Source organism: Sesamum indicum, linkage group LG3, assembly GCF_026168435.1.
Source record: "Sesamum indicum cultivar Baizhima isolate 11 linkage group LG3, ASM2616843v1, whole genome shotgun sequence".
Lineage (NCBI taxonomy): Eukaryota > Viridiplantae > Streptophyta > Magnoliopsida > Lamiales > Pedaliaceae > Sesamum > Sesamum indicum.
Window position 1 is genome coordinate 3,381,036 of NC_142659.1, and position 71,618 is coordinate 3,452,653.

At 37.2% G+C, this 71,618-nt stretch overlaps 4 protein-coding genes across 5 annotated transcripts; 3 read left to right on the forward strand and 1 right to left on the reverse strand.

Annotated features, from left to right (window-relative positions):
* Positions 1-17,720: 17,720 nt before the first annotated feature.
* LOC105157137 (transcription factor bHLH79) lies at positions 17,721-21,075 on the forward strand. 2 transcript variants are annotated; one of them, XM_011073446.3, is made up of 6 exons: positions 17,721-18,200; positions 18,707-18,904; positions 18,989-19,102; positions 19,247-19,315; positions 19,405-19,476; positions 20,785-21,075. In XM_011073446.3, exons 1-6 carry the CDS (start codon positions 17,922-17,924, stop codon positions 20,911-20,913), a joined length of 861 nt encoding a protein of 286 aa, XP_011071748.1. In that variant the 5' UTR covers positions 17,721-17,921; the 3' UTR covers positions 20,914-21,075. The 2 variants fall into 2 exon arrangements, with proteins under 2 accessions (XP_011071748.1, XP_011071749.1); XM_011073447.3 differs by having other exon boundaries at positions 17,723-18,200; positions 18,989-19,054.
* A 6,012-nt stretch (positions 21,076-27,087) lies between these two features.
* Positions 27,088-30,781, forward strand: LOC105157138 (protein RGF1 INDUCIBLE TRANSCRIPTION FACTOR 1-like). Its single transcript, XM_011073448.2, has 4 exons — positions 27,088-27,226; positions 28,847-29,116; positions 29,714-29,869; positions 30,414-30,781. The coding sequence occupies exons 1-4, from the start codon at positions 27,203-27,205 to the stop codon at positions 30,561-30,563; spliced, it is 600 nt and encodes a 199-aa protein (XP_011071750.1). The 5' UTR covers positions 27,088-27,202; the 3' UTR covers positions 30,564-30,781.
* A 1,210-nt stretch (positions 30,782-31,991) lies between these two features.
* Positions 31,992-36,261, reverse strand: LOC105157139 (serine/arginine-rich splicing factor). Its single transcript, XM_011073449.3, has 6 exons — positions 35,544-36,261; positions 34,569-34,620; positions 33,136-33,228; positions 32,511-32,575; positions 32,274-32,432; positions 31,992-32,177 (listed from the first exon to the last, which is right to left on the reverse strand). The coding sequence occupies exons 1-6, from the start codon at positions 36,174-36,176 to the stop codon at positions 32,127-32,129; spliced, it is 1,053 nt and encodes a 350-aa protein (XP_011071751.3). The 5' UTR covers positions 36,177-36,261; the 3' UTR covers positions 31,992-32,126.
* Positions 36,262-48,395: 12,134 nt separating this feature from the next.
* Positions 48,396-50,471, forward strand: RR5 (response regulator 5). The gene is made up of 5 exons (XM_011073450.3): positions 48,396-48,753; positions 48,925-49,001; positions 49,196-49,273; positions 49,385-49,455; positions 49,695-50,471. Exons 1-5 carry the CDS (start codon positions 48,630-48,632, stop codon positions 49,963-49,965), a joined length of 621 nt encoding a protein of 206 aa, XP_011071752.1. The 5' UTR covers positions 48,396-48,629; the 3' UTR covers positions 49,966-50,471.
* Positions 50,472-71,618: the final 21,147 nt, after the last annotated feature.

Below are 71,618 nucleotides of genomic sequence, written 5' to 3' on the forward strand. Positions count from 1 at the left end.
GTTTACCCAAACACCCATTTAAATGCTCTTTTTCTTCATCAACCTCATATTTATCTTTGTTAATTAGCAAAAAATTCATAAGTACTGTATATATTTTAATAATTTGGAGGAAAATTATTGAATTCTTGATCCTTATTTAAGTATGTAATTATGTAAATGAAGAGCAGGTCCAGTGCTTTATTTTACACTTATTATATGATTGGTGTAAAATTTTAATAGCAATTTACCCTCTTGTGTTTTTTTAAAATGCAATAACTTACCCCTTTATATTTTTAAAATGAAGCAATTTACCTCCCTAAATAGGGGGTGAATTGCTTCATTTAACTAATATATAGGGGTAAATTACTATTTTTTTTTTCGAAGGGGGGTAATCAGCTCATTTGCAATATCATAGGAGGGTAAATTGCATTAAACCCAATAAAAATATACTAGTACAATCTGCTCAAAAGAATTTGTATTTTAAAAACATGGGTCACGTGGTGAGTTTGGTATTTTACCGGTTGAAAAGGTAACCGATTACCCTTATGTCGGTAGTGTTTGTACTATTATTCTTTTTTTTTTCGTTTAATTATCTTGCAGTGGAACCACGTTGTGAGGGGTTGTCTTGATGTGTTGCATAGTTATTTTGTAGGTCAATTTGTAGGACGACGTAGTAGTTTTTCCGGCAATTAGGTAACTTTTGCTAAAAAAATTATGTATCGACATTATCAAAGGGAAGGAAAAAAGAATTGAACAGAAATTATGTATATGGGTAATAAAATAAATAAAAATAATGTACGTGTGTAAACGTATTTTAATAAGCTACCCTTTAATTTAATAATAATAACTAAGAAAGAATAAATATAACAAAATTAACTCATTTTAATGTTCACCTTGTGGATAACTTTTCCTACAATAGTTAGAGTAGATTAGATTAATAAATGAACCAAAACTACCACCCAACATACAACTGTCTTAGCTACTTATATTCTAACTGTAATGTCTAAATGTGACAGCTGCTACCCTACAATGTCATTTTTCTTTTTCCATTTACTGTGTGATTTAATTGCAATAAGTTGAAACAAAAATATTCCACGAGGGCCAGGGGTCATCAATAGCCTTACAAGATGGTTAGAAATTTATAAACATCTATCCAATGAGATGTTTGGACGAGTTAATGCTTTTTAAAGTGTTAAATGTTGGGTTATTTTGGATGAAATGTTATAAATAGTAGGACGAGTGGAAAGAGTATTAAATGCTATACTATTAATAATCATCTCATTTTAATTCTTTTGTGAAGAAAAACAAATTATATGAACATCGTTTCGGAAGAGCCTTGGCATTTCGGGCCCGCTCGAAGTTCTTAGCCTTACTCAAGACCTTAGAGAAAGGCAAACTCTTTTTCACGGATTTGGAAATACATTGACTGAGAGCCTATATTTTTCCAGCATGCGTTGTACCTCATTGATGTTAGAGGGAGCCTTCATACTCAATATTGTCTTAATTTTGAAGGGGTGTGTTTCAATACCCTTTTCCATCATAATGAATCTTAAGAATCTAACGCCTTTTACTCAAGAAGCACATTTGGCCAGATTATGTTTTTATTCTATACTTTCTTAGGACTCCGAATGTTTCTTCATGATCTGTTACATGATCACCTACATTTTTACTTTTTTTTTCAGCATATCATCCGTATATATTTCCATGTTCCTTCCTAGTTCGGGTCGTAAGATTTTATCTGCAAGTACTCGTCAATAGCCAGGCATTCTTGAGTCCAAAAGGCATAACAATGTAATAAAGAACCCCTGAGGAGGTAATGAAACTGGCTTGCTTAAGGTCTTTAAGGGCCAACATTATCTGATGACACCAGCGAGGCATCCATCATGTTGAGGAGCTCACGCCCCGAGGTAAAGTCAACTAACTGATCAATTCGTGGGAGGGGATAGAAGTCCTCGGGATAGGCCTTGTTAAGGTGTTCAAAGTCCAAACAAGGCCATTTGCTCTTTGGCTTGGACTAGTACTATGCTTGATAGCCATTCGTGGAACTAATTTCTTTAATGTGGTTGGTTGCCAATAATTTATCCACCTCTTATTGTACAATATTATCTTTCTCTAGGCCAAAGTGTCTTTTTCTTTGTTGATGGGTCTCATCAAAGAGTCTACATTGAGGTGATGCATAATCACCCCTGGGCCAATGCCTCCAAATCTTGGGGCATCCATGCAAATATAACAATGTTGAATTGGAGGTAGAGAACCAATTCCTCTTTGGTTTTAACTCTAATCGGGAATCAATACATGGTGGTTTTGGCAGGTGCCCGGGGACTAATTTGATGTTTAGCAGTCCTCCATCGGATGGAATTTGGTGGGGGTTCTTCCTTGGAGCGAATCCTTCCTCAAGTATAGGATCCTTCCCTTTACATTCCCAGGACTCCTCTTGATGAAGATACGGGAAACCTCACTTTTATTCTTTGCAAAAGGCTCCAACATAATATTCAGGACTATAGTTGATCACTTATTACTTTCCCTATTCCTCCATGGATAAGGAATTTGATATTCATATAGAACGTAGATACCACCTCTTTGAAGGTATTAAGTGTGGTCTTCCTTGTAACGCATTTTAGACGAAGGGGACGTCCATGCACTAATAGAAACTTCATCATATACGTCCTTCTTCAAGGCTCTTCCCTTAGCTAGAGGGGTTAAGCTACCATCTCGCTAGGGCAGACCTTTTTCTCTGAGAATCCGTACAAGGAGGTGCCAACAGCTTCCAAGGGAGTATCTCCCAGTTGCATTTGATCATATGCTCTCGCAAAGAGGATGTCAACCGAATTTCCCAAATAGATGAATGTCTGACTAACTTCATAGTTTGCTAGCATGGCTGTGATAATTGAAGCATCATTGTGAAGAGAAGTCAACCCATGTTTTTTAGTAGATCCGAACTAAATGATGGGGGGTCAATAGTTGTTTCTATGTCCAACATTTTCATATATAATTCTCCTTCCAATTCTCTTATTTGGGTTTTTCGAGCCATGTGGGAGTCTCCTCCCACCGATCCTTTACTATCATACCATGACCCCTTACGTGGGGCGTTGGATTCCTCAGGGCACCTCTCCATTGAGGGCTTGTGACCTTCCCCTCTTAGGGGTTTAGGCTGGATTTCTCATGCACCTTTCCTTTAAGGGCATTACTCTTTTGATAAGGACCAGTACCCTGTGTCCTTTTCCCTACAAACAAACTCCTTTAGGTCACCATTTTGGATAAGTATTTCTATTTCATTTTTCAGGTGTCGGAATTCCTCTTTTTATGTCCGTACTAGTTATAGAGATGTCAGAACTTGTCTGACCTAGGCAAGAAAGAATATACTTAGTAGTTTGCAGCCAGGCTATAATCCTTTACCTTCTACCTCCTTCGGTGCTTGTGTGATGGGGTGCGTTCAAGGGAGTGTATGAGGGGTATTCCCTCTAGAAAGGGGACTTGTCTAAAAAACTCCATTTTTTGTTTCATAGAAGAACCTTTTTCCTTGCTGTCTTTTCTCTTTTTTCTTGGCCTTCCTTCTTAGAGGCTCGAGCTTCCCACGTGTTGATATATTTTTCTACCCGCCATAGGAGGCTGCCAATGTTTAATGCCGATTTTTTATCCATAGATTTAAAAAGCCTTTGTCTATCAATCCCGATGAGAAGGCACTAGCCCACACCTCTGGAATAGCTTAAAGAACTCCAACTCTTTCTACTAGACGGAGAAGAGGCTCATGCTCATCTTTCGGTGTCACTTACTACTAGAAAACTAATGAAGGAAAATAGAGTGGTACTCCTGAAAAGTTTGGTTTGAACCAAACAATAATTGGTTAAACCATTGCTGACCCGCTCGAGCAAACATAGTGATGAATACTTGACACCATCAGTATAGCGGTGAAGAAGGGTTGCATTCTCGAATCGTGACAAATGCCTCTAAGGGTCCACGGAGCCGTCGTACTCCACATAATTGGGATTCAACAATTAGAAAGGATTTCGTCAGTCGTGGACTCCAAGGACGTGGTGCTGCAGAGCTCGAAGTCCTCATTGGAGATGCTCCGAGCTATCCATTAATCAAAGACATGCTTCCATGGGTGGGGATTGGCCTCTCTTCGCTGAGCAAGGGGTCCTGAGACAAGTTTGCCAGGTTTTTCTCCTATAGCGAGTTAGGGTTCTCGATGGTTGGGGGAGTTGCTAGGGGCACTTGGGAAGTAGCTGTGTGCATGTATTGTCACCGCAATCATTTGCTGCATCGTTTCCAGTGGGATGAGTAATAGACTCCCAGAGGAAGCGCCTGATGAAATGTTGTTGGGGGTCAGATCCACAGGCTCTTCCGCTAGGCGACCAGTAGGGGCCAAGGATGCCCTCAGTACCATATGTAATTCTTCAACCTGAGAGTTAACAGACTTCTGATTCTTCATCCCGATGTTAAGTACTTTCATGAATCTCAAGTCTTAATTCTGTGATTCCCACGGACGATACTATTTGATACGAGCAAAAAGTTGCTTGTTTAGGTACATCCACCTTGAGATATTTGAGTCTAATTTTTCACAAGTCTTGAAAAAGGGATTTACAAAAATGCGTTAATACTCCGACGCTCAACTCAGTAAGTGACGATAGAAATAAGAATTGAGTTGAAAAGAAAGCGTAAAGTAGGATAATTATTTAGTGCCACAGTATTTGTGCAATAACATTTCTATGTGTGTAGAAAATGCTACCCTTTACTGAGGGGAGAGGACATTTTTGTAACCCTTACCCCTTGTCTGAGAGAGTTCGTTCCCTTTGGGCTAAGAGATAAATTCCAACTATCAGCAGGAAACCTCCATTTTGGATCCTTAACTGTTGAAGACTTATCCACCGATCCAAAAAGGCTCTTTCTTGATATAAAGCTTCCTACATTCCTAGGGAACGATTTACATGGTTCAACGTTGTTCCTAGATTCTTGGGTGTCCTCCATGGCAGGGAGATTGCCATTCCTCCGAGTTGTCCGCCTAAAGCTAGGCCATGTGTGGGGGGGGGGGGGGGGAATTTTCAAGTACTGATGTGGCTACCAGACCAACAACCTTCCTGGGCCTTCCGTGAGTTTTTTGGGCCTCCTCGATCCTTTTCACTCAATGGCCCCTACTACGGATTAGGGGGTTGAGGTCTTTTCCTTTGGTCGCATATGACCTTGAATCCTTCTTGGGCCTTTTTTCATGTCGGGTTCCTTCATAGATTTTGCATATTTTAGGACATCATTCAATATATATAGGTGAAATTGTATTTTTGGTTCCACTAGATAAAAGGTATCAATTTTTTATACAAGTTAAAAATATATAATCTCAAAACTCTAAAAAAGTGACACTGTTAGACCTTTGCCATTAAGTATTAACAGGACCTGCACAAGCCAACTATGTGTTGTTCGTTAATGACTCAACGAGTGTAGGAGGGGGCAAATAGTCTATAGACCTTGGAGTTTGTTTATGGAGGGAAAAATTTGGCGCTAAAATATAATTTTTTTTTCCTCACTCTAGACTATATATTTATGTATATTATAAAAGTGTGAGTTATTTTCCTTGTTTTACGTTTCTTCCGTTTTTGTTATTTCAATTGTATAATTTTCATATAATAATAGATTTGCGTAAATAAGTTATAATAAAGAGATTTATTCGTAACTAATAAGTAATTAAATAAAATTAATTAACATCTTAATATTTATTAAAAAAATATAAACTATATAATTAGGAGAATATGCGATTTAAAAACTTGAAAAAACGCCTCTTTGAAGAAAGGAAGGCAATGTGTGGAATAATTTTTCATTAATTTGATATAATTTAAATTTTATAATAAGATATTATAAAAGTACGAGTACTTATAAATAAAAATAAAAAAAATTAATATTTATCTTGAAGTTATTTTTTTTTATTTTTGTTAAATAAAGTTATTTTTTAGGGTTTCTGGGACTACATATGTCAAATCGGTAAACCATGGACTAAAGGTGGAGACCCGTATTTAGTGGGGCGAAAAGTGTAATTTCGCAATATATATGTGTGTATATTTGTGCATTGCTTCGAACTTTAAATTAATTGATTGCGCAATTTTCTAACCTATGCATAGATGAATTAAATAAATATATGAGCTTAATTTTTTAATTAATTCAAAGCACATTAGGTTTCTAATCAATTCACTATTTTTATAATAATTACAAAATAAAATATATTCTTATTTAAGAAATATAAATTAAATTAGTATCTTAATTTTGAGGATAAGATTTTGGATATGTGAATTTATTTATATAAAAACAAAGTAAAGTTATAAAGTGGATGTGGTTTCTCACCAATTATTTTTTTTAATAATTAAAAGTTAAAACACAATCCTAGAATATAATTCTATTTAAGATAAACTACAAATTGCGTTATATCCTAAATTCGGAGATAAGATTTCACTACAAAAAATGTAACATTTAATCATGGTTAAAAATAAGTAGTCGTAACAAATAGTTATAGACCACGCCATGCAATGGCTATTGGCCGTGATATCTGCGATGGTAGCTAAAATATTTGCCATGATTTTATTTTACCATGGCTATTAGCCACGGCAAATAACGTTTTCTTGATGAAAAATCTATATTTTTGCATCGATTTTATTTCCCATGGTTAGTAAAAATTATTTACTACGATTTTTTAGTCCATAGCTATTAAAATTGTAATCAATAGTCACTTTTTTTTCTATGTCATGTACTCAATACATGGTTAGAATTTGGAAGATTAATTTCAACAATAACTTTTCAATACTTAAGTCGGTAAAATTATTGTGTGCGAAAAGCCACTTTGAGAACCAATTTCTAATTATTTGAGGATTCAAATACTGACATCTGAAATAAATTAAAACCCTCATATATTTATCTTTTTAGGCATATTAGTGATATACAATTGTTGGACCCCTTATCAAGTTAGGAAAATTATTTATAAAATGCAAAAAAATAAAAAAAAATTCAAAAAGGTGAAATCCCAGAAATAATATATGTCTGAAGGAAAAAAATTTCACACTTGCAGCAACTATGAAATTTTTCTAAGAAAGCAAACCGTCAAGTTTTCGGAGGAAGAATGAAATTTTGTGTGATGAAGGAGAAGAACTTTTCGTATTTACATACGTAAAATCGAGTTCTGTAATACCAAATTTGCTCGCCTTTTTACATGTATGTGTCCTATCAATATTTATATATTGCACCAATGAAAAATTTTAATATATCTGGGATTTCAAAATTTTTTAGGAGTGATAAAAAAAATTAAACCGACCCAAAACCACCTGAACCAAATCGAATCAAACTGTTTTTAATGATTTGTTTTTCAAACTGTAATTCTAAATTTAGAGTAAAATCGAACCCTACTATCGACAGTGGTTTGGGTTGCTTGTGTCACGGACACAAGTACATAACTTCTTGTCACTATTTCTAAGTATTGTAACTACACTCCACGACATGAAGGGGACCAAGAAATGTTTCTTATTGCCCATAGTTGACCCCAAATATATATATATATATAGAAACAATCAAGCCCACTTCCACATGTTGATTATCAGGAAATCTTGAGAAAAATGTCTTAAATGATCTCAGTTTGAAGAGGACAATTTCACCCAAGGTCTTAAAATATAGGTAAATAATGATGGGTTATATATATATATATATATATATATATATATTTGGCCTAATTTGAAATGCTTTTTCATTGTTTGAAATATTATCAGTGCCTTTAATTTTAGCAATTGTCTAGTTTTTAGCCCAATTTATTAGTTTGTGTTAGGTTTTCATCCACTTTTTATATTGAACGACCAAAATGCATGTATGGTTTATGAATTATAGTTTTACTTATTTTTTAAAAGTTTTTGTTTTTTGTTATAGAGTAAGTGGACAATTATTTTTTTTATAATATTTCAATTTCTTTCCATCCACCTTGTTTGTATTTTTTCTATAATTTTTAAAAAAAATACAGTAAGGGCAAAGTTAATATTCTCAAACAATGCTTTGAATTCACTGGGTCACTGCTTCGATCGGTCAGACCAAATTAAAAAAATTGATTGACCAGGAATATATTATATACATGTATATATATGTAGCATATTAATACATGATTTATGAATTAATTACATAAATACCATTTACAACACCAATTTATAAAAAATAGTACAATTTATTAATAAATATAATCTATAAAATATTAACAATAAAAAATCAACAAACCTTTTAGAGGAAGCAAATTAAAACAAAATTAAACTAACAAAAAGTTAAAATCTAAAACCCCACAAAACTCTTGAAACTTGAATGCTTGGTTGCTTCCCTTTTAGGCTATTAGTACGAAAAAGCTTAAACTAAGCTAATTGTCCCACATCGAAAAAATATAACCCACGTTTTAAGTATTTTAGGATATAAATATGGAAAGCTTAACTCAATCTTAATGTCGTAGATTAAAAGAGTATAATCCAAATTTAAGCATTTTATGCTATAACTATGAAAAAGCTTGAGCTGTACAAAATTTATATTTCACTGAAAAAAATATGGCCAAATCGATTTTTGACCAGTTCTTGGGTTACTGGTTTTCACCGGTCGGCACTGATCTTGGCCTTACCATTTTTGGCCCTGGTAACCTGCCTAGACATATGGTCGATTGTCAGTTGAATCGACCGAGTCGGATTGGTTCTAAAAATATTGATTTTAAATTTTCATCAAAGGATTTTATATAATTTTATCAAGTATTGTGTGAGGTATTGATAATTATTCAAATAGTAATAGCATACAATGTAGTTATGTAGAATCCTGAAAAGCTCGTTTTAATTTACTCTAAAATATATGTGACCTAGCTTCAACTTATGATTTTAAATGGAATGGACTATTATTTAATCACAAGCTTTAAGGCCCAAATATTACTAATCACTTAATTGAATTAGAATCCTTAGCCCAAGCCCACTTGCTCAAGTCTGAAGTGGGACAACAAAATTGGGCTGTAAGAAAACTGCGATATCAGAATTTTCAGCTGCATTAGGTTTATTTTTAAGATATACTAGCAGTAGTGTCACGGTGTTTTTGCATGTATGTAATAAATAATTTTTTATATTTTAAAATATATTATAAATAAAAATAAACTATATAAACCAACAAATCATGTCTTAAAAAAGAAAAAAAAAGAATATTAACTTAAGATATTATCAACACAACAAAAGAATTAGTGTGGTGGTGTTAAAATGACGTGGAGTGATTTTTATAAAAAAAATTACAAATTCACCCTCAAGGGTATTCTGGTCAGTATAATTTATAAAAATCCTAACCAAGGGTAAAATAGGAAGGTTACATAAATATTTGGGCTGACACCAGCATCCATAGTTGATTTGACTGATGGAGGGGCCAATTTGTAATGGTAATAAACCAAGAAGGTAAGTTTGTGTAATTTTCATAGTATGAGGGGGAATCTGTATAATCCCATAATAATAGGGGAGGTTAGTGTAATTATCCCTTTTAATTATTCTCTTTTCCATAGTCAAAAATTAAAAACAAACACAGTGAAAGGGCATTTTGTTTATTATCATTATTGTGCAAATGATTTGTAGGGATATGTGATTTCGATTACAATGTATTAAAATAAATACTTGTATATGGTTATATATTTATTGTGGAAGAATATAAATAAATATAAAAAAAATTATCAATTTTTTTATTAATAAGATTGTGAAAATAGTCCTTATTTTGAATTAAAAATATACAAAAAAACTTATACAAAATAGAAAATATTGCGCTTATATTATATTATATATATATATATATCTAGTTCAAAGAATTTCTTTGTTTTAGTAATTTTGTATTTTAACTTTAATTAAATTTTTTTAATTGAAAAAAAATCTTTTATTTATAATAAAATAAAATATAATTAGTGAGTTAAATAGTTTGAATTTTATTATTTTTACAGACTCAAAGTTAACTAATAACACAAAAAAACTTCATAAAAAGATTTTATTAATTTGGTGATAAATTAAGTTATTAATTATTTATTCTGTTAGATAAAAATGAATAATTACCTATCAGTTTCTTTTAACTTATTTTTTAAAAAAATATGTTAAAATATATTTATTTATTTATTTCTGAAAATATTTAACTTTTGGTTAAGCATATTTATATTTGTCATTTTCTTTTAAGAAGCATATATGAGTTATTGGTTGTATTATATTTTATTGTGTATCTACTATATATATTTGAATTATACTCCATTTTTTATGTAAATTCTTTACTTATTAAAAAAATAATTAAATAATAATTTGATGATGATTTAATGTGCAAAATACTAATATATATTGAAAATAATATAATTGTTCAAGGCATGAAGGGAATTTTTTGTCCTGCCAAGGGGTAGTGTTACATTTGTTCGTTTAAAGAGATAAACGTTACATGATAAATAATACAGGGGGCGAAGTGTATTTTACCCTAAAAAATACCGTAATTGTTATTATTGTTCGATATCAATTTATATTGCGGGGTGCGATTTGGGTTAGGCCGCTCAGTTGGGCGGCCCGACGATTTTGTTGAACACCCTACTTGTGACTGTGTAATAAACTAATAAAGATTTTGAGTTTTGGCCTTGAATTGATAGACCAATTGGTTGTACCTTCGGACGACTACTTAATTGAAAGATTATAGCTGTTAGCTTAAAATACATAGAAAATAATAAATTTTAATATTAAAAAAGGAGTATTGATTGTAAAATTTATAATAGTTGCTTTATTTTTTAATTAATAAATTTTTAAATTTATGATTATAATTCATAAAATATTTAAATTTATTAATAATAATAATAATAAATATTTTTTTTTAAAAAAAAGCTTGGAGTCATGGATCACATCAACAACTCCGCTTTGAAATTACTAAAAAAATTACAAGTCTTGTACTTAATTAATTATAAAAAAAAATTCAATTCTGTCAAAAAATTTGGAGTATGAATTAATAAAGTAAATAAGCCCACCGTACCCCCACTTAAAAATTAAAAAAAAATGAATAAATTACAGCATATTTTTCTAAGATTTGTTATAGTTATAAATACTTTTTTATTTGTTGAAATATTATAAATATCCATCTAGACCAACGATCGTCTAATAAATACTCTCTCGTAATATCCCATTGTCATAATTAAATGATCGATAATTTCAAGAGGGATATTTATAACTTTTTAAATAATAATGGAATATTTATAATTATAATAAATTTAAAAAATATCTGTTCTAATTTATTAAAACAGAAAAGTACCGTAATAACACTATGTGAATATGTAATGGTCTTTAAACTCGAGTTTCTAAGTAGTGTAGTTCATGGCCCTCGAATTCTAATATATATATATCCAATTTCTAGGTCAAACTCTGAACTTGCCCACTCTATACTTTATTCCCCTATATTAATAGGGAAAAGTAATATTATTTTAGTCCGCTAAGTATGCTTAATTTTAATTTTAGTCCGATAATTATGTTCATTTTTGTTTAGATCCAGTAAGTTATGAAATTGCTTACTTTGAGTCCTCTGCTAGATTTTCGGACAATTTTACCCCTATGAGTGCATATGGACTAAAACTGTCTTTCAAAAATTGCATAGGGCAATAAAAAACTTGCCCACTCTATACTTTATTCATCATTTCCCCTAATTATAACGTCTTATCCTCAAATTCATTATAACATTATAAATATTTTTTATTATTTTAAAATTTATAAATATTCTCTGAAATTGACGAGAATCGCCTAATATATACTCCTTATAATGGGCTGTCATGAAGGGATATTTGTTAGATTGTCATTAATTTTAAGACAGCATTTCTAACTTTTTAAACAATAATGAAGTATTTATAATTATGATAAATTTCTAAAAGGCCCTATTATAATCTATCCTTTATACTTTTATAATCCACTTATCTTGGGAAAATGTTGACATTTCCTGTCAAAAAAGCAATAAACTTTGTCAAAAAGTTGTACATTTGGACTCAAGGAACTAAGATGAGTTTTTGCTTTACCTTTTCACTCCCCAATTTATATACAGGAATAATTATATTTACACCCCTGATATATGATTTATTTATACAAATCATCCTATCTTTTGCATAATCACAGAAACTATCCCTAACAACCAAAAAATAGGGATAGTTTATGAATTGATGCTAATACTTTTAAAGGATGTGTGTAATTTTTTGAAAAAATAAGGGGTGATTTGTGTAAGTGATAATAATATTTTGATGGGTGTATGTGTAATTATCTAAAAAATACAAGTAATTTATATAAATAAGTCATAAATCAAGAGCGGTAAATATAATTATCCCTTGTATATATAACAAGGGTAAGTTCTAGAAAATCTTTCCTCATACCAAGTGTATGAAGAAGTTACACTAAGATTCATACGGTGAGTTATTACAAAAAAAAAATATAACATAGTTGTCTAAACTGTGATTCAGTATTTACACGTTAGCAATTAAGTGCATAATTAGAATGGAAAGGGTGATGCAGGGGTTCTACATAAAAGCCCAGTAATTTTTTCGAAACATTACACAATTTGATTCGAAGGGCATTTTTATCCGTCAAAATGACCTAATAATACATCCAGACTAGGGATCGAGGACCCATGGGTAAAATTGTAATTTATATTACTTTCTAAATGTCCTAATTTAAATAGTTTATGAGTGATCTTTCATCGTAACTCACTCGAAACAATAGAAATCGATCTTGAGCAACCATAAACGTAAGAGAACTCTCCGAGCCACATAAGCCTTGTGTCTTGGAGCAGTCTTTCTTTTCATCTTTTCTGCACATATTCACAATTTGACTGATAAATTCATAACACAAATTACAGTTGAAATTTTATAAGGAATAATTTTGGAAGACGGGCAAACTTCAAGTTGAGTATTCACTATTTCGATCTGATATATATGAATGTTTTAACAATTAAATCAATCGTACAGAATATAGATATAATTTATCCTTAAAAACTTACCCAACCAATCAAAAGTTGACATTGTTGAAGATGAAAAAGCTTGAAAAAAAAGCCCCACTCACCATCAACCTTTGTTTTAAGTGTTGTCTACCACATCTCATATATATATTCTCACTTGCCATTTTGATGCAACAATGAAATACTTTTGTGGGCACATCATATTTCATGTGTCCTAAATTGGATGTAATGGACCAAATGAAATGGGGGGCCAATGAGAATAGAATAGTCACAAACCCCTATACCAAACCCATAGCTTTAGGACATGTGTCAACTACCCAATAAAGCATAAAACCTAAAAGTGAGGTTTTAGTCACTCTCATAGTAGCCATCACCCCTTATGTGCCCATTTCCCAGTGGACCAAGAAAATTCTAAATGAAAAATTCTTAAATGAATTGGCTACAAAAATACTAAAAATACATTTATTATCTCATCAATATCATATAGACGGATAATTATATTTACACTTCCTAATTTACGGTCTGCTATTATAGAATTATATTTTTTTTTACATAATCATATAATTCATCATTAACAGCCAAAAAGTATGAGTAGTTATGTATAACTTTCTCAAAAGCAAGGATGGTTTGTGTAAATGATGCTGACGTTTCACGGGTAGTTTGTGTAAACAGACCATAAGTTAGGGGACGTAAATGTAAAATGTAATCCTTGTAGAACAGTCTGTGATGTTAGAACTCAAACTTTCCTGCTAGATGTTCTGAGTTCGAAAGATTGTACCTGTGTAGAAAACAAAGATTATACTCATAAAAAGCTTTCCGTCTACACTACACTGATCTAAATTTAACTCTACATCTGAGACGCTTTAAAGCCGTAAAACTTTATTTATTTTTTTATTTTAATTTCTCTAGTGTGAAAGATATGTGAATATGATCTTGATTCTTCAACTACTGCAGCTGAGAACAATAGTGAGAGGGTCACAATAGAACTTCTATGTTGGGAATGATTGAAGATGGACTTTCTCTAATTGCTAGAATTGTTTGCTTAGAACTATGTTGTGTGAGGCAAAGTTAGGCAGAGTGGGAAAGAGGTGTTGTGGGAAGAGAATAATAAAGAGGATTAGGTTTCTGTGAAACTGAAAACCTTCTCTCATTAACTATGTAGTCCCTTCACAAAGATGCCAATTTATTAATGTCTCACTTATTTATATACACATATATATATATATATGTATGTATATTTTAATAAATTACAATAATTTTTTTCTAAAATTTTGTATTTATAAAGGTTAATTATACTTAAACCCTCTATGAAGATGCAATATTAGACTTTCCCCTGCCCAAAAAAAAAAATTAAAATTACACTTGCACTCCCTCATAAAATTCTCTGTTTACACCTGACCCCTTTTCGTTTAAGGTTTGGACGAAAAATGTTAATATTAGCAAAAAAAATTACATAAATTTTCAATTTTGCCTCTCATTTAACAGTCTCAAGTATATTTTCGTATTTATAAAGGAATAAATGTAATATATATATATATATATATATATGAATGAGCGATGTCAACATCATTACCTTTTTTTCCTTTTTAAATATAAAATTATTACATGAGAATGTTAAATGAGGAGTAAAATTAAAAATTTATATAGTTACTTTGCTAGTATCAGCATTTTTCATCCAAATTTTAACGAAATGGGATGAGGTGTAAACAACGAATTTTTAAAGAAGGCGTGAGTGTAATTTTAAAACTTTTTTAAAAAAAGTATAGTCGACATTTTCAGATGGGGTCTAAGTGTAGTTAAGCCTCATTGTAAATGTCTTCAGTACCCTTCAACGTTAACTTAAATCCAACAACAAATCTAAATAATAAGTAAGCATTTATGATTACGATAAATTTTAAGAAACTTGTCATAATTTATCTTTTTTTTTAAATAAAATTATTATTATTTTGTTTTAATCAATGGGATTAAATTATTTGATATTATGTCTGTAGATATATTTGGCTTATAATTGAAAGGAGCAAATATAGCTAAACATATATGCTTACGCCACCTTTATTTTGAGTTATTAATTGGGATATCTACTTTAATCACCTTTAATTTTTTATTTACTTTATTTTGAATCGGTCCTGTATTAGTGGTTAGGGGTAGTTTGTGCAAATGACGTTGACCTTTTCTAGTAGGTATATGTGTAATTTTTCAAAAGACAGAGTGGTTTCTGTAAACAAATCACAGATCAGAAATGCAGATATAATTATTCCTTACTATTATTAGATTAAATTACAACCATCTCCTTTGAAATTTGACATATTTACAAATGCATCCTTGTTGTTTGAAAAATTACAAATACCTATATGATATTAACGTCCGTCTAACAACGAGTCCAATATTCCATTAGATTTTCATTCAATTCTTACAGTGAACTACCCAAAATGTCCTTTTAAATTATGCATTATAATTTTATATATTTTTTAGAATTTTATAAAATACTTTTATGAACTAATATTCTGAATGAATTAATATTTACTTTACCCACCCATAATTTTTTATATATTTTCAAATCTTTTACTTTTTTTTTTAAAAAAAAAGGGTAAAGTAGTAATTTTTACCTCACCATCTAAGAACCACATAATTATTTTTTTTATTTTAATTTACAGGTACTTATAATTTTTCAAACAAACAAGAGTATTAAACTAAACAAAGTGCCCTTCTCGACTTTCATGTGAAAAATTATCCATTTAGCATTATTCCATCAATTCATTTTTTCAAACAAGGGTAAATTGAACTGACACCCATTAAATTAAATTAAAATACACAAATATTTTATATATATATATTTTTTTAAGTTATAGATAAATCTTTCGAGGAGTGTCAGTGTAATGATTTTCGAAAGGTGTTTGCGTAGGTTTTTTACTCTGAATAGAGGTGTAGTTATAATTACAACTACAACCTCAATGGATGTATTTATTATTCTACAAAGGACAGTAGGTGTTTGTATATTTAAATCTAACTTCATGGGTATCAATGTAATTTACCCTGTATTTAATTTTATAACATTTTGATTTCTCTTAAGATTTAATCAAGAAAAATTTATGGAAAAATATTAAAAAATTTATAGATTTAAATTTTTATAAATTAAAATTAAATATGTAAATATTATTGTGTTTTTAACGATTTATGCACACTAATACTAATAATGGGGGAAATAATTTAACAAAGTCCTAAGCAAAAGCGATTTATTACTTATTAAAGTCGCGTGAGACCCAAATCTGAGATCCAAACAATACCCGAATAAGGAAGTTGTTCCACTACGAACGCGACCACGGAGAACGTAACTACACTCGCTGAGGAAGACATACGTGGCTTTCAGCGCAAGCGAGTATCGGAAATTGTGTAACGCACTCTCTATCTAGCCGCTTCATCTAATCCACTCTCGCCAACCCGAGGAAATACCCGTTGCTAAAATGCGCCGGCCTAAGTTCATATGTAATTTTTAAAGATATTTGGCACATTCAATGCACAAAAAATTTACAATACTTAAATATCATTTAATTAGAAATTTTGTTGTAGAAAAAATTATAATAAGAAAATAATTACAATACAAATAAATAAGATTTAAAGTAAGAGAAAATAAATAAAATATTATGTAAGAAAATAACTATTTAAAAAAAATAGTTTTTAATAGTTAGTGGGGGGATTCGGAAAAAAAAATAAAAAATAAAAAAGACACCAAAGAAGTATTCCCCTTAATATATAGTACAGATATAGATATTAAAAAAAAAAAAAAAAGAGCAGACGGAAAAGGGAGATGTGCTCTCCCTTAATGATAAGGTATATATTAGCTGTAATTTTATGTAGAAAACACTTCGAAAAATTATATCTAGTTACCTTATATTTGATTCTTCTAATAAATAAATCACTTCGTTAGTTGAAATTCACAAAATTTACTGGTACTAGCAAAAAAATTGAAAAAATATTCATATTTAGCTCGATTGACTTAATGAAAATCAAATATTTTTTTCCTGACAAAACTACCCTTATAAAGGTAAAAATATACTTATCACATACATTATTGTGCGAATATGAATAAGGGTAGTTTGGTAAGAAAATATTTATTATAGATTTTGATTCAGCTTTTTTTTTATTAATTTTAACAAATTCGATGAATTTTGACTATTGAAGGTACCTATTATTTAGATGAAAGCAAATTTTAAAATTATTAAATATTATTTTCTAAAAAAATAAGATATTTATATATAATTACACCAAACCTCAAAAAATTAGAGCGTAATTATCTCTTTTTTCTAATATAGAGGCATTTTTCGACTTCCCAAATACACGCTATAGTTATATACAATTTATCCCGATTGGATTTTTTCGTTATTTCATTTAATATATACTGATTACGTGTGCCAAAATTTATTAAAATAAAATAAATAACGTAATTTTTATATATTTTATGTGTATATATCACATAGAGCAAAATAGGCAACATGATTTGGCAAACTTTTTATTTGGATCAAATTTTGTCGAATCAAACCAATCACATAATAAGTATATCACATTTGTTATGTAATTGATCACTTTCACTTAATTATATATCAATCAATAATAAGTATATTACACTTTTACTATATAATTGATTCAGATTTAATCGAATCCAACTTGGGTAGAATTTTAGAGCAGAAAATTCAAAATGGCAAAAATGTTGCACCGGCGTTGCTAACGTACGCGCCAGGCGCACTATGGAGTCCTCCTCTGTGCGCTCTCTCTCTCTCTCTTAATTGCAGCAAGCAAGCAGCACTACACTTTCACTCTGAGTAGCCATTACTCTCTTCTTTATATTAACCCCATAACTCCACCCCTTCTGTACACACACTACACACACTGTCTACATTCTCTTCACTCTCCAATACACACATCACATATATATATATATAGTTTTACATATAACAGTCGACAAGTTTGGGTGTGAAGAAAAAAATCAAGAAATGGATCCGCCGTTGGTGAACGAGGCATCATTTATTGCGGCAGCAAACCCGTCTTCGTATAGCTTAGCTGGGCTTCTTTCTTTTCCGACGGGCGGCGGAGGAGGCGGACTCAGAATGGGGAGCTTGGGCCTTGTCGGAGGAGATGGGTCGCTGGAGGAATCCACGGGGACAGAGCAGAGCGGCAGCCGCGGCGGTGCCAAGAGGAGAAGGGATGCTGCCAATTCCTTTGATGATAGCTCTTCTAAGCTTGTTTCCACTAGTAGTGCTAATCAAGATTTGGTAAACTCTCTCTCTCTCTCTCTCATTCTCTCCCTATGAAGTAGTAGCATTTCATTTCTTTCTTGTACTTTTTACTATTACTTTCAGCTGAACTGTTAAATTCTGGTCTGTGAATTTAGTTCGATTTTAGTAATTTCATTGTTAATCCATGATTCTTTTTGAAAATCCATTTCCCACACTTTTTTTCTTATCAAGGTTGGTAGAATTTTTTGTTTTCCAGAGGAGGGGCGCATGCTTATTCTCGTCATCTTTCTGCAAAATCTTGTGTTGTTTCTTTAATTTTCTATTCTGTATTCTGCTTCTGGTAATTAAAGAATTCATTATTACTTCATTTCCAGATATTTTAGCTGCAGCTAAGATTGTCACATGATTATATCCGGTCATTATTGAGTTTCAAATTGAGCCTCAAGCTCAATTTTACCGATTTCCTTTTCACTGACAATTACATTGAGAATGATTTTGTCTCATATTATTTTGATGGTATTAACTTTATTTCCTACTCCAAGAATGAATCGGATCCCAAGCATATGAAATCGTCTGGATCCAGAGATGAAAATGGTGGCTCTAAAACAGAAACAGAAGAAATTTCGGGAACCAGTGTCAAGCCCGTCGAGGAGAAGAGTACAGCTGAACCACCTAAGGATTATATTCATGTTAGAGCGAGAAGGGGTCAAGCCACTGATAGCCACAGTCTAGCTGAGAGAGTAATTCTTGATTGCCCGCGTTTGAGATTTTAAAGTATGCATTCGTCAGTAATACATAGTTCTGATTGGTGTTCTTTGTTTCAGGCTCGGAGAGAAAAGATCAGTGAGAGGATGAAAATCCTCCAAGATTTGGTTCCGGGATGTAACAAGGTCTTCAGCTTTCTGCCCTCCTTTTTGGATTCGTGCGCTAAGTTTTTGGTACAATTTGATGTTGTTGAGGTCCTTCTTGATGGTCTATTGAATTTGATAGTCTGCTGTAGGAGTATGGAATATGGTGCCCTGATTAAAAGGATTTAAATTGTTGGAAAAACAAGTAGTATATGATATGTTTTGTTTCTTCAGGTTATTGGAAAAGCTCTTGTTCTTGATGAAATAATTAATTACATCCAGTCACTACAGCGGCAAGTTGAGGTAGCTCTTGTCATATTACCATTTGTTTATCTCTTTCTGTCTGGTATCATGCATATGTTTAACGCTGTTCTTTGTAATGGTTGCTACAGTTTTTATCAATGAAGCTTGAAGCAGTTAATTCAAGGCTAAGTCCCACGATAGAAGGATTTCCTTCCAAAGATGTAAGTAAGATAGTTATGTCTTTTTGTTCTTTTCACCATCTCAGTTGATCATAAAATTTCCTCATGGAACATTTTCTGCTAAGATAAGAAATGAGTTGCATCTGATAAAAGGGATAAGAAGCTGTACTCGTTACTGTTATACCTGTTTAGTTAAATAAATGTTATGCTCGAATAGAACATAATCAATTACACTGTTTAACCATAAGTTTTGTTCTACAGTTGCATAAATAGAACATATAAAGATAAAGGTGCTCTTGGATGTTAATTATTACACTCATACTCAACAAAAGCAGTTAGATTCGGATTTAGCTTCTTTAGTTTGAATCTCATGACCGCTCGTCTCGAAACGTTATGACTTATGACCAGGCATATATCTCATCATATTCCCTTTCTTACAAAACAAAAGCTATTAGCAGAATTGTATGCTGTAGCTTTCTGCAAGTATTAGAAATCAATATTATATTAAAGATAATAGGAAACTCTTTTTAAATATATGCCTGATAAATAATGATCACGTCCCGAGTATTTTCCCTCAGGTTCCATAAGCTATATGGAATAGGTAAAGCAGTGAATTCTTTTACTAGCTATCAGCGAAAAAGTTCAGAAAGCCAAACAGAAAATGATGTAGCATTGATGGTTGTACCAGAATAAAGTTCGACTCGCTGTCAGTTGTGGAAACTGAAAACACTGATTGAGTGGGGTTTGGAGTGTGTTCTATTATTGGTGCTATGTATCTTTAAATGGCTGAACAGGTTGCTCACTTTTCGTTATCATGAATGTTGACATATGTTAGTACCGTAAATGTCTTGAAGAACACTTATCCGAACTTAATCTTGTATTAGGATTATAGTCACTTAAAAGTCATTTTTGATAATTCAACAAGACGGAGTAGACAAGACAGAAGAGAAACTATCTGAGAACACTTTTTTTGTTCCACCTGCCAACTTTATACTGGTGTCTGTCGAACAAAACATAATATTTGGTACTAATCCTAGTGTCCTGACATGGTAGCTTGATGCTCTACTCTCAATCAAGTTGCTACTAACTGTAAACATAAGAAGCCTTATTAGGCACGAACGACATTTTATTCACCAGTATACCAACTCATCTCCCACTTTCTGGCAACTGTCATCGTCACATCGGACTTCCACATTTTTGTCTTGCATTAGTAGTAGTATCTTTAGTAATTTGTTCTATCAACAAGTTCTTGATCACTTCTATCTAAGTTGATATTATTCTTTAGTATATTCGAGCTCCCTCTTTGAGCATTTATGTTATTTATTCCAACTTGGAAATATGGCCTTGCAGTTAGCAGCACCAACATTCGACCCCAACGGAATGTTGTACGGGTCGCAACCACCAAGAGAATACGCCCGTGGATCACAAGCGGAGTGGCTTCACATGCAGATTGGAAGTGGCTTTGAAAGAGCAACATGACAGGGAAAGTAGCAGTCACCATTTTAGACCGTCAGTATTCTTAATCAGAGTTACTTCTTCTGTATTCTCAGAGCAGTCTTTCCCATGTACAAGAGTAGTTACCAGATTGTAATAATTTCTGTATTACCTATTTATAAGAATAGTCTTAAATCTGCCTTCTGATATTGAATCTAACACAACTTACTTTCCTAACTTGTATCTCTACACAAATTAAATTAAAGTGACTTAGACATTGTAATCAAATTTTGAAGCCAAGTAGGAAAGATTACACACAGCAACAAAGAACAGAACCAGAAAACAGGTCAATAAATCAGATCAGGATTTTTTTTTTGCGACAGCTCAAGTGTTTATTGATTTTTTTGCTCAAAATAAGTTCAAAAGTATTTTTTATTTATAGTTTATTACTATTAGATTGTTTAAGTTAAAAGTTATAAATTTCTTTTTATCAACTCTTGCGGTTTGTCAGTAAAGCAACATATAGAGTAAATTATAACGATTTCCCATGAGGTTTGGCATGATTACGAATGCTCATTTGTTGTTAAAATTATCAATACCCCCTGATTTTAACAGTCGTCTAACGATTAGTTCAATCTTTTAGGTTTTCATCTATTTTTTGTGGTAAATTAACCAAAATGCCCTTATGGATTAAAAATTATAAATTTTTTTTAACTAAATGTATAATTTTTTTTTACAATTTTTGAAAAATTTTCATCCACCCTGTTCGATATTTTTTATAAGTTTTTAAGTTTCATGAAAAAAAATATAAAAAAAATACAGTAAGGGCAAAATTGACAATTTCGTACCTCCGTCCAAGGATTACATAATTTCATCAAATGTTAGGGGGTATTTATAATTTTTTAAACAACGATGGGTATTCGTAATTATGACAAACCTCAAGGAAGGTCATTGTAATTTACCCATAATATATGCTTTTTTTTTTTTTGATAAGGTAAATTTTATTAATGTAAAAGAATGATTAAATGCATTTTTGGTCCTATAACTTAGGCTATTTGGCGTTTCGTCGTTTAACTTAGTACAGTAGCATTTTGGTCCAGTATTTTTTAAATTTTTGCTATTTCAGTCCCTTTTCTTGTTGGAATTGACCTCCACAAGTGAAAAAGATGAACTCCTACGAAGAAAAGGACTAAAGTTGCAAAAATTTGAAAAGATGTAAAACCAAAATACTATCTTAAAAGGTTAAAAGATAAAAATGCTAAAAAAAAAAATGAGTCAATAAGAACAGCAATCCCAATTTCAAAAGGTCATGTGAGATATACATGCATTGTTTCGGTGAGAAGGGAGAACTTCTACGAAAAAAGGGACTGAAATTGCAAAAATTAAATATACTTTTAGTATATCAAAAATTTAAGAATCTTATTAATAAAAATATTTATCAAATAAGAGTAAGAATATTTCTATTAATAAAAATATTCATAAAAATGAGTATTTTTATTTATTCTAAACTATTTAATTTAAATAAATAAAAATTACTAACAAGATTGTTTACCTGATTGTTGACTTCGATGCAGTAGCTTTCGGCGATTTTGTTATTTTTTCTGTGACAACTATGTACGGTATTATCAGCAAGAAGGAGAAAAGAATTGGAGAGAAATTATTTATACATATATGTATATGGGTAATAGAGTAAATAAAAGTAAAAATTATACGTTATTATCTTTTTGACCTTATACTTTCACTTTTCCACCCAATTTTGGATGAAAATAAAATTTGACACCGAAGGAGTTTCATATACATCGAGTTTTACTTCATCCAATTTTGGATGAAAATGAAATTGAATGAAAATTCATATTTTTTATCAATTGATTTATTATTAATTTATTACAGATCAAACAAATATTTTCTTACAAACTACTCTTGTACAAGTGAGGATGCATATCTTCACATCCTTATAAGGGTAGTTTGATTAGAAAAGATTTGTTTGACCTGCAATAAGTCAGTAGTAAGTCAATCAGGGATAAATATGAATTTTCTTTCATTTTTTTCACTAATATTAACAAATTCCATGAAATTTGACTATTTGGAACGAAAATAGCATCAGAAAAATCTTATATAAATTTTCAAACTACAAGAAATCTACGTATAATTACACAAACCCTCATAGGAGGGCGATGTAATTATATCTTACTTTAATCGAAATGATAATTTTTAAGAGTATTTTATTTAAAAATAAAATTAGAATTTCATTTCCAGATCTGTCGTACGTCCTAAAAAAAAATGAGTACAATAAATTTGTGAGATAGAGAATAATCTGACATAAATGAGTACAATAACTTTTTTTGGATAGGGAACAATTTGACATAAGGTTCTAATGATGAAAATTATAATTATTTGCCATCTTTCCCTGTCATATCTCTGCTGTTTTCCACACTTGTTCATATGGAAATTGTACGAAGAGCAGCGTTATAGGTGATGGAGAAAGAAAAATTATCAAAGTATCGAAAATTTTAATTCAGATCGAGGATGATTAAATTTGAACAAATTGCATATTAAACGTAATATATTTGTTGTGTAATTAGTGTACATTTTAAGAAAAGTGACCAATCACATGACAAATGTATCACATTTACTATATGTTGAGTTGGTTTGAGCAGATCTTATTTGGATAAGAATTTTTCTTCAAAGAGGAATGCTGCCAACAAAGATCAGAAGAGAACCACACAATTCTCAAAGTCCTGTTAAATTATGGAATTGTTCATGGTTAGGAAACAACAACCAAATGAAATAATTAGTGTAAATTACATCAACACCCTTTAAGTTAGGTTTAATTACATTAATTCTCCCTGACATTTGTAATACTAAAAGGACAATCTTGAGGGTGTAGTTGTAATTTATATTAACACACGAAAAACTGAAAATATTTATATAATTAGACTTAATTTAAGAAAATACCAACATAATTTACCCAAAATAATTAATTAGAGGACAAAAATGTGTTCTTGTATTAGCCATCATAAATGCATTATTTTTCGTTTTGGCTATTAACTATTATGGTTTAAAGAAAAAATACTTACAAATATTAATTAATCGCAGTTGTGCATCTATTATTAGCCGTTGTTTCTACAAGCGAACCTACAAATAGCAATAGCTACAAATAAAAGCATGACAAGCTAGATAAAATTACGGAAAATATTGATTATCAGTGGTCAAAATTTAAGTTCTCGCATCAATTATATATGACTGTGGTAAATAATATTAATCTGTTATTATTTTCATGCTGTAGTGATTTTGTGATTTAGTGTATATTTCATATTTTTTGTAATGACAAAACACATGTAAGAGTTGTGTAGACCATAAAATGGATAAAAGAAAGGTTAAGGGAGTGTTTGCAAAAAATTTTCATTATGTTTCAATTAATGTTTTGGATGTTTTTGTTTTGGTGTTTTGGAGAGAGAGAGAAAAATCGAAGATAAGTATGTGTTTTGAGATAAATGGTATGTTTGGATAATATAAAATAGTGTAAAATAAGTGGTGTAGGTTTGATGTTGGGATTTGGGAGACTTGAGTTACTGTTCATTGTCAAATCATGTCTTTGGATATATATGTGTATGTATATAGTATTTTGTTTGTTAGTGAAATATTTTATATATATTTATGTTAAGTAATTTTTTTTTATTGAGGAATTTCTTTTTATATTTTAAATAACAATTATAATTTTAATGCATAATTAAATACATTTTAGTATTGTCTCCAAAATGATTTTGTTAGAGTTTATCTTTGAAATGAAAAAACATAATATATAAAATTTAAATAAAAAAGTTAGAATTAAGTATGTATTATTGGTATATTGTCCTCAAATTTCAAATTTAGCAAATATTTCAGTGAAATAAAAAAAATTATAAGTCCAAAAGATCTAAATGGTCTAAGTTGAAAAAATTTGTAATCAAGAGTTAAATGTACTATATAACATGTTGAAAATACATTCATTAGAATTTTATATGTGAACTGATAAATTTTAATAGATAATTGAAGTAATAAAAATACGAATTAGGTATGTAGTACTGATATATTATCAGTAGTGTACGCATCTGCTACAGTATTTCCGTTAGGTAGAAAAGCTTTACATATTTTAACTAAGTAACATTGATATTAAATATCTTTAATATCAATGATTTCATAAATTAATAATTATTTTTTAGTATTAATTATTAATTACATTTCACAAATATTATATATTAAATAATATATAATACATATAATAAGAAAGAAGAAAAGAAAGAAAGAGAAGAAGGCCGACAAGATGTAAGAAAGAGAGAGAAAATAATAAAAAAAAATATTTAAAATTAAAATTGCACACCTAGTGTAGGTGTGCAAATTACAAAAAAAAAAATAAGGTTTTGTGTTTTGGCCCGTTTTAGTGTTTATTTTTGGAGAAGTGATTTTTGTAGAAAAAGTTGAAAGTTGTAGCAGAATTAAAAAATAAGTAATGTTTGTAAAAAAAAAAAAAAATGAAAAGTAGATCTAATTAAGTACAATTGTGTAGTGCTTGGGAAAAAACCCATTTTCATCCTCATCATGTTAAATATGTATTATATTTGCTTCATATTTGTACTTATCATTTGTTAATAATAATTATTTTTTCTCAAAAAATAATAAATATTACTTCAATTAGTATATCTCATACTTAATTTTTTATGAATATTTGGCATTTATATTGTTAAAATATTGAGTATTGTTAGAAAATTAAATATTTAATTCAATAATACTCCCACTAAATAATACGATTATCCATTCATACACAAAAATAATCTTTAATGAATGCCAAAAAAAGAATATATTTTTTGTTAAAATAATCATAGCAATTTAATTTATATTTTTCTATGATATTAGAATAATATAAGATAATATAAAAAGCAAAGTATGAAATATGTAAAATTATAAATTTTATTGGTGTTCAATTATTCATATTATTTTAAAAACTCTAACATCAACTTTAGATGAAGAAATTTTAAAAATAAATTAAAAAGGGTAAACTTGAATTAAAATTATTAAAATCAAGGTAAACTTTAATCGAAATTATTAGAATAATGGTACAGTAGTCCAAAACAAGTTGGATTTATTTATCAAAATACCAAAGCAGCTAGAAACATCCCTTAAAAGTGTTTTTTCTGACAGATTTAGAAGCAGAAGTTGGCATCCGAAACCCTTCAGAAGTGTTCTTTTTTAGCCAAATACCAAAAAGCATTTTTTTAGAACTTCCGCAAACATTCTCTAATTACATATTTTATAGAAATTGTTAAAAAATAAATAATTAATTTCTATACAATAATAAGTCACGTATAAAATAGATCCTCATATGCAATGCAGTTCTAAAAATTAGAAAGAAAAAGAAATAACATAAATATATAGTACAATTTTCATGCATTTCAACTAAATAAATTATATTAATATAGTGTTTAACCCGATAATTTTATGATATTAACTCCAGCCTATAAATATATACATCACGTATTCTTCGTTTTTAATTTGTCTCAACTATTAGTTATTTATGTACAAAATGTACATAAATAAAAGTTTTATTCTCGCTCAATAAAATGTTCATAAGAGTATTACATTTTTTCAAGAAATAGAATCAATAATAATTACATATAACATGATAATAAATTGCATTATCAGCATTCATTATATTTCAACAAATTGTATGGTAATAATCCAATAGATACCCAAAACTAATAAAGTTTTACTAAGTGTAAAATTAAATTTTTAAACAAAGTTTGCTTACATATATATATATATGGTAGGTATAAATGGTTTGATATTAATTATAATAACTGCATGGTGCAAAATATATTTATCAACTTTAATATGTTTTAATATTTATTCGTTGTAGCTCTCTTAAAGTTTCTATTTTACACAAAATATCACATAACAAATGTTTAAAACATAATGATTATTAAAAATTAAATTTATAAATGAAAAGGTATCGTCAAAATGAGAAGAAAAAGTCGAAAATTAGACAGAACTTTTGCGTCCCCTCAGTTTACAATTACATCATTCCGTGTAAGTGATAAAAAAGATTCTTGTAATAGTATTACTAATATCTTTGACTTTGTGAGGTTGAAGCGAATTGAACATTAAAGTGGAGCGTTACGCCTTGCTTTCCTTTCAAATAAGACAAATTTGTCCAACCACAGTGTATTAAAACTGTCATTAAATAATCACTTCTGTCTGAAAAAGCAGAATGATAAGACAGTGATGGTGATGTTCTTATTTCAAATCATTTCACTTTCACAAGAACTTCTCCGAGAGTTGGCTTAGAAATTTCTAAGAAATGAGTTCTCCAGCCATACAACAAGTGAGTCGAGAATTTAGAATTAATGCATATTTCTATTTTCTTACATATTTGAAGTGGTATATGTAGAATTTATCATTTATTCCATGATATTCAAAGTAATAATTAGGTCATTTATCTTAGTATACACTGTAGTATCTTGTACTAAAATCCTCATTTTTGCCTTGTCAATTGGATGCATTTTTAGGTGTGATAAAATGAGTCAAAAATTGATTAATTGTATTGTGATCTGCATTTGTTGTTGTTTTCTCCTATGGTTGATACTTTATCTAAAGAATTGCGGCGCAGTAAGATTTTTTTTCAATTAAATATAAGTACGACAAAATTAGCAAAAATTAAGTCTTCTTGTCGTACTCGTGCTTGTTGATATGGAAAATCAAAATTAGCAAAAATTAAGTTTTCTTGTCGTACTCGTGCTTGTTGATATGGAAAATGTACGGAGATTCCCGGTGTCTTGATGCGTCTGACCAATAAATTAAAGGTATACTCATAATTGATAACTGGACGGAATTGAATTGAAATTAAAATTGTAGTATGTATAAATATTGAATTAAAAAAATCTGTTTTAATATTATTTTTTTTCACATTTTGAAAATTTATGTACTCAAATTGGTTTTTAGTTTGTAATTGGTTAATCGAGTTGTATTTTTACATCAAAATAGTTATATTAGTTTTTCTAACGTAATACTTTAATATACTTTTTTATTTTGAATTTAATATTTATCACTTGCTTTTATGTGTTAGATATATAGGTGAAAAATGATTAAATTGATTGTATTTGAAGAAACTAAATATATATACATATATATATATAATTTCTTGTAAAATATATTTTGTGCAGCGTATGAAGTACCTTCTGATCACATGCAATTGTGCTTTGTGCATAGTGTAGGATTCCCAATTTGAGAAAACATCATCAACATCAATGTTTCTTCATTTCCTCGTCATTAAATATCTGACATGTATGCAAAAGTTTAGTATTATTAAATAATTAGGTGGCGTCGAAAAGTGTTTGACACAAGCAGGGAAGTTGATCCTGAAATCCAATACTAGGATTAACACTCACAAACAGTGGATTTTTGTGTTTATGTTGTTTGTCCATTACTTGAAGGTTTCAATATCCTATGTAGTTATTAGTTAACCACCCTAGTAGTTCATATATTTTTCAATGCATGCAACTATACGAATTTGTAATAAGCATGTGTGCGCGCGTGCATGTGCTTCTAACTAATGTGTTAAAGCTTGCATAAGTAGCATAAAAAGATAAGTGTTCCTTATTTTGTCATATTGTGTCGAAAGCTAAAACAATTCGTATATTTGAAACTTCATTATGTTTCACATATCGTGGATATTACGCCACTGATATCATCAAATGTGTTTAAATTTTCGTGATGTCAACCTGCATGAGATACTTAATACAAAAGGTATGTAGTTTAAGCAAAATCCTTTGACATGTATGTACGAGCATGAAAAATATGTAGTCTTGTCCTAGATTCCGCTCGAACTTCTCTTACATGGGACATAAAGTTAAAATTAGGACTTGAATACACTTATGTTTTGTATAACGTGTTTGTTGAGTTGTTATGTGTGATCATATATTGTTGATATAATCATTTTTCAAAGGATGAGAACGCGATCCAAGGTGCCAACGACATGCCGAAATGGCTTGATCAATTCCTTGAAAAGACATTTTTCCGAAAATGTTCAACCCATCATCTCCGGAAGAACGACTTAAACCGCTACTGCATAACTTGCAACGCATCAGCTTGTAAGCATTGTGTTGCAACCAGTGTTCACATTGAACACGAGGTGCTGACGATCTACAGGCATGTCTATCAAGACGTTGTTCCCCTCGACCAGATGGAGCAGCACATTGATTGCTCCAAAATCCAGGTATAGCTAGTTGATATTGATATAACGCGATAGCTCATATTAGTATAATGTAGGACATTTCATATGTTCTAAAACTTCGCATTTTTATGCTTTCTTCATATCTCTTGCACGATGAATCGCATATTCTGAATTCGGATTGCGTTTATTACGATTATGTTGACATACTAATACTAGCGAATATATAAAAGTATAAATAAATATTGATGAAGTGATTATATAGATATATATTGTCTTTGAAATAAATAATTGTATGAACTGCTTAATGACATATGCTGAACTGAACATAAAGAGGATGCATGCATTTGAAGAAAGTGTATGAAAATGTTCATTTCTTGAAAATATTTCATGTTTAGTTCTGCCATTAATTTATTTATGGGTATATTACATTGACACCCCTAAGGTTAGATCGGAATACACAAACACCTCTGTCTTTTACAAAATTACAGGCACATCTCCTAAAAGGTATTTGTGCAAGTTTGGGTTTGAATATTTGAACGGGGGTGTTTGTATATTTGAACATAACTTCTGGGTGGCAAAGTGATTGATCCTTCATTTATTATTCATTCTCGAACCTCATCTGATTTGTATCGTACATAGACTTATAAATGCAACAAAAAGTGGGTTATATCGTTGACTCCCCTTCCTCACACTGGATCGGGTTCGCTCATAGAGGGTGATGGAGCTTGCAAAGTTTGTAAGAGAAAACTGACCCATCGTAGTGATCGTTTTTGCTTCTGCAGCATTGCTTGCAAGGTAATATTTTCTTTCTTGTTCATGTTAGAACTTTTAACTTATATAACAATAGTATTTTTGTAAAGTTTTATGTTATCATGTAAGACCTTTTCGTTATCTGATTGGACCACAAATAAATGTCCTAAATAAATATTTTTTAATGTTTTATGTTTTCATGTAAGACCTTTTCTTTATTTGATTGGAAAATAGAAGACCACAATAAACAAATGTCCTAAATAGATATTAAATTTTAGGAAATCGTACATGCATGTAAGTGGATTTACTCTAATTGGATATTCTATTCTAAATTATGTTGCAGTTTTAATTTCATTTTGACATGTATACATGTCACTGTATAATATTTTTTTTTTTTAATAAACTGAATGATGTAATCTTTGTACACATGATGTGTATATATTATATCGAATAGAAGATGTGATAGAATGTGAAATTTACTGACTTGATTTCTTACTAAAATCAATGAATAATAACCAACCAAAAAAAAAAAAAATTCCGCTCTATTTGATAAATACTTATGTTATATTTACTTGTCTGAAATTTTCAGTTCCAAGCAATTTCTAGGAGGAACAGAATCCAGTTCCGTTTACGTGCAAAGAAGACTTCTCAGACAAAGGCTGCAGTTTATCAGCAGGCATCAACATCTGAGAGCAAACGTAAGCGCAGCAGAAAAGGGGTGCCTCGTAGGGCCATTTGAACTGGTTCTGCGGGTCTAAGAATTTGTTTAAACCAATGGAGTTTTATCGTAGATTTACTTTAAGGCTTGTTTGGTGTGTTTTGCATTATGTGATGTTGTAGCATTTTGTGGATTGGCATTGTTGGCTCTGTTTGCTTATTACATCCTTGGATGAACAGCATGAACATGAAGGACATGAGTTTTATGAATAGTAGTTTGGACATGATTGTGGAATCAAAGTAGTTGATTGATGCTGGTACTAATTACTTTTTGTTGATTGTTGAAAATTCTATTTTGAATTAAATTCTGCCACAGGTGAAAATTTAAGTATATTATATTTAGAAATTCTATTTATAATCACTTTACACAAATCACCCATCTTTTATATAAATACAGAAATCTCATCCGATAGCCAAAAAACAAATGTAGTTTGTATAATGATGTTGATATTTTTTAGGGATATATGTCTGAATTTTCAAAAAGTATGGACATTTTGTCTAAATGACTTCAACGTTTTTCGTGGGTAAACGTCTAATTATTCAAAAGGTAGGGGTGGTATCATAAATATACCATAGATCAAGAAGTGCAAATTTAATTCTCCATTATACTTATCATATAATTGGTATATAAACTAAGATGAGTGACCAATCACATAACAAGTGATATGAAAATTGACATTGGCTTATGAAATGCTCATGTATTTAATCTTTTTATGTTCTTGGAGTGAGGATAGAGGTTGGTAAGTATAATATGTGCCATACTAGAATATGTCTTCAATATTTTCACTTTAAACCATGCAGTTGTCTGTGAGAACAAAAGTGTTCAAGGTTTATTACTACTGTGATTTCGGGACCATTGCGAGTAAGAAAGCTTTATGGTGCCAACTAGAACAGTACTGATTGCAACTAAAAACCAACAAATTCCCTGTTGTCATAAATGTAGACAAAATGAAAGACAACAGCTGACAACGTACGGATTACATTTTTTTTTTTTATGGTAAACAAATAGAAAGTAAAGGTGACACCCAGAGAAATTGAGCTTGCTTTGTATATGCTTGTCGAATTCCTACATATTGTCGCCAAAAGCCAAGATTTAACTATATGAGAATAACACATGAGTCAGCTTAGTGTCACCAAAAACCTTGGCAAAAATTAATACCCATTTCGTGAGTACCTTAACTACTAAACCACAACATAGGTGTTGCAAATTACACACACCACCGAAGTAATTGACAGCAGAAACAGACTTTTATCTCACTGAAAAATGCAAGTGAATCTTGCAGTCTCTGAATCATCATTCTGAAATATCTGCCGAATTTGCATCACATAAGCAGTTTTTTAAATCACTGGATCAGAAAAATTTGGATAAATAGATCAAATCATACAACATTTTCTGCCACTTCTCTCAGTTGCCAAATTACACCAGTACCAAGATACACCAAATATTGCTAAAGGAGTTATAATCCTAGTTCTTTTAAGCATTTCCAGTTTTAGAAGCCAAGAAGATCATTACAAATCGGCCTGAACTGTTAGGAGAGAGTGGGGTTGGGATAATAAACATGTCCATCAAAATTGTTTTAGAACTTCATGGTTTACGGGCTCGATCACGCCAAGAGCCTTGCTGCATAGTGAGAACCTGCAGAGACGAACATTTTAGGAACATGGGTAGATTACTAAGTTGCATTTTCTGGGCAGCAGATGGAAAATCTGTATAATGCGCATATTCTATCACCTGGGTACTGAGAAGACTTGTGACAGGAGCACTTTCTATTTTTTGTTTCGTTTGGCTTTCCTTTTCTGCTTCATCGTCTGTTTCTGCAGGTGGTGGATATGAAGAGCCTCCAAACATTGCTTCGTCGTGAGCAGCTTTGATTTCTTCCTCTTTCCTCGCCTTTAAATATTTGAAGAAATGTGTATGAACTAGTCTAAAATACAAAAATGTTGTGAATCAAAATTAAGCGTAGATTACCTCGACTGCTGAGAAACGGAAGCTTTGTCCCATGTGCTTGACTAACACGGCATCATCCTCCGCAGCTGTGAGTAGATGACAAAACATTATTATCACACTTTGCACCAAAAAAGGAAATGGCTGCAGTAACTTAACTTTTATATGATAAAGAGTTTTTTTCCAAAAGAAAGTCAAACCAATATCATGAGCAGTAAGCTACAAAACATAAGATATATACCAACCTAATACATGATCTAATTTAGTTTTCCCCCTTTCATGATCTAATTTAGTCTTTCTCCCCCATACCAAAACCAAAGTGGTAATAAGCTACGTATTGGTCTCCCCCTTGTTGATACCAAAGGCTTTGTGAAGGCAAAACATCGACTACATGAATTACCCTCAATCTCCCAATTAAGACAGTTATTAATATTTAAGCAAGTAAACAGAGACATAAATAAGGTCAAATTGAAGATTACTAGGATCTGTAGAGAAGTGTATGCATTAGCAACACAATTGCAAACATAATTTAGACACTAACACATAAAGAATACTCAATTTCCAACTCATCAAACAGAGAAAAGTCATGTTGATGAAACTTAATTTATTTAAGCCAATGACAAAAAAGGGGAAAGCAGAAGAATTTAACCTTCAATTTCCTCCTCATCATCAAGGGGGGCATCCTTGTTGAAGTCAAACCGCTCCCATCCAGAGCCTTTTCCAATTGTTTCATCATTTTCAACTGCAAAAGCAATGGTTCTATCTTACCACGAAAAGTACAAGACAAGGAAATAACACGAAAACAATGTCATTCGATTCAGGAAGCAGAAATAATCAGCCTCGAGAGTATTCAAGAATAAAGTGGAGACAAATATTCCAACTTCACTGGTTTTGCTTGAGAGAATAAAGTGAAATAGCTATTGCCATTGATTTTCTTGGGTGAAAAAAGGTCTCACAGACCATTAAAATAGAACATAATAAACTTAAGACCGAGTCGACATTGATGTTTGAGTGTGTCAGCATAAATCTACACTCCGACCAACAGTTGCTACCTTATGCTAACAATAATACAGCACTCAGGATCAATGATATCATGGACCAGAAAATATTACTCTTAACATCCAACAGTCCACTTCTTGTGAACTTTCACTTTTACCAAAATCAACCCCTACAAGTTAGTAAGTTACAAAAATGACCATGTATTCAGAGTTACCAATGCTGTCACTGTGTTTAAGAGAACTTCTCAACAGCTATTCTCACTCTTCAACATTCTGATAATTGTTCCCAAAAATATATCATAAATACAGCAGTTTTCATTCCAAAATACATGCAAAGCAAGTGTATACCCTTCATAAGTTCAAATTATTTGTTTGTGGGTGCCTAAACATTTTTAAAACATCTATAGTTTAGATAAGCAAAAGTCCACTCTAGATTGTTGTTGCAGTTTGTATCTCCAGCCCAATACTGATCCTGTTTCAAACCATGGATATGTCTAAAAGCCCCTACCAGGAAATTCATTGAGGTGTTTTTACTTCATTTTATGTACTTATGTTTCAACATGTCATGTCCTAAATTGGATATTCATCAGCCGCCACCACAACTACTCCAACAGTTTTCGGACTGTGAACCGAAGGCAAAAGGACCCAAAACTTCAATACTTTTTCTATTGTTAGGATAAAGATGCAAGTGTTAGGAACTTTAAGAAAGCTCATTTATACACAAAGTACAGAACCCAAGGGATGTCTCAGAGGAATTTTGAACACTGTTCCTTAACTTGTCATATTCTAATCTTTTCTAAAATTGATTTTACGAGTATAAAGCTGTTAATAAACTTGAAATACTTCTCATAAGATGAAATATACAATTAAAAGGAATGAGGCATCAGAAGCTCAGGGGAGGATGCCCAATTACATTTCAAATACATTTAGGCAAGGGGAGGTAGATTTGACGAAGCTAAGGTTTGGCGTAATTCAGAGTTATGCAAGGTATAATGATCAATACCAAAAGTAAATTCATCTAACTGTATAAAAGAACACTCAGTTTATCAAGGAAAACATCAACGAATTTAATTACGATAAATACCAGTTTTTGAAAGTTGAAGCTTCATCTTGGCTTTGACTCTTTCAGCTGGTGTCTGTTAAAAATAAAAACAGAACTATCACCAGAATCCACATTAGCTAAATAGATAAAAGTAGAAAAAGCAATTCATTAGCGAAACACTTAAGACAACCATCTTCAAGGTAGAAATGAAGCTTACTAATTTGCCTTTATATTGACGTTCTTAGATTTATGATTCACCATAAACAAAGTTAGAAAATAGATAAAAGAGAAGGAATCATAATAACACATGCAGGCACTCGCTGAAAACTATAGTCAAGGCTAATAGCGGTTGAAGCTCCTAGCATTCTCAAAAAGACATATCTTGTAAAAGATTCTTCCCACTTAGTTATCCAAATGCTCCATGTTGCTCACCGAAATTAATATTGGTACTAAAGCTAAATGGTAAAACCGGCAACCAAGATGCAGCTCATAAAAGTGAATTCGAACTAACAGATGTACGGTTCCAGGGCTAGTGTTGGGGGTTGTGAAATTTGTATAAACTGGGGCGTTTTTGGAGGGGGGGATGGTAAATATTAGCAGTCATGGATTTGTATGATTGTGAAGCTCAGCTGTTCTGAAACCGTTAGCTTGTTATTTTAATGAAATGAGTTCAATTCCAAAAAATAAAAACTTGAGCAATTCTTTGGTTGATCAAAACAAGCACCTTGTTGAAGGTACTGTGCAGCATTTAACCAATAGCACTATCATCACACCATGAGAACATACATCTAATTCTTTGTGATTCCAACGTCTTACCATCATCGAACCAACATAGCATCATATCCACACAGATTTTCCTCAACCAAATACAGTCAAGAAGACAAGTGTAGAATCCAATAAAATGATCATGTTTTCGTGCAGGGAACTCAAAATCCAAATTTACATAATCATTTACCAAATTCCCTATATGAAAGAAACACAATGCAAAGTAATTAGATTCCAAAACATATAACTCACCATACTGTCATAACCTTCAATCAATTTAGCATAATCAACCCCACCACCACCCCGCGCCTCCCCCCGCTTTTTACTCTTCTCCGACCTCCGCTCTTCCGGCGACCCATGCCGTCTACTTCTCTCTCTATTCTTTTCTCTACTCCTACTCCTAGACCGATATTTACGCCTTGACTCATCCTCCCGGCTCCTACTCCTCCTCCTCGACCGCCTATCCCGGCTCCTGCTACGACTCCTACGTCTCGAATGTCTATCTCGGCTACGGCTGCGGCTCCTGCTTCGGCGCCTTGAATGTTTATCTCTAATCCTATCCCGGCTCCGACTCCGACTCCGGCGACTCGAATTCCGACTAGGGCTGCGACTTCGGGTCTTCTCTTTATGTTTCTTGCTGAGCTTGTCTTGTATAGACTGAAGCTGAGCTTGCTTCTCAAATTCGGAGGTTTTGGAAGGACTGGACGCTCTTACGAAACCACTAAGAAAAGACGAGGTGGAGGGCAGGGCGGACCCTCTGGACGGAACGTCGCTGTTTGCCGAAGAATTGCTGGATGAGAAGCCGAGACCCTGTTTGAACCGGGCGGCGGCGCCGCCTCTACGAGTGAGGTCGTCGTAGTACGCTGCCAACTTCTCATCCTCCATTAACGGTGGCCGGATTCAATGAATGAATGCAAAAAGCAAAACCTGGGCGTCGGATCAATTTCTTGGTGAATCAAATAAGTTATCCTACATTTCTATACAATAAATTTTTACATTTTAATTATAAATTTCTAAAATATTCATAATTTTTTTTAAAGAAAATAATGATTGATTTATTTAAAATTATGTATTTTAATTTATTAATTTAAAAAAATTTAATTTTTTTAAATATTTTGACAACAAAATATTTAAATAAAATTTAATATTTTGCAATTCATAAAAAAAAACTTTTTATAAATATATAAATTTGGTAGGTATTTCAATAAATTTAATTAAATACTTTTGATGATTTACAATTTAACATCTTTATCCAAAGATGCGGAAGAAAATACAAAGATAAAAATTCTAACCAATTAAATATGTTGTAAAATGATTTATATTTAATGCTTTGTGGATTGGTCCAATAGCAATCAATATTTGAAAATATGTTGGGCTAAGCTATAAGTTCTTATGGGCCTATTTAATTATCAAACTCAAAATAGCCCATCCAAGCCCAAGTGTTATTGTGGCAAGAAATAGCAAAGTATGAAAGTTAAAAGAGAAATATGATTAAGATTAAAAAAAAAGGAAAGCAAAATAAAATATAGGGTTAATTATAGTTTGCCCTTAAATTATTTTTGATGTAACATTTAAATCTCATAAACTAACAAATTTAACACTTATCCCTCAGGTTGAACAAAATTATCCTCATACCTTAAATAATTATATTATTCTCAATACATTTTAGTACTTTGCACATAACGATCAAAGGCCACGATTGGGCTAATTGTGGAGGTGAGTGTTGAACCGACGGTGAGACACTAAAAAGAGTTGAGAGAGAATTTTGGTAGAAAATTAGGTGAAATTGGATATGGGTAATATTGGGTATTACTAGGTATATTACGCGATCCATACCCCAAGCAATTTAATCTAATGAGTCGGGGCTTAAGTTGAGAGCCTGGGTCTAAATTTATTATAATAGACTCGGAATTGAGTATTATTTACCCATTGACATGTCTACTATAGTCATTTTTTTCTTCAATATTTCTTCTTCTTTAACGTTATTTTGCGTTCTTCCTTTCTTTTTTTCCTGATTTCTCTCCTCATAAAAAACGTACATTTCTTCACAGTTCAACTCATTGTCATCTAGACCATGTTAGCATTTCTCTATTCTAATTGCCATAAAATCCCATCTCAACCCCACATGAGCATCACCACCTACGGGACTCCACTCGATTCCAACTCGACATACCTTTTTTTTTTCTCAAGTAGGGAGAGTTGCACCCTACCCATTCAGATCCCAGGTGTCACTCTCGTATAAAAGAATGAGGTAGGAAGAGGGAAAGTATAATGCAAAATGATGCGTTCAAAAAATATACGGGTCCAATAAATACGAATTATGTACAAAACTTAGGCTGAAGTGAATGAAAATCCTGAAGGGGGACCTACAAAGAAGGTATTAGCACTCCGACATCCAAGTTAGTATTGAATTTAAGATTGAATAATGCCAAAAAGTAAATAAATATAATTTAAATCAAGATATGGTGAATAAAGTCAGTGAAAAGTATAAGAACACATAATAACGTGCTTGTAGAGTGCTTAGAGAATGTCTAGGGAGTGAAAGAGGTGATTTAGAGTGTAAGCGAAGTGTGAGGATCGTGAGGGGGACGTCCAAAGAGTGAGAAAGGAGTCAGGAAGGTCTCATGAAGGTGCAAGAGATGTTAGAGAGTGTCCCCTTATAAAGGAGTAAACTTGTATGTATAGAGGGATGTCCCCTTACGATGGGGCTTTGCATGTTTTCTTCATTCTCGGGGAGAATTGGATAAAGACCATTTCGATAAGCCATAGTTGTTCTTATCTTCTGTTAATTTTGTTGTTGAATTCTTATCTTCAAGTTGGGGGACCCTTCATCAACGAGGGCTCCTAACCGCTAGGGAGTCCTAGCCTCCAAGGAGTCCAGGCCTTTGGGGGGACCTCCCTCATTTGCAAGGAGACCTAGCCGTCAGGGATGTCCTCCTTGCTAGGGTTGCTGGGGTTCTAGGGTGGTTGGACCTTTGGGCTGATGAGGCGCCACCTGTGTAGACCTTTTAGGCTGAATATTTTGTTAAGCTTTGATCATGTTCCGAGTATGGGGATATCATGGGTTTCATCCCTTTACCAATCTGTTTTCTGGGGGCACCTGCCAGGTTGTTTTAGTCATCTGAGGACGTTACAAGCTTCTCATTTCTTTCTTATTTTTTGATCACTTGAGCTTCTCTGTCCAACTTATTTTTATGCACATCAGTAGCCCCCTAATTTAATAAGTGGAGAAATCTCCACTTATTAGAGTAGACGTCTTTAGAGGTGAGGTCCAAAGAATGAATTTTTCTTCTCTTTTTTTATTTTTTTTCCGAATTCCTGCAAATAATGTTAGTAGCATAAGCATGCTTAGAATAAAAAGAGAGTTAACTTCGTGCCTGTATGGAGTAGGATTTTTTATGAAGGTGCCTCCATGGAGGAGGGCTTAACGAGTGCTTTTTGTGCCTATGCCAATATAGGACTTTATTTTTTTTGCAAGAGAATGTTAAATAACAAAAATATATATATACTACAAATAGGTCTTGCACAGAGCAAAGTTATTGTGCCTCCTCCTCGGAGGGCTTATTTGAGGGGAGCCACAGAGCAAGACTTAGGAGCCTCGCTGAAGGAAGAACAGGGTATCTGCCAAGGATGGTTTAGGTGCCTGAAGGGTAGAGCTTACAAGTCCTCAGAGAAAGACCTAAGTACCTGCTCGAAGGAGGGTTGGGATGCCTCCATAGAGAAGGGTCGTTGTGCTCGTGTGGAAGATAGGACTTTTTATGAGAGGGATATCTTCCTCTTGAAATCCTTACAATAAAACATATGTTAACACATCGAATGTGGTAAAATAACCTCCAAGGTTATTAAGCTAAAATATTAGAAATACTCCCTGAGGAAAGCTCGTATGTGAAGATTTATTCGCTGAGGGGGATGCTTGCTAGGGGCAAGGCTTATTCTGTGAAGGATGTCTGCCTGGGGGCGAGGCTTATTTTATGAGGATGAAGTCTGCCTAGGGACAAGATTTTCTAAAGAGGGTGCCTGCCTAGGGGCAGGGCTCATTTTTTTAGGAGGATGCCCTCCTGCTCTTTTTAGGGGGACATCCTACACATAAAAAGTAAATTAGTAGGAAAATTAGAATTAAGTAATGATACTGATGGAGTCGCTGAAGTTGGGCCTTGATAGAGATAGTAATCATCTGTGGGAGATCCTCTAGTGTGAAGAGGACCAACCTTCTAGGGGAATCATCCGAAGAGGTGTGGACTCCTTTTATTGTTCTCACGTTTTAAATCTGTACTCCTACAGACAGCGCCAATGTATGCATATAAAAAATGCATGAGTCCAATGGATATGGACTGTGCTCAAAGCTTGGGCGGAAGCGAATGAAAATTCTAAAGGGAGACCTGCAAAAAAGGCGTAAGCACTCCGATGCCCAAGGTAGTGAATTTGAGATTGAATAAAGCCAATATATATATATATAAATAAAATCAATATATGGTGAATAAAGTCGGGAAAAAGTGTACAAACACATGATAACGTGTTTGTAGATAGAGAATGTTTAAAGAGTGATAGAGGTGATTTAGAGAGTAAAAGAAGTGTGGGAGACGTGAGGGGTACGTCGAAAGAGTGAGAAAGGTGTCAGAATGGTGTGAGAGACGTTAGAGAATGTCCCCGTATGGAGGAGTAAATCTGTATTTATAGGGGGGTGTCCCCCTGCGATGGGCTCTACACATTTCCTTTTAATTTTTGGGAGAAATGGATAAGAGCCTTTGGATAAGTTATAATCTGTCCTTATCTTCTGTTAATCTTACTGTGGAATGCTTATCTCTGAGTTGGTTCGACCATTATTAGCAATAACTCCTAACCGCTAGAGAGTCCTAGCCGCTAAGGAGTTCAAAGCTTTGGGGGAACCTCCCTCATCTGCAAGGAGTCCCATCCATCAACGATGTCCTCCTTGCTAGGGCTGATGTGATTCCAGGTTGGCTGCCGACCTTTAGGCTTATGAGGCACCATGTGGGAGAGTGGGCTACCACATGTAAGGACCTTTTGGATCGAATATTTTGTTAGGCTTTGATCATGATCCGAGTAGGTGAATGTCTTGGGCCTCCTCCATTTGCAAATCTATTCTCTAGGGGCACCCGTTAAGGCCGCCTACCAGGTCCTTTTAAGCTTCAAAAAATGTTGCAGGCCTCTCGTTTCTTTTTTTCTTTTTGGATCGCTTGAGCCTTTTTAAATCAACTTATTTTTATGCACATCACAAAAGAATAAGAGAAAAAATAAAATATAAAATGAAATAAGTGCTTTCATAAAATTTCATTTTATTATTATAGTGGTGAAATGTAATATTAAGTCTTACCACGTTTTATTGTAGGGGTATGTTGGTACATAACTAATTATCCAGAAGGCAAAGTGTATTTTATCCTTATTTAAATATTTTATTCTAAATTAACATTCTATTTTATGTATAAGTATTTTATTTATATAAATCATAATTTATTGTTAAAAAATAACTTAAAAATGAAAAAACACAAATTGAGACATCCTTCAATCACATTTGACTTGGTACAACTTTATTTAAGCTTTGTACAACACGTCAAAGCCCTGTCAAATTCTTGACACAAGTACAAATTTAAAACTCCTAATTAAATTTTCATAAATTAAAAAAATAAAAATCCAAAAATAATGTGGAGTTCCCACAAGTGGGGAAGATCGTGAGATTATTTTAATAGCCAAACAAAGTGCATCCATGGGATCCGATCTGCCCACAGGATCTCATCAATCGAAACCAAACAAAAAGCATACAAATAAATACGTCTGGGATACGATTCGACGTATTGGGCAGGGCAAATAAGACATTGTTTGGTTGGACAGCAAACGTGGGAGAATCACTTTTTTTAATCTTGAAAAAGCTGATTGTGATTTTGGCAAATAGGGGAAGGTGGGAGGTGTTTGTATCATGCAACAAAGTAAAAGATTTAAACAGATTTGGCAGATATTCTACCAGTGATTTGATCATTCCTCCACCCTTCTCAACTTTTTTATTTTTTATTTTTATTTTTCTATTTTCCTCTATATATGTGACTGAAAATAGCTACCCATATCTTTTTTTCTTTATATTTACCTTTTTCTTTTTAGACATATCTCACTTTGTTTAACTGTCTTTGAAAGGTACGAGTTTGGGTTTTTTATGTGGGAGATGAGACTCGCAACTAGATTATAGTTTTGTTGCGAAACGTATTGTTTATTTTGATTTTGTATGAGCTTTACGGTTTTATACTGAAAAAAATACTTTTGCTAAAAATATGAGGTATTTGGGACTTATGAATCACTCAAACTTCTCATAATTTACAATCGATATAGAACCCTTGCATACATTAATTTTGAAATTTTTGAACCGTGTATGGAGAATATAATAAGTGTTTGGTATTATTTTTTAAGCGACTTGAAGGTTACAGGAGATAGATGTTTGTTATTATTTTAAAGGATATGTAAAATTATTGTTGACGTGGAAATATGTCTTGATAGTGTGTCTTTTTTTTTTTTTTTGTAATTTTATATCTGTAGTAATATAGAGTACACGAAAAGATTGTAATCACATTTCCTTTGGATGGATTATAATCATAATCCCCACACAAGTTCCGTCTGAGATCTCAATACGGGCTAACCAAAAAGTAAGTAAACGGCTTATAATTCAGTGATTATGAGAAATATTCAATCCAATCAACCCAAGTAAATCAAACTGAAGCATTTTGGCTTGATTTTAGTACAACAAAACCTAGAATACTTTATATTTGGAGTCATTTTCTTTGTTCATCTTAAAAACTCATCAAGAACGAAACCAAATAAAGGGATCAAGTGCTGGAGATGTGTAATTTTTGCTCCGGGTAGGTTTTATGTTAATTTTCAAACATCGGCAAGATGAATGATAATCGTTTATCATTTTGTTTACGAGATATTGTTATTTTAGGTAAAAATATTTTGAATAGATAAGAATTATTTTTATGAATACGTGTAATTATGAAATAGAGTTACAATGTAAAAGGCTTTTTCTTATAAAGATCAAGTTTGAACGCGAAAAACAATGATGATCGTGATATATTAGCACAGTGTAGGTTCACTATTGATGTGCCATGATTCATACTGTCCAATATTTTTACAGCTAGTTCCAAAAAAAAAAAAAAAAATTATGTAAAAAAATGTTTATTAAGAGGTAAAAGTATAATAACTAAATATAATGTTAAATTGCAATATGTTTTTCTTTAAAAAAATTAGCATAGTTATGAACATTTCCTTATTGTTTGTGATGATGCCCTTATTGAGCAAGACTGCAAGTTAAGCATCCTAGTCCAGCCGGCTAAAAGCCCTGCTGGCAGGACAGATAATAGGTTATCAACAGGGAAGAAAAGACCCACAAACCTCGCAACTACCTTATTGAGGCCCAAGAAACAAGCTCATTTTCAATCGGACACATCATCATACAAGGGGGGGGACACGTCATATATAGCTTGTCCACACATTTGTGCACGTCACCTTAAGATATTTTCAAGTGGTTCCAATCAAATTGGTGACTGATGAGTTGGAAAATCTATGAATAACCAATTTTTTCATTTTTTGGCAGACTTGATAGGGATTAGTCCAGCTCACGTATCTCAGTCAATATTTATCTAAATCTCAAACGGTTTATTTTGGATGATAGCCAATTCAAATTGCTTTCCAATGACGTATGGAACTTAGCAACTAACCCCATATCCAGCTCTGTATAAGTTTATAAATAGAGATCTTGTGCAGTCACTTGATAGCATCATTCTTTACTCTCAAATTCTCACTTTCTTGCATTATCCTTTCTCCGTTTTTAAGCTATTCCAAACTTATAATTTGCACTCGTCATCCTTAATCATATCTCACCATTATTCTCACTTTATTTCAAATTTTTCCTTGTAGTTACCCTCTGTTTTGCAGGGCTAGTCCTCTGATAATCTTAGGATTTCCTTGAAGATCCTCCGACCCTTGTGGTGTGGTCAAATTTTGGGTAAACATCAGTTTGAAAAATTACAAATACTCCCCGATATTTGATAAAATTATATAATTTTTGGATGGAGATTTGAAATTGTCAACTTTTCCCTTGTGGTATTTTTTCTAAAAAAAATAGACAAGGTGGATAAAAATTTTGAAAAATTATAAAAGAAATTATCCACTTGGTAAAAGAAAATAAAAAATAAGTAAAATTATAATTTATAGCCCTTAAAGATATTTTGGTCAGCTTACCACAAAAAATTGATAAAAACCTAATAGAAACTAATGGGTTGAGTTTCTTATTAGACACCCACTAAAATCAATAGAATATTAATAATTTTTATAATAAGGGATTATCTATAATTATGTAAAATCTTAGAAAAGCTGGTTGTAATTTATCCTATTTTAATTTTCATTACATTTCTTTTTTCAAAAGTTAAGAAAGTACTCAATTTTAATTTTTCTTTTCCCTTAGTCCCACAAAAAAACAATATTTTGTTAAAAATGTAAGTCATGGGAGAGAATTGAAAATTTAGTGACTTATCGTTACTATGTACTAAAACTCAAGATTTTAGGGTTGTGTTTCATTTTATTTTTGAAGTGTTTTGTTTCGTATTTTGGATATAAAGAGAGAAAAATAGAGATAAATAAATATGTGCTGGAGATAGAGCGTATATTTGAATTTATTTTTAGAGGTAATTTTAAATATTTTAAAATAAGTGGTGTAGGTTTGATATTGGAATTTAGGAGACAAAAATCACTATTCATTGTCAAATCATATCTCTTTTATGTATAAATATGTATATATATAAGTATTGTATGTTTAATATTGTATTTTTTGGAGACAAAAGTCACTGTTTATTATCAAATCGTGTCTCTTTTATATTATATTTATATATAACTGTATTATACATAGAAAGTTCAAAAACAAAAACACACACAGACAAATATAAAAAATAATAGGCAAAGTCTCAGAAATTGTCCAAAAATGAAATCAAATATTGTGTAGCTTAACTGTTTTTGAAATACAAAATATGATTATTGAAAATATCCATATCTATATTTATTTATAAATAATAATATCTTTAAATAATTAGTTGTATCGATAATTTTATGTTCAAATGCATTTAACCAATTTATTTTAACAATTTTAACCAATCATTCATTTTATATTTTTCTATTTTGTATACTTAATAAATATAATATAAATTTAAATTATGCATACAATTCTTATATTTTTTATGTAATTGGTAAAAAATTAAATAATTTTTACTTGTGTTGTTATATGTATTAGACTTTTTTAAAAATAAATTATCAATATAATTTTAAAATATTACATTCAACATGCACATACACTGTAAAATATGCACATCTATAATATAATTAATATATAATATTTTATAATTTTTTGAGTAATGGTATGATATATTTTAATTATGTGGACATGTAATTAAATAAAAAAAATGTATTTACACATATTTATATGTATTTTTTAACATAAATTATTTACTTTGTAAAACATATTTACATATATTGAACTTATAAAATTTTTTGTATTACATAATTTATAAAAAGTTATAAATTTTAAATATTAATTTTTAAATAAAAAATTGAGTAAAATTTTAAATCACTAAACGTAATTTTGGGGGAGATTTTGTTAATAAATTATATTTTAAGGATAAGTAAATTGTATTTTTTATTCTATTAATACCAAATTATTTTATCATGAGTATTTTTCTTATCTTTTCATACTTTAGAAGATAAATACAATTATATATATAATTTAAGAATGCAATATGTATTTAATCAAATTACTATATAATTAACTCAAATATTATGTTGGTTATAAATGCTATCATATTAATGAATACATAATTACAAAAATACATGATATGTTTATAACATAATTAATTTAAGTGAAAGGATTATTGAATTAAATTTATTAAAATATTTTATAAGTTCATATATTTTATAAAATATTTTTAGTTCTTATAATACGTTATCTTACTTAAGGATAATTACACTCCCCTCCTACAAAGTTTGGTGTAATTACACGTAAATACTTGTATTTTGAAATTATATCTAGCATCCATGATATTTTCTTCTGTCTAACAAATAAGTCCCTCAATTAGTCAAAATTTACAGAATTTTGTTGATATTAATAAAAAAAATCCGATTAAAATATATATTTATCCCCAATTGATTTATTACAGATCAAATATTTTTTTAAAGATCAAATTACTTTATACGTCTTCATGCTTTAATGCATGTTAGGAGGTAGTATAGTCGAAAGAAGTTTGTTTGACCTGCAATAAGTTAATAATAAGTCAATTGAGGGCGAATATCCATTTTTATTTAATTGTTCTTTAATATCAACAAATTCGATAAATCTTAACCAAGGAATGACTTATTTGTCAGACGAAAATAAATATAAAAAATACTAGATGTAATTTCTCAAATTAGAAAATTTTTTCATGTATAATTACACTAAAATTTAAGAAAAAATACAATTATTCATATAATAAAATTATGCATGCATATACCACTTAACTGTGTCTAATTGATTTTTTAAAAAAAAAATAAAGAAAAGAAAAAAAGGAATTGATTGATGAGTCAAAGTTGTGATGGGAATTGCAAATGTGGGATTTTTATTTATTTTTGAAAGAATATAAAAGGAGATTGGGAAAATCTTTAAGGTGGGGCCCAAAATCTAGGTTAATAGATTCTTGTGTTAGAGGCGTGTTTGGGGGTACAGAAAGGGAAAATGCCCCCATCATTAGTTGGGTTTGCCCCTTTTGTCAAGCCGCCGGTTTCTGTTGGGACACGACTTTTTATTACCTGTTTTGGGTCCAATGAATTTTCTTTTCCTTTGTTGTCCATCTATCATCATCACCATCTCTCATCTCATCTCATCCATCCCATTGGGAGCTACGTAGACTTTCTAGATTTTCTTGAATCTTGAACCTCAAGTCAACTCAAAAGTCATTTACACTTTTGTTGGGAGTTGGGATCTTATTTTTAGTTTTTTTTTTTTGAGAAAATATAATTTTGAGTTTTTTGAAAATTTTATTTTTAAAAGTCATTTTCAATTATACATTATTTTAGATTTTGAAAATTTATTTGTTTAATCCGATCTTGTTGAGTTGGCGCATTTGTAATGAAAGTTTATAGTTAAATCTACTGAAAACACACGTATCAAACCACCCTTCTAGACCTCGTTATTACCTACAAAAAAAGGATGTGACATGACTTGTTTTAAGAAATAAAAATAATATTGAACTATATGTTTCAGATACAGTATCTATTAAATGTCGAACATATTATATCCAGACACATATTATGAATCTAAGTTTGGGAATGTACAATGCGAACATATTTTTGTTTTTTGCGTAAAAATCAATAAAGTATCTTCATCCCGTCGAAATTACTGAAAACTATAAATGAAACAAAACGGGCTTTTTAAAGGGATAGTTACACTCCACTGTCTTGAGATTCGGTGTAATTATACGTAAATTCATGTGGTCTGAGAAATTACATATGCACTCTCATGTTTGTTTCTGTCTAACAAATAAGTCACTCCGTTAGTCAAAATTCATTGAATTTGTTGATATTAACAAACTGAATAAAACTTGATATTTATCATTGATCGACTTATTGCTGATTTATTGCAAGTTAAATATTCTTTTTCCAACTAAACTACCATTATAATAGTGCGAATATAGCTCATTACATGGATTAAAGCGCGAAGAAGTATGAGGATAATTCAATCATAAAAATATCTATTTAACCTATAATAAAATTATTAATTTTTAACTAATGAAAGAACTTATTTGTTAGACGAAAATAAATTTCAGGAATGCTAAATATAAATTTCCAAACCACAGGTGATCTACATATAACACCAAATCTCAGGAGATGAGAGTATAATTATTCCTAAATATTTATTTCAATTATGTAATTAAGTGTGTGAGGCGACTCGAGTAACCACAATTGGTTCAAAGAATGTTTGTCTACCAAAATACCTCAAGCATATTTATTACTAACGCAGAAGGACCATCTCTTTAAATTTTATTATCATCAATAATATCTTATTTTATTCATGCACGTTTAAGATCAATGAAATTTGTTTAAGAAAGTATCAATTATGATCAGTTATTTATTTTATTTTTTTTTCTCTTTCATGTAATTAAATAAAATAATAAAAATTTAAATTGTACACACAAATCTAGTATATTTTGTGGTAAATAATAATATGTAAGGAATTGTTCCTACATGAGAAAAAAAATATTAAATACCAAATCATGTCTACAGTTATTTTTGTAAAAATACAAAAATTACTGTAAAAATCAAATCATGTATTAATAGCGCGTGTTTTTATATTTTTATCTATTGATAATGTAAAAATGGAAGAATTATGATGGATTTTAGTATTTTTCATAGTGTTTAAAGTCATTTTCTATTCACATCCCTCCTTAGCTTCATTTAATAGAAGAATAATAAAAAAATATATTTATATATACATATATATTTTAGTTTAAATTTAAATTAGAATATAAAAAATACTTAATTTAAAATTTTAAGAACATCCCTCATATTTGTTTGACAAATTTAAATAAAAATTTATAAATCATTGAAAATTCGTATTATAATATCAACATGTTATATATATATATATATATAGATTTTGAACCAAATCAACACATTATAGTTTGCTTTCAAATCATGATTAATAAACATTGTGCAGTGAGTGAATCAGCCCAAGATCCAAGACCAGTCAACCGGCAGCCCCACTGCACCGCACCCCACTGAATGACCACACAGTGTGGGATCTTATTTCTTGAAAATTTCCAACCAAATCTCACCCAAACGCTCCGCGGAGACAGACACAATCACTCCGAAATTCACACGTTATTGCACCAAAACCCTGCAGCCGTACCACCTTGTCTGCCACCCCCAAATCATTAAACAAACCCAAGAAAATATACATACAAATGTATTTATATTTATATGTATTTTCACATAAGTTGAAACTGTCAGATAAAGCGACAAGTCGGGTATAATGGTGAGTAGATTTGCAAAGATTTTCTCTCTCTCTCTCTCTCCCTAGCCTTTTCGTTTTCCCCTAAAGTAGATTTCTTTTTCTCTCTCTGTGATCTTACACAGCACCCAACGACAGCCCCCCCACCCCCCCCATATATATAAAGTGGGTGTTCATGTTCGGTATTGTAGATGTGTTTTTTCTTGGCTTCGAAGCGCCTTTCTCAGATAGGAGAGGAAATCGAAGAGAGCCCACGTACGATTTTCTTGAAATAGAGTTGTTTTAGGAGAAGTCCAGAAGGGAAATCGGCTATGGAGGAAATGCGCAGTGATTGTTCTTCAAGTGGAGTTCAAGAGTTGCATGTTCTTGCTGTGGATGATAGTCTTGTCGATCGCAAGGTCATTGAGCGGTTGCTCAAGATTTCTTGCTGTAAAGGTTTGTTTTTTAATCCCTTTGAAAAACCTTCTTTGTGGTTTTGAGTGCCTTAGGAAAGTTTTTTCTCTTTGTTTTCGGTGTGTGTTGTGTGTGTAACTTCTTCCCTTTTCTTATGTTTCTTGGAGTTTAGCTTGGTTGGTTGCTGAAATTGGTTTAGTTTGGATTTGCCAGTGACTGCTGTGGAAAGTGGGAGGAGGGCTTTGCAGTATTTGGGATTAGATGGAGAGAGAAGCTCTGTTGGATTTGATGTAAGAAAAGAACCTTTTCTTCTCTGTTTCTTGTTCTTGTTTTACTGCTTTCTAGATTTGGGATTGATGAACAAAAAGGGTTCTTGTTTCTTACTTTTACATTCAGATTTGAAAACCCTCTAGTTGATCCAAATGTTCTTTGATTTGGTCTGAGAAACATCTGCTGATTGATCTTTGGTCTATGCCTGTTCCAGGAATTGAAGGTGAATCTGATAATGACAGACTATTCTATGCCTGGAATGACAGGATATGAACTTCTCAAAAAGATCAAGGTTGGTTTTTTGCTTTCTTTCAGACTGCATTCCTTAACCGAATCATCCATAATAGTTGTCTTTGTTCTTCCTTGATGATGACATTTTTGCTGCTTATCCCATTTTTGGCAGGGCTCCTCGAAGCTGAGGGAAATACCGGTTGTGGTTATGTCGTCGGAGAACGTTCTGGCTCGCATCGATAGGTATCGTCTGCTGGATGTAATTACTCTGTTTGATGTGTGTATTGATCTCTCTAATTGTGATTCTTGGAGCTAAAATTTGCGAATTAGACCTTCAACTAGTGTTTGATCTTGGAGCAATTTAACCAACATTTGGACAATCTTAGAAATTGTCTTGAATGTGTTTGTCTTGTCCTGTTGGAATGGAATATGTGCTTAGCAGCTTGTCTGATTTGCATATGCATTCTTGGCATAATGTTTAGGTGTCTGGAGGAAGGGGCAGAAGAGTTCCTCGTTAAGCCCGTGAAGCTCTCGGACGTGGAGAGGTTGAGAGACTTCATATTGAAAGGGGAGGAAAAGAGCGAAAGGGAATTTTCGCACAAGAGGAAAATGTCCGATGACTCGTGCACACTAACACCATCGTCGATGGCCTCCTCACCGTCGTCCTCTGATTCTGATCTTCCGTTGTCTCCTATGTCAATAGTATCGGATGAGCCTCGGCCCAAGCGTGCAAGATTGCTCGACGACAATTGATGAACCGATGATTGTAGTTTTGATTCAGTTTTCCATTTTGTCGGCCATACAAGATTAAATATCAGTAGGTACTAGCGAGGATTGCCTCTTTTGCATATTTGGAGGAAGCATCGGCAGCTTAGAATTGTACATGATATACTTGGTTGTAATCTCACGAGACTCGCAAGTAAACAAAGGGAGACACAAGCCTGATGAATGATCCGTGGAGGCGAAGAGCCCGAAATTTTTGATTTTTTCCTTTTTTCTTCTCCTGGTGGGATTGTTACAGTGCAGAAAATTCAGAATAGGTACCAATTTTTGTCAAGTAAATACTGAAAAATTTGTAGGTTCTCTGTTGTTGTACATAGTGTAGTTTAGGTTCTTGCAACATCTGACCGACCAAAAATGGTTTACATGTTCAGCTTCTTGCAACATTTGATAGAGCAGAAAATTTTCAAATCATCTTTAAAAATCATTCAAAATTGTCGTCACATTCTTTTGGTATATATTTCAAAACTTTTTAGGGCTGTTTGCATTTGTTATATTTTTTATAGATAATTATATTTATACCCTTGATTTATGGTTTATTTATATAAATTATTTTTATTTTTTGTAATTATAAAAACTATCCCTAACAGTCAAAAAATAAGAGTTATTTATATAATGATGCTAATATTTTTAAGGGGGGTGTGTGAATTTTTAAAAAAATAAGGGATGATTTGTGTAAGTGATAATAATATTTTAGTGAGTGTATGTGTAATTATTTCAAAGATAGGGATAATTTTTATAAATATGCCCAGATGTAGACATCTTAATTTGATCGTACAAAATAAAAGAGCCCTAAACGTTTATTTATTTGGTCTTATTAGCAAGAAAATCTCAAAGTATTCTGATTTATTTCTTATATATTTATTTATTCTTACAGCCTGCGACTACGGATTCGAGGTTGATTGCAATCATGACCCAAGAAGTGGTATTGTACAATTCCCGTGGCCCAATTGGGTAAAATTTCATTGCACAAATGGTCCTCCATTTTTAGCATGTATTCCCAAAACACCCTATTATTTGAATTAAATTTCCAAATGATGTAAGAACTTTTTATTTGCTGAAGGGGCACCTTCCTCTCTCACAATTTTACTTTAGTAATTATAAAAATAATTACAATATAAATTAGTCACACAATATAATTATAAAAATATGTTTTATTTTAAAAAAATTAAAAATTACACTTGCATGCCCTCTGTTTTTTTTTTTTTTTTTTTTATAACTATATCCATTTCCTTAGGGTTTGGGCGAAAATACGGATCTGAACTAATTCGTTACATGAATTGAAATTTAAGGGAGACTAACAGTATAGGTTAGTTGTGGACGAACGCTAAATTCGAAAAGTATTCATAGTTTTCAAACAATAATAGAATATATGTAATTATCTCAAATTTTAAAAAAAATATTGTAATTTATCCTGAAAATAAGGTACAGTACTTTGAATTGCGTGTTTTTTACTAAAAAAAAAAAAACTAAAGCAAACATTTGTAATATTTTTTTTAATTATTTTTGAAAAAAACTAGAAAATTGAAACAAACAAATCGCTATATATTTCATTTTTCGCTACGTTGTACACAAACATTACTGCTATATACGCGACACTTTTCAAGATGCGCAATGCAATTGATCCAATATAAAAAAACGAGTTGTTTCGTCCCAGGTCCACTTGGAATCGGGTTGGTCTTGAGCCTATTTCAAGTATTAATATTTAAGACTGGCTCAGCTAGTGGCCCAGGGGTCAGGACCACGCCAGGCTTACTGCGCCATTTTTTTTTCCTTTTAATAGTAAATGGCATATAATTTTTTTTTTCTTTCAGAGTTGATTTTAAATTTTTATTTGGATTTGTGATTATCTAAGTTTATTTTCGTAAATTTGTTAGTCAAATTATTATTTAAATTTATTATATAGTCTTAACTATTTTCTAACTATTTTTTTAGTCATAATTTTTGTGTGATTTAGTTTATTATTTATTTATTTTATAAAACACCTATAAGTTTAAGTAATTAATCAAAAGAGAATCTCAATTTCATTAAAAAAATAAAATAAAACAGACACATTCAGTCGGTCTATAAGCTGGACTTAAGTTTAAAAATAGATCCAATTGAAACCCATTTAAAGGTCCAAAATTATTCCCAAATCGATTGTAAATAGTAACGAGTCGATCTTGAATCGAAATTTTTTTTTTGGACTGATCCGATCAATTCTGCACTGACCTGATTCATTGTACACCTCGACTTTGCTATGTTGCAGGACCAAAGTAAATGGTGGTAGCTACCCAAACAACATCGAACAAACTGAATAACTCTGCATTTATTTATATTGCCTTTTCAATTCCATGCAGTAATGAGGAATGTTACTTTACGGACAACGTTCTTGTCATGTCCAAAGTTGTACATTAAGATTATGACACTTTGATAAAAAATTTTGGTTCGAATTGACTTTGATCAAATTGAAAAGTATTAGTAACGAGTGAAATTACAGTCGATATGTAATTATATGTATTGTATAATTGGTTAAATGTGACAAAAATCACGATTTTTATTTATTTTTATTTTTGGTCATGAGTGGTCCTCTTAGAGAATAAGTTGTACAAATTTTAGGACATCATGGGTTAAGTCAAAATTTAATGTATAAATATTCTTATAAAGTTGGCATAATTATAAATACTGATTATTTAACAAATACCTTCTTATAATGAACTGTCACGAGAAGGTATTTATTACACGATTGTTAATTTTATAATTATGACATATTCAAACTTCGATTGATTCTCAGCGAGACTTTTTACTTGATTGGTAAAATAGAGGGTTCACAATAAAAGAATAATATAAGTTCGAGTATCAGAAATACAGGTTCACTGCGTCCGCGCAACATGGCTCCATCTAGATTTCACCCATTGTCGAAAATTCCCCACTGCTGCCTCTCGTAGGAGTTTGGATCGGGTCTTCGTCCCAGTGTGGCTGGTCATCCTCTCGGACCAGCTACTGTGATCATCGCCTTAGTAAGCTATTGTTTCACCAATTAGCTAATCAGACGCAAGTCCCTTCTCGGGCAGATTCCTTCTTTGGCTCTCAGCCTACGGGGTGTTAGTAGCCGTTTCTAGCTGTTGTTCTCCTCCCAGGGTGTCACGGGCTGCCCGCACACTAGGCCCCCGTGACGCGCACTTCGGCCACTCAACCGTTCTACATGGCCGACCACTCAGCCTTCATCGACAGACGACGGACACCCAACTGTGTTAGAGTCTTAGGTGTAGGCCTTTTATTGCTTTGTTACTGCTTTGTTATTTACTTTATGTTGTTTAAATTCCTCAAGGGGACGTTACGCCTCTTGAGTTGCAAATTTCAGCTTTCCTAGTGTCTAGTGTAGGCAATAGGATTTATTTTTTTAAGCCTATTATAGGGGGGAATGAGTTCAAGAAGCTTGGTTTAGTGACGTGTTGGAGTCCCCCTCAAGGCGAACCCCTTGCTCTAGCATCGTTGATCATTGTATACGCATTTTCAGTTCAATGCAATTTGGTTTTCTGAATCCGCGTGCGCAATTTACTGTTTTGTGATTTGTTCCTCCCGACTCTGATATATTCGGCGCGCTGCATTTGTGCCGAGCGGAGGTATTGGCGGACGTAGTCAGCGGACTACTAGCCACACGACGCGCTGTGTGATAGGCGCCTCGTGAGAGGTGGTATCAGAGCCTCGTGCCACGATGGGGCCGAGGCGGACCGCTACTGCTGCGAAGGCATCGGGGCAAGATCCGGAAAGCCCGCGACATGCCGCAGCTTCAACCAGCGAGAGAGCTGAGAACCCGGAGGACGGACACTCCCGGTTGGTGGAATTGGAGACGAAGGTCTCTTCTCTAGAATCTGAGATCATGGTGCTGAATTCGGAGTTGGACGAGTGTCGGCACGTGATTCAGGAGATGGCTGGCGTATTCGGAAACGACAGCATTGCCGATATGCGGCGTGACATGGAGCAGATGTCCATTCAGATCGGACTGCTCCAGCGTGCAGTGGGTAGCACGCCTATGGTTGCTCACGACCCCGGTGCTAGGCTTCGAATACCAGAACCGAAGGCCTATAGCGGTGAGCGTGATGCGAAGGAGGTCGAGAACTTCCTCTTCGACATGGAGCAGTACTTCCTTGCGGCAGACGTGCGGGACGAGGCAAGGAAGGTTGCGACTGCGACCATGTACCTGACTGGTGACGCAAAGCTGTGGTGGCGGACCAAGTTTGCGGAAATCCAGGCTCATCAAATACAACTCGACACGTGGGCTCTTCTACGGGAGGCGATCAGAGAGCAGTTCTTCCCCGAGAATGTGGAGTACAATGCCAGGAGGGCATTGCGAAAGCTTGAACATACAGGTTCCGTGCGGGAATATGTCAAAGCTTTCTCAGCGCTGATGCTGAACATCCGAGACATGTCGGAGGAAGACAAGCTGTTCACTTTCATGGAAGGCTTGAAACAGTGGGCGAGAAACGAGTTGCAGAGGCAACGAGTGACTGATTTGAGTTCGGCTATCATCGCGGCCGAACGCCTGGCAGATTTCAACCAAGAGACTCGGAAGGATAGGCAGGCGACGCCTGGTCCTGCACAGAATAAGTCGAATGGGATGAAATCGTTCAGGAATATCTTCAACAGAGGTGGGGGAGACCAGAAACCCCACGCTCAGAATGGCTCACAGGGCGGTTCAGACAGGAACAGGCCCCAGGAGAACAAACAGGGAGCACCCGAGAGGAGGAGAGGGTGTTTCTTCTGCGATGGTCCGCATGGGTATCGCGACTGCCCGAAGAGACGGGTGTTGAATGCATTGGCAACGACCTTTGCCGACAATGCGTCATCCTCAAGGAGTGTGGAGCCACAAGCAGAGGCAGGTGGTGAGAATGGCACGGAGGAGGATGAGGACAATTTGGGGGCCGTATCCCAATGGTGCAACACAGTCTCTATGGTGGCGGCGAAGAGAGTTGTGCCACCCCTTGCGAAAAAGACTGTCCCGGCTCTTACTGTGGAACAGCCGGAACAGAAAGAAGAAGAAGTCCAGCCCCGGATTCCTCGGAAGAAAGGGTTGATGTTCGTTGATGTGAAGATTCATGGCAAGCCGATTCGAGCCATGATCGACACTGGAGCCTCTCACAACTACCTTGCGAGCGCCGAAGTGGCGAGACTCGGGCTCGTGCTGGAGAAGGGAGTTGGGCGTGTGAAGGCGATCAACTCGGCTGCACAACCCATTGCCGGTGTAGCCAAGTCTGTGCAGATTAAGGTTGGTGCTTATGAAGGAAAGACCAATCTTTCGGTTGTGGTAATGGACGATTTCAAGCTTATCCTTGGGCTTGAATTTCTACGGGATACACGCACAGCTGTTCTACCCCATGTCGACTCGCTGATGATGATGGGAGCGAAACCGTGTGTCATCCCTACCTTGGCCGGACGTACTGGAGAGAGGAATTTGTCGGCCATGCAGTTTGAGAAGGGTCGCAAGCGGAATGAACCATCCTACTTGTGTACTCTTTGCCTTGATGAAATGGAAGAGGTGTCAGAGCCCATCCCGGGCGGCATTAAGAAACTGTTGATGGAGTTTGAAGACGTGATGCCAGACGAGCTGCCTCGGAAGCTACCGCCGAAGAGGGCAGTGGATCACGAGATTGAGTTGGTGCCTGGCACGAGGCCGCCCGCCAGGGCACCGTACAGAATGTCGCAACCTGAGCTTGTGGAGCTTAGGAAGCAGTTGAAGGATATGTTGGAGAGCAGAATCATCAAACCCGCGAAGTCACCGTATGGAGCGCCGGTCCTGTTTCAGAAGAAGGCCGACGGCTCCCTACGCCTGTGTTGTGACTATCGGGCACTGAACAAGATCACTGTGAAGAACAAGTACCCGATACCGTTGGTGGCAGACTGCTTCGACCGTTTGAGTGGAGCGAACTACTTCACGAAGATAGACTTGAGGTCGGGCTATTGGCAGGTCCGAGTCAAGGAGGGTGATGAGGCGAAGACGACAGTTGTCACGAGGTACGGAGCTTTCGAGTTTCTTGTCATGCCTTTCGGCCTGACTAACGCTCCCGCAACCTTCAGCACCTTGATGAACCAGGTACTTCACGGTTTTCTTGATGAGTTTGTGGTGGTGTACCTGGACGACATTGTGATATACAGCAGAACCTTGGCCGAGCACGAGGACCATTTGCGGCAGGTTCTGACGAGACTCCGCGAGCACGAGCTGTACGTGAAGGTGTCGAAGTGCTCGTTTGCTCGGGAGACTATCAGTTTCTTGGGACACATCGTGGAGAGAGGACGCATTCGGATGGATCCCAAGAAAGTACAGGCTATCGAGGAGTGGAGACCGCCGAGCGATGTTCATGACTTGCGCTCATTTCTTGGCTTGGCGAACTATTATCGGCGTTTCGTGAAGGACTACTCCGCGATCGCACGGCCTTTGACAAACTTACTGAAGAAGACAGAGACTTGGAATTGGACACCCCAATGCCAAGTAGCCTTCGATGATTTGAAGAGAGCGATGGTGACAGATCCTGTGTTGGCCTTGCCAGATATGTCAAAGCCATTCTTGGTGGAGACAGACGCTTCAGACTTTGCTTTAGGAGGAGTTCTGATGCAAGATGGCCATCCAGTTGCCTTTGAGAGCAGAAAGTTGAAGGATGCTGAACGACGTTATTCAGTGCACGAGAAGGAGTTGTTGGCCGTAGTTCATTGCGTTCGACTATGGCGACACTATTTGTTAGGCTCTCCCTTCGTGGTCAGGACGGATAACACTGCAGTGAGTCATTTCATGTCGCAGCCGAAGCTGACCAGTAGGCAGGCACGTTGGCAGGAGTTGTTGTCAGAGTTTCACTTCGTGTTGGAGTACCGGGCCGGCTCCAGCAACCACGCAGCTGACGCCTTGAGCCGCAGGGCGGACTTGGCGAACTTGGAGTCGATAGCAGCGCTCTCCTCTAGCGCGGCTGCTATCTCTGTGAAGGATCAGGTGCGGGAGTTACTACCGAGGGATCCCGCAGCGCAAGGCCTGATTCGGCTTGTCGAGCAGGGCAAGGCTCGACACTTTTGGATCGAGGATGGATTGTTGATGACCAAGGGAAACCGCGTATATATTCCGAGAGGCGGGGACCTACGGAAATCACTTCTTTCCGAATGCCACGACACACTTTGGGCGGGACACCAAGGACAGGAGCGCACGTTTGCCTTGGTGAAGAGGGCCTACTATTGGCCACAACTGCGGGACGATGTCGAGACATATGTCCGCACTTGCTTGATTTGTCAGCAGGACAAGGCAGACCATCAGAAGAAGGCTGGTTTGCTGCAACCACTTCCCATCCCAAAGCGTCCATGGGAGAGCGTCTCCATGGATTACATCTCTGGATTGCCTAAAGTCGGGGACTTAGGCTCTATTATCGTCGTGGTAGATCGTTTGTCAAAATATGCTACATTCATCGCAGCACCCAAACACGTTACAGCAGAAGGGACGGCTCATCTCTTCTTCAAGCACATCGTCAAACATTGGGGACTGCCAAAAGATATTGTCAGTGATCGTGACTCCCGTTTCACTGGCGTCTTCTGGACCGAGTTGTTCAAACTCCTCGGGTCCACACTTTCCATGAGCTCGAGCTATCATCCACAGTCCGATGGTCAGACAGAACGCTTTAATTCTATGTTGGAGGACTACCTTCGGCACTTTGTGCGAGGTACGCAGAAGGATTGGGTGAAGCTCCTGGATGTCGCTCAGCTGTGTTTCAATGCTCAAAAGAGCTCTTCGACTAACAAGAGCGCTTTTGAAATTGTCACTGGGCAGCAGCCGCTCCTTCCTCACACTCTTGACATCCCACAAAGTGTGAGATCCCCTCTTGCTCGAAGTTTCTCCCAGGAGTGGAAGCAGAATGTTGATATCGCTAAAAGTTGCCTGGAGACAGCTCAGAAGCGGATGAAGAAGTATGCAGATCAGAATCGCCGCTTCATTGAGTTCAATGCGGGAGACCTGGTGCTGGTGAAGGTCCCGGATCCGAGATTGTCAAAGTCATCAAGGGGGAGAGATCCTCGGTTGATGCAGAAATATGTTGGTCCTTTGCCGGTCCTTAGGCGTATTGGGACGGTAGCATACAAGGTGGAGCTGCCGCCGTGGTGGAAGATCCACAACGTCTTCCATGTCAGCCAATTGAAAAAGTATTCAGCAGACAGGGAAGACGATACCCGCAATCAACCCAGCCGCCCACAACTCGAATTGAAGAAGATGAAGGAGAAGGTGGCTGAAGCGATCCTAGATCACCGAGTGACGAGTACCGCGAAGAAAGACCACACAGAGTACTTGGTGAAATGGAGGGGATGCAGCAGCGAGGAGAACACTTGGGAGCGAGTGACGAACCTAAAGGCGTTTCTACCCCTTGTCGAAGCGTACCATGCTTCCGTAGCGCCGGGGACGTCGCTATCTCAGGTGGGGGAGAATGTCACGGGCTGCCCGCACACTAGGCCCCCGTGACGCGCACTTCGGCCACTCAACCGTTCTACATGGCCGACCACTCAGCCTTCATCGACAGACGACGGACACCCAACTGTGTTAGAGTCTTAGGTGTAGGCCTTTTATTGCTTTGTTACTGCTTTGTTATTTACTTTATGTTGTTTAAATTCCTCAAGGGGACGTTACGCCTCTTGAGTTGCAAATTTCAGCTTTCCTAGTGTCTAGTGTAGGCAATAGGATTTATTTTTTTAAGCCTATTATAGGGGGGAATGAGTTCAAGAAGCTTGGTTTAGTGACGTGTTGGAGTCCCCCTCAAGGCGAACCCCTTGCTCTAGCATCGTTGATCATTGTATACGCATTTTCAGTTCAATGCAATTTGGTTTTCTGAATCCGCGTGCGCAATTTACTGTTTTGTGATTTGTTCCTCCCGACTCTGATATATTCGGCGCGCTGCATTTGTGCCGAGCGGAGGTATTGGCGGACGTAGTCAGCGGACTACTAGCCACACGACGCGCTGTGTGATAGGCGCCTCGTGAGAGGTGGTATCAGAGCCTCGTGCCACGATGGGGCCGAGGCGGACCGCTACTGCTGCGAAGGCATCGGGGCAAGATCCGGAAAGCCCGCGACATGCCGCAGCTTCAACCAGCGAGAGAGCTGAGAACCCGGAGGACGGACACTCCCGGTTGGTGGAATTGGAGACGAAGGTCTCTTCTCTAGAATCTGAGATCATGGTGCTGAATTCGGAGTTGGACGAGTGTCGGCACGTGATTCAGGAGATGGCTGGCGTATTCGGAAACGACAGCATTGCCGATATGCGGCGTGACATGGAGCAGATGTCCATTCAGATCGGACTGCTCCAGCGTGCAGTGGGTAGCACGCCTATGGTTGCTCACGACCCCGGTGCTAGGCTTCGAATACCAGAACCGAAGGCCTATAGCGGTGAGCGTGATGCGAAGGAGGTCGAGAACTTCCTCTTCGACATGGAGCAGTACTTCCTTGCGGCAGACGTGCGGGACGAGGCAAGGAAGGTTGCGACTGCGACCATGTACCTGACTGGTGACGCAAAGCTGTGGTGGCGGACCAAGTTTGCGGAAATCCAGGCTCATCAAATACAGCTCGACACGTGGGCTCTTCTACGGGAGGCGATCAGAGAGCAGTTCTTCCCCGAGAATGTGGAGTACAATGCCAGGAGGGCATTGCGAAAGCTTGAACATACAGGTTCCGTGCGGGAATATGTCAAAGCTTTCTCAGCGCTGATGCTGAACATCCGAGACATGTCGGAGGCAGACAAGCTGTTCACTTTCATGGAAGGCTTGAAACAGTGGGCGAGAAACGAGTTGCAGAGGCAACGAGTGACTGATTTGAGTTCGGCTATCATCGCGGCCGAACGCCTGGCAGATTTCAACCAAGAGACTCGGAAGGATAGGCAGGCGACGCCTGGTCCTGCACAGAATAAGTCGAATGGGATGAAATCGTTCAGGAATATCTTCAACAGAGGTGGGGGAGACCAGAAACCCCACGCTCAGAATGGCTCACAGGGCGGTTCAGACAGGAACAGGCCCCAGGAGAACAAACAGGGAGCACCCGAGAGGAGGAGAGGGTGTTTCTTCTGCGATGGTCCGCATGGGTATCGCGACTGCCCGAAGAGACGGGTGTTGAATGCATTGGCAACGACCTTTGCCGACAATGCGTCATCCTCAAGGAGTGTGGAGCCACAAGCAGAGGCAGGTGGTGAGAATGGCACGGAGGAGGATGAGGACAATTTGGGGGCCGTATCCCAATGGTGCAACACAGTCTCTATGGTGGCGGCGAAGAGAGTTGTGCCACCCCTTGCGAAAAAGACTGTCCCGGCTCTTACTGTGGAACAGCCGGAACAGAAAGAAGAAGAAGTCCAGCCCCGGATTCCTCGGAAGAAAGGGTTGATGTTCGTTGATGTGAAGATTCATGGCAAGCCGATTCGAGCCATGATCGACACTGGAGCCTCTCACAACTACCTTGCGAGCGCCGAAGTGGCGAGACTCGGGCTCGTGCTGGAGAAGGGAGTTGGGCGTGTGAAGGCGATCAACTCGGCTGCACAACCCATTGCCGGTGTAGCCAAGTCTGTGCAGATTAAGGTTGGTGCTTATGAAGGAAAGACCAATCTTTCGGTTGTGGTAATGGACGATTTCAAGCTTATCCTTGGGCTTGAATTTCTACGGGATACACGCACAGCTGTTCTACCCCATGTCGACTCGCTGATGATGATGGGAGCGAAACCGTGTGTCATCCCTACCTTGGCCGGACGTACTGGAGAGAGGAATTTGTCGGCCATGCAGTTTGAGAAGGGTCGCAAGCGGAATGAACCATCCTACTTGTGTACTCTTTGCCTTGATGAAATGGAAGAGGTGTCAGGGCCCATCCCGGGCGGCATTAAGAAACTGTTGATGGAGTTTGAAGACGTGATGCCAGACGAGCTGCCTCGGAAGCTACCGCCGAAGAGGGCAGTGGATCACGAGATTGAGTTGGTGCCTGGCACGAGGCCGCCCGCCAGGGCACCGTACAGAATGTCGCAACCTGAGCTTGTGGAGCTTAGGAAGCAGTTGAAGGATATGTTGGAGAGCAGAATCATCAAACCCGCGAAGTCACCGTATGGAGCGCCGGTCCTGTTTCAGAAGAAGGCCGACGGCTCCCTACGCCTGTGTTGTGACTATCGGGCACTGAACAAGATCACTGTGAAGAACAAGTACCCGATACCGTTGGTGGCAGACTGCTTCGACCGTTTGAGTGGAGCGAACTACTTCACGAAGATAGACTTGAGGTCGGGCTATTGGCAGGTCCGAGTCAAGGAGGGTGATGAGGCGAAGACGACAGTTGTCACGAGGTACGGAGCTTTCGAGTTTCTTGTCATGCCTTTCGGCCTGACTAACGCTCCCGCAACCTTCAGCACCTTGATGAACCAGGTACTTCACGGTTTTCTTGATGAGTTTGTGGTGGTGTACCTGGACGACATTGTGATATACAGCAGAACCTTGGCCGAGCACGAGGACCATTTGCGGCAGGTTCTGACGAGACTCCGCGAGCACGAGCTGTACGTGAAGGTGTCGAAGTGCTCGTTTGCTCGGGAGACTATCAGTTTCTTGGGACACATCGTGGAGAGAGGACGCATTCGGATGGATCCCAAGAAAGTACAGGCTATCGAGGAGTGGAGACCGCCGAGCGATGTTCATGACTTGCGCTCATTTCTTGGCTTGGCGAACTATTATCGGCGTTTCGTGAAGGACTACTCCGCGATCGCACGGCCTTTGACAAACTTACTGAAGAAGACAGAGACTTGGAATTGGACACCCCAATGCCAAGTAGCCTTCGATGATTTGAAGAGAGCGATGGTGACAGATCCTGTGTTGGCCTTGCCAGATATGTCAAAGCCATTCTTGGTGGAGACAGACGCTTCAGACTTTGCTTTAGGAGGAGTTCTGATGCAAGATGGCCATCCAGTTGCCTTTGAGAGCAGAAAGTTGAAGGATGCTGAACGACGTTATTCAGTGCACGAGAAGGAGTTGTTGGCCGTAGTTCATTGCGTTCGACTATGGCGACACTATTTGTTAGGCTCTCCCTTCGTGGTCAGGACGGATAACACTGCAGTGAGTCATTTCATGTCGCAGCCGAAGCTGACCAGTAGGCAGGCACGTTGGCAGGAGTTGTTGTCAGAGTTTCACTTCGTGTTGGAGTACCGGGCCGGCTCCAGCAACCACGCAGCTGACGCCTTGAGCCGCAGGGCGGACTTGGCGAACTTGGAGTCGATAGCAGCGCTCTCCTCTAGCGCGGCTGCTATCTCTGTGAAGGATCAGGTGCGGGAGTTACTACCGAGGGATCCCGCAGCGCAAGGCCTGATTCGGCTTGTCGAGCAGGGCAAGGCTCGACACTTTTGGATCGAGGATGGATTGTTGATGACCAAGGGAAACCGCGTATATATTCCGAGAGGCGGGGACCTACGGAAATCACTTCTTTCCGAATGCCACGACACACTTTGGGCGGGACACCAAGGACAGGAGCGCACGTTTGCCTTGGTGAAGAGGGCCTACTATTGGCCACAACTGCGGGACGATGTCGAGACATATGTCCGCACTTGCTTGATTTGTCAGCAGGACAAGGCAGACCATCAGAAGAAGGCTGGTTTGCTGCAACCACTTCCCATCCCAAAGCGTCCATGGGAGAGCGTCTCCATGGATTACATCTCTGGATTGCCTAAAGTCGGGGACTTAGGCTCTATTATCGTCGTGGTAGATCGTTTGTCAAAATATGCTACATTCATCGCAGCACCCAAACACGTTACAGCAGAAGGGACGGCTCATCTCTTCTTCAAGCACATCGTCAAACATTGGGGACTGCCAAAAGATATTGTCAGTGATCGTGACTCCCGTTTCACTAGCGTCTTCTGGACCGAGTTGTTCAAACTCCTCGGGTCCACACTTTCCATGAGCTCGAGCTATCATCCACAGTCCGATGGTCAGACAGAACGCTTTAATTCTATGTTGGAGGACTACCTTCGGCACTTTGTGCGAGGTACGCAGAAGGATTGGGTGAAGCTCCTGGATGTCGCTCAGCTGTGTTTCAATGCTCAAAAGAGCTCTTCGACTAACAAGAGCGCTTTTGAAATTGTCACTGGGCAGCAGCCGCTCCTTCCTCACACTCTTGACATCCCACAAAGTGTGAGATCCCCTCTTGCTCGAAGTTTCTCCCAGGAGTGGAAGCAGAATGTTGATATCGCTAAAAGTTGCCTGGAGACAGCTCAGAAGCGGATGAAGAAGTATGCAGATCAGAATCGCCGCTTCATTGAGTTCAATGCGGGAGACCTGGTGCTGGTGAAGGTCCCGGATCCGAGATTGTCAAAGTCATCAAGGGGGAGAGATCCTCGGTTGATGCAGAAATATGTTGGTCCTTTGCCGATCCTTAGGCGTATTGGGACGGTAGCATACAAGGTGGAGCTGCCGCCGTGGTGGAAGATCCACAACGTCTTCCATGTCAGCCAATTGAAAAAGTATTCAGCAGACAGGGAAGACGATACCCGCAATCAACCCAGCCGCCCACAACTCGAATTGAAGAAGATGAAGGAGAAGGTGGCTGAAGCGATCCTAGATCACCGAGTGACGAGTACCGCGAAGAAAGACCACACAGAGTACTTGGTGAAATGGAGGGGATGCAGCAGCGAGGAGAACACTTGGGAGCGAGTGACGAACCTAAAGGCGTTTCTACCCCTTGTCGAAGCGTACCATGCTTCCGTAGCGCCGGGGACGTCGCTATCTCAGGTGGGGGAGAATGTCACGGGCTGCCCGCACACTAGGCCCCCGTGACGCGCACTTCGGCCACTCAACCGTTCTACATGGCCGACCACTCAGCCTTCATCGACAGACGACGGACACCCAACTGTGTTAGAGTCTTAGGTGTAGGCCTTTTATTGCTTTGTTACTGCTTTGTTATTTACTTTATGTTGTTTAAATTCCTCAAGGGGACGTTACGCCTCTTGAGTTGCAAATTTCAGCTTTCCTAGTGTCTAGTGTAGGCAATAGGATTTATTTTTTTAAGCCTATTATAGGGGGGAATGAGTTCAAGAAGCTTGGTTTAGTGACGTGTTGGAGTCCCCCTCAAGGCGAACCCCTTGCTCTAGCATCGTTGATCATTGTATACGCATTTTCAGTTCAATGCAATTTGGTTTTCTGAATCCGCGTGCACAATTTACTGTTTTGTGATTTGTTCCTCCCGACTCTGATATATTCGGCGCGCTGCATTTGTGCCGAGCGGAGGTATTGGCGGACGTAGTCAGCGGACTACTAGCCACACGACGCGCTGTGTGATAGGCGCCTCGTGAGAGGTGGTATCAGAGCCTCGTGCCACGATGGGGCCGAGGCGGACCGCTACTGCTGCGAAGGCATCGGGGCAAGATCCGGAAAGCCCGCGACATGCCGCAGCTTCAACCAGCGAGAGAGCTGAGAACCCGGAGGACGGACACTCCCGGTTGGTGGAATTGGAGACGAAGGTCTCTTCTCTAGAATCTGAGATCATGGTGCTGAATTCGGAGTTGGACGAGTGTCGGCACGTGATTCAGGAGATGGCTGGCGTATTCAGAAACGACAGCATTGCCGATATGCGGCGTGACATGGAGCAGATGTCCATTCAGATCGGACTGCTCCAGCGTGCAGTGGGTAGCACGCCTATGGTTGCTCACGACCCCGGTGCTAGGCTTCGAATACCAGAACCGAAGGCCTATAGCGGTGAGCGTGATGCGAAGGAGGTCGAGAACTTCCTCTTCGACATGGAGCAGTACTTCCTTGCGGCAGACGTGCGGGACGAGGCAAGGAAGGTTGCGACTGCGACCATGTACCTGACTGGTGACGCAAAGCTGTGGTGGCGGACCAAGTTTGCGGAAATCCAGGCTCATCAAATACAGCTCGACACGTGGGCTCTTCTACGGGAGGCGATCAGAGAGCAGTTCTTCCCCGAGAATGTGGAGTACAATGCCAGGAGGGCATTGCGAAAGCTTGAACATACAGGTTCCGTGCGGGAATATGTCAAAGCTTTCTCAGCGCTGATGCTGAACATCCGAGACATGTCGGAGGCAGACAAGCTGTTCACTTTCATGGAAGGCTTGAAACAGTGGGCGAGAAACGAGTTGCAGAGGCAACGAGTGACTGATTTGAGTTCGGCTATCATCGCGGCCGAACGCCTGGCAGATTTCAACCAAGAGACTCGGAAGGATAGGCAGGCGACGCCTGGTCCTGCACAGAATAAGTCGAATGGGATGAAATCGTTCAGGAATATCTTCAACAGAGGTGGGGGAGACCAGAAACCCCACGCTCAGAATGGCTCACAGGGCGGTTCAGACAGGAACAGGCCCCAGGAGAACAAACAGGGAGCACCCGAGAGGAGGAGAGGGTGTTTCTTCTGCGATGGTCCGCATGGGTATCGCGACTGCCCGAAGAGACGGGTGTTGAATGCATTGGCAACGACCTTTGCCGACAATGCGTCATCCTCAAGGAGTGTGGAGCCACAAGCAGAGGCAGGTGGTGAGAATGGCACGGAGGAGGATGAGGACAATTTGGGGGCCGTATCCCAATGGTGCAACACAGTCTCTATGGTGGCGGCGAAGAGAGTTGTGCCACCCCTTGCGAAAAAGACTGTCCCGGCTCTTACTGTGGAACAGCCGGAACAGAAAGAAGAAGAAGTCCAGCCCCGGATTCCTCGGAAGAAAGGGTTGATGTTCGTTGATGTGAAGATTCATGGCAAGCCGATTCGAGCCATGATCGACACTGGAGCCTCTCACAACTACCTTGCGAGCGCCGAAGTGGCGAGACTCGGGCTCGTGCTGGAGAAGGGAGTTGGGCGTGTGAAGGCGATCAACTCGGCTGCACAACCCATTGCCGGTGTAGCCAAGTCTGTGCAGATTAAGGTTGGTGCTTATGAAGGAAAGACCAATCTTTCGGTTGTGGTAATGGACGATTTCAAGCTTATCCTTGGGCTTGAATTTCTACGGGATACACGCACAGCTGTTCTACCCCATGTCGACTCGCTGATGATGATGGGAGCGAAACCGTGTGTCATCCCTACCTTGGCCGGACGTACTGGAGAGAGGAATTTGTCGGCCATGCAGTTTGAGAAGGGTCGCAAGCGGAATGAACCATCCTACTTGTGTACTCTTTGCCTTGATGAAATGGAAGAGGTGTCAGGGCCCATCCCGGGCGGCATTAAGAAACTGTTGATGGAGTTTGAAGACGTGATGCCAGACGAGCTGCCTCGGAAGCTACCGCCGAAGAGGGCAGTGGATCACGAGATTGAGTTGGTGCCTGGCACGAGGCCGCCCGCCAGGGCACCGTACAGAATGTCGCAACCTGAGCTTGTGGAGCTTAGGAAGCAGTTGAAGGATATGTTGGAGAGCAGAATCATCAAACCCGCGAAGTCACCGTATGGAGCGCCGGTCCTGTTTCAGAAGAAGGCCGACGGCTCCCTACGCCTGTGTTGTGACTATCGGGCACTGAACAAGATCACTGTGAAGAACAAGTACCCGATACCGTTGGTGGCAGACTGCTTCGACCGTTTGAGTGGAGCGAACTACTTCACGAAGATAGACTTGAGGTCGGGCTATTGGCAGGTCCGAGTCAAGGAGGGTGATGAGGCGAAGACGACAGTTGTCACGAGGTACGGAGCTTTCGAGTTTCTTGTCATGCCTTTCGGCCTGACTAACGCTCCCGCAACCTTCAGCACCTTGATGAACCAGGTACTTCACGGTTTTCTTGATGAGTTTGTGGTGGTGTACCTGGACGACATTGTGATATACAGCAGAACCTTGGCCGAGCACGAGGACCATTTGCGGCAGGTTCTGACGAGACTCCGCGAGCACGAGCTGTACGTGAAGGTGTCGAAGTGCTCGTTTGCTCGGGAGACTATCAGTTTCTTGGGACACATCGTGGAGAGAGGACGCATTCGGATGGATCCCAAGAAAGTACAGGCTATCGAGGAGTGGAGACCGCCGAGCGATGTTCATGACTTGCGCTCATTTCTTGGCTTGGCGAACTATTATCGGCGTTTCGTGAAGGACTACTCCGCGATCGCACGGCCTTTGACAAACTTACTGAAGAAGACAGAGACTTGGAATTGGACACCCCAATGCCAAGTAGCCTTCGATGATTTGAAGAGAGCGATGGTGACAGATCCTGTGTTGGCCTTGCCAGATATGTCAAAGCCATTCTTGGTGGAGACAGACGCTTCAGACTTTGCTTTAGGAGGAGTTCTGATGCAAGATGGCCATCCAGTTGCCTTTGAGAGCAGAAAGTTGAAGGATGCTGAACGACGTTATTCAGTGCACGAGAAGGAGTTGTTGGCCGTAGTTCATTGCGTTCGACTATGGCGACACTATTTGTTAGGCTCTCCCTTCGTGGTCAGGACGGATAACACTGCAGTGAGTCATTTCATGTCGCAGCCGAAGCTGACCAGTAGGCAGGCACGTTGGCAGGAGTTGTTGTCAGAGTTTCACTTCGTGTTGGAGTACCGGGCCGGCTCCAGCAACCACGCAGCTAACGCCTTGAGCCGCAGGGCGGACTTGGCGAACTTGGAGTCGATAGCAGCGCTCTCCTCTAGCGCGGCTGCTATCTCTGTGAAGAATCAGGTGCGGGAGTTACTACCGAGGGATCCCGCAGCGCAAGGCCTGATTCGGCTTGTCGAGCAGGGCAAGGCTCGACACTTTTGGATCGAGGATGGATTGTTGATGACCAAGGGAAACCGCGTATATATTCCGAGAGGCGGGGACCTACGGAAATCACTTCTTTCCGAATGCCACGACACACTTTGGGCGGGACACCAAGGACAGGAGCGCACGTTTGCCTTGGTGAAGAGGGCCTACTATTGGCCACAACTGCGGGACGATGTCGAGACATATGTCCGCACTTGCTTGATTTGTCAGCAGGACAAGGCAGACCATCAGAAGAAGGCTGGTTTGCTGCAACCACTTCCCATCCCAAAGCGTCCATGGGAGAGCGTCTCCATGGATTACATCTCTGGATTGCCTAAAGTCGGGGACTTAGGCTCTATTATCGTCGTGGTAGATCGTTTGTCAAAATATGCTACATTCATCGCAGCACCCAAACACGTTACAGCAGAAGGGACGGCTCATCTCTTCTTCAAGCACATCGTCAAACATTGGGGACTGCCAAAAGATATTGTCAGTGATCGTGACTCCCGTTTCACTGGCGTCTTCTGGACCGAGTTGTTCAAACTCCTCGGGTCCACACTTTCCATGAGCTCGAGCTATCATCCACAGTCCGATGGTCAGACAGAACGCTTTAATTCTATGTTGGAGGACTACCTTCGGCACTTTGTGCGAGGTACGCAGAAGGATTGGGTGAAGCTCCTGGATGTCGCTCAGCTGTGTTTCAATGCTCAAAAGAGCTCTTCGACTAACAAGAGCGCTTTTGAAATTGTCACTGGGCAGCAGCCGCTCCTTCCTCACACTCTTGACATCCCACAAAGTGTGAGATCCCCTCTTGCTCGAAGTTTCTCCCAGGAGTGGAAGCAGAATGTTGATATCGCTAAAAGTTGCCTGGAGACAGCTCAGAAGCGGATGAAGAAGTATGCAGATCAGAATCGCCGCTTCATTGAGTTCAATGCGGGAGACCTGGTGCTGGTGAAGGTCCCGGATCCGAGATTGTCAAAGTCATCAAGGGGGAGAGATCCTCGGTTGATGCAGAAATATGTTGGTCCTTTGCCAGTCCTTAGGCGTATTGGGACGGTAGCATACAAGGTGGAGCTGCCGCCGTGGTGGAAGATCCACAACGTCTTCCATGTCAGCCAATTGAAAAAGTATTCAGCAGACAGGGAAGACGATACCCGCAATCAACCCAGCCGCCCACAACTCGAATTGAAGAAGATGAAGGAGAAGGTGGCTGAAGCGATCCTAGATCACCGAGTGACGAGTACCGCGAAGAAAGACCACACAGAGTACTTGGTGAAATGGAGGGGATGCAGCAGCGAGGAGAACACTTGGGAGCGAGTGACGAACCTAAAGGCGTTTCTACCCCTTGTCGAAGCGTACCATGCTTCCGTAGCGCCGGGGACGTCGCTATCTCAGGTGGGGGAGAATGTCACGGGCTGCCCGCACACTAGGCCCCCGTGACGCGCACTTCGGCCACTCAACCGTTCTACATGGCCGACCACTCAGCCTTCATCGACAGACGACGGACACCCAACTGTGTTAGAGTCTTAGGTGTAGGCCTTTTATTGCTTTGTTACTGCTTTGTTATTTACTTTATGTTGTTTAAATTCCTCAAGGGGACGTTACGCCTCTTGAGTTGCAAATTTCAGCTTTCCTAGTGTCTAGTGTAGGCAATAGGATTTATTTTTTTAAGCCTATTATAGGGGGGAATGAGTTCAAGAAGCTTGGTTTAGTGACGTGTTGGAGTCCCCCTCAAGGCGAACCCCTTGCTCTAGCATCGTTGATCATTGTATACGCATTTTCAGTTCAATGCAATTTGGTTTTCTGAATCCGCGTGCGCAATTTACTGTTTTGTGATTTGTTCCTCCCGACTCTGATATATTCGGCGCGCTGCATTTGTGCCGAGCGGAGGTATTGGCGGACGTAGTCAGCGGACTACTAGCCACACGACGCGCTGTGTGATAGGCGCCTCGTGAGAGGTGGTATCAGAGCCTCGTGCCACGATGGGGCCGAGGCGGACCGCTACTGCTGCGAAGGCATCGGGGCAAGATCCGGAAAGCCCGCGACATGCCGCAGCTTCAACCAGCGAGAGAGCTGAGAACCCGGAGGACGGACACTCCCGGTTGGTGGAATTGGAGACGAAGGTCTCTTCTCTAGAATCTGAGATCATGGTGCTGAATTCGGAGTTGGACGAGTGTCGGCACGTGATTCAGGAGATGGCTGGCGTATTCGGAAACGACAGCATTGCCGATATGCGGCGTGACATGGAGCAGATGTCCATTCAGATCGGACTGCTCCAGCGTGCAGTGGGTAGCACGCCTATGGTTGCTCACGACCCCGGTGCTAGGCTTCGAATACCAGAACCGAAGGCCTATAGCGGTGAGCGTGATGCGAAGGAGGTCGAGAACTTCCTCTTCGACATGGAGCAGTACTTCCTTGCGGCAGACGTGCGGGACGAGGCAAGGAAGGTTGCGACTGCGACCATGTACCTGACTGGTGACGCAAAGCTGTGGTGGCGGACCAAGTTTGCGGAAATCCAGGCTCATCAAATACAGCTCGACACGTGGGCTCTTCTACGGGAGGCGATCAGAGAGCAGTTCTTCCCCGAGAATGTGGAGTACAATGCCAGGAGGGCATTGCGAAAGCTTGAACATACAGGTTCCGTGCGGGAATATGTCAAAGCTTTCTCAGCGCTGATGCTGAACATCCGAGACATGTCGGAGGCAGACAAGCTGTTCACTTTCATGGAAGGCTTGAAACAGTGGGCGAGAAACGAGTTGCAGAGGCAACGAGTGACTGATTTGAGTTCGGCTATCATCGCGGCCGAACGCCTGGCAGATTTCAACCAAGAGACTCGGAAGGATAGGCAGGCGACGCCTGGTCCTGCACAGAATAAGTCGAATGGGATGAAATCGTTCAGGAATATCTTCAACAGAGGTGGGGGAGACCAGAAACCCCACGCTCAGAATGGCTCACAGGGCGGTTCAGACAGGAACAGGCCCCAGGAGAACAAACAGGGAGCACCCGAGAGGAGGAGAGGGTGTTTCTTCTGCGATGGTCCGCATGGGTATCGCGACTGCCCGAAGAGACGGGTGTTGAATGCATTGGCAACGACCTTTGCCGACAATGCGTCATCCTCAAGGAGTGTGGAGCCACAAGCAGAGGCAGGTGGTGAGAATGGCACGGAGGAGGATGAGGACAATTTGGGGGCCGTATCCCAATGGTGCAACACAGTCTCTATGGTGGCGGCGAAGAGAGTTGTGCCACCCCTTGCGAAAAAGACTGTCCCGGCTCTTACTGTGGAACAGCCGGAACAGAAAGAAGAAGAAGTCCAGCCCCGGATTCCTCGGAAGAAAGGGTTGATGTTCGTTGATGTGAAGATTCATGGCAAGCCGATTCGAGCCATGATCGACACTGGAGCCTCTCACAACTACCTTGCGAGCGCCGAAGTGGCGAGACTCGGGCTCGTGCTGGAGAAGGGAGTTGGGCGTGTGAAGGCGATCAACTCGGCTGCACAACCCATTGCCGGTGTAGCCAAGTCTGTGCAGATTAAGGTTGGTGCTTATGAAGGAAAGACCAATCTTTCGGTTGTGGTAATGGACGATTTCAAGCTTATCCTTGGGCTTGAATTTCTACGGGATACACGCACAGCTGTTCTACCCCATGTCGACTCGCTGATGATGATGGGAGCGAAACCGTGTGTCATCCCTACCTTGGCCGGACGTACTGGAGAGAGGAATTTGTCGGCCATGCAGTTTGAGAAGGGTCGCAAGCGGAATGAACCATCCTACTTGTGTACTCTTTGCCTTGATGAAATGGAAGAGGTGTCAGGGCCCATCCCGGGCGGCATTAAGAAACTGTTGATGGAGTTTGAAGACGTGATGCCAGACGAGCTGCCTCGGAAGCTACCGCCGAAGAGGGCAGTGGATCACGAGATTGAGTTGGTGCCTGGCACGAGGCCGCCCGCCAGGGCACCGTACAGAATGTCGCAACCTGAGCTTGTGG

Bases quoted from the DNA above. Each gene is read 5' to 3' on its own strand.
- LOC105157137 (XM_011073446.3), top strand. From the start codon at position 17,922: ATGGATCCGCCGTTGGTGAACGAGGCATCATTTATTGCGGCAGCAAAC. The intron at 19,103-19,246 runs GTACAATTTGAT...TTGTTTCTTCAG, and splicing joins ATTCGTGCGCTAAGTTTTTG to GTTATTGGAAAAGCTCTTGT. The intron at 19,477-20,784 runs GTAAGTAAGATA...ATGGCCTTGCAG, and splicing joins AAGGATTTCCTTCCAAAGAT to TTAGCAGCACCAACATTCGA.
- LOC105157138 (XM_011073448.2), top strand. From the start codon at position 27,203: ATGAGTTCTCCAGCCATACAACAA. The intron at 27,227-28,846 runs GTGAGTCGAGAA...CATTTTTCAAAG, and splicing joins GTTCTCCAGCCATACAACAA to GATGAGAACGCGATCCAAGG. The intron at 29,870-30,413 runs GTAATATTTTCT...TGAAATTTTCAG, and splicing joins TCTGCAGCATTGCTTGCAAG to TTCCAAGCAATTTCTAGGAG.
- LOC105157139 (XM_011073449.3), bottom strand. From the start codon at position 36,176: ATGGAGGATGAGAAGTTGGCAGCGTACTACGACGACCTCACTCGTAGA. The intron at 33,229-34,568 runs GTATTTATCGTA...TTGCTTTTGCAG, and splicing joins GCTTCAACTTTCAAAAACTG to TTGAAAATGATGAAACAATT. The intron at 32,433-32,510 runs GTAATCTACGCT...AAATATTTAAAG, and splicing joins TCCGTTTCTCAGCAGTCGAG to GCGAGGAAAGAGGAAGAAAT.
- RR5 (XM_011073450.3), top strand. From the start codon at position 48,630: ATGGAGGAAATGCGCAGTGATTGTTCTTCAAGTGGAGTTCAAGAGTTG. The intron at 49,274-49,384 runs GTTGGTTTTTTG...CATTTTTGGCAG, and splicing joins AACTTCTCAAAAAGATCAAG to GGCTCCTCGAAGCTGAGGGA. The intron at 49,456-49,694 runs GTATCGTCTGCT...CATAATGTTTAG, and splicing joins GTTCTGGCTCGCATCGATAG to GTGTCTGGAGGAAGGGGCAG.